Below are 72,089 nucleotides of genomic sequence, written 5' to 3' on the forward strand. Positions count from 1 at the left end.
ATTTGCTCAGGGGGTGCAGGTGTTCTAGTATTACTCTTACGAACCATAGTTGAAGCTTTAGCATGATCCTTTATTCTAACAGGGAAATGTGGTTTCTCAATATAAGCGGTAGGAACAATAGGATCAACATTATAAGTGATAGTCTTTCCTTCAACTTTAATAGGTTCAACTACTTTTACTTCAATGGGAGGATGATATTTAAACCACTTCTCCTTAGGGAGATCAACATGAGTAGCAAATGATTCACAGAAAGAAGCTACTATCTCAGAGTCAAGTCCATATTTAGTGCTAAATTCACAGAAAACATTGGTATCCATAAAAGATTTAACACAATCAAACTTAGGTGTTATACCTGACTCCTTACCTTCGTCAAGATCCCAATATTTAGAGTTGCGTTTAATTCTTTCCAATAAATCCCATTTGAATTCAATAGTCTTCATCATAAAAGAACTAGTACAAGAAGTATCGAGCATGGAGCGATTATTGGGAGAAAGCCGAGCATAATTTTTTTGAATAATAATTTCTCTTGAGAGCTCATGATTGGGGCATGAATATAACATTGACTTAAGCCTCCCCCAAGCTTGAGCGATGCTTTCTCCTTCGCGAGGCCAAAAATTATATATATATAATTACGACCACGATGAACAAGATGCATAGGATAAAACTTCTGATGAAATTCCAATTTCAATCGGTTGTAGTTCCATGATCCCATATCATCACATAGCCTAAACCATGTCAATGCCTTTCCCTTCAAAGATAAAGGGAAGACCTTCTTCTTGATAACATCCTCGGGCATACCTGCAAGCTTAAATAAACCGCAAACTTCATCCAAATAGATTAGGTGCAAATCGGGATGCAATGTTCCATCTCCTGTAAAAGGATTAGCTAGCAGTTTCTCTATCACACCCGAAGTAATTTCGAAGTAAACATTTTCAGTAGGTTCAGTAGGTTGAGGAGAAACTCTTTGCTCTACTGGTCGGGGTGAAGATTCCTCGAACAAGCCCCTCAAAGGATTACTTTCCATAGTAACAAGTAACAGTAAATTTCAGCACACTGTATAAATTTTTCCTTACCAAATTCCACTTACCAAAGGCGCTTCACTCCCCGGCAACGGCGCCAGAAAAGAGTCTTGATGACCCACAAGTATAGGGGATCTATCGTAGTCCTTTCGATAAGTAAGAGTGTCGAACCCAACGAGGATCAGAAGGAAATGACAAGCGGTTTTCAGTAAGGTATTCTCTGCAAGCACTGAAATTATCGGTAACAGATAGTTTTGTGATAAGGTAATTTGTAACGGGTAACAAGTAACAAGAGTAAATAAAGTGCAACAAGGTGGCCCAATCCTTTTTGTAGCAAAGGACAAGCCTGGACAAACTCTTATATAAAGGAAAATGCTCCTGAGGACACATGGGAATTATCGTCAAGCTAGTTTTCATCACGCTCATATGATTCGCGTTCGTTACTTTGATAATTTGATATGTGGGTGGACCGGTGCTTGGGTGCTGCCCTTCCTTGGACAAGCATCCCACTTATGATTAACCCCTATTGCAAGCATCCGCAACTACAAAAGAAGTATTAAGGTAAACCTAACCATAGCATGAAACATATGGATCCAAATCAGCCCCTTACGAAGCAACTCATAAACTAGGGTTTAAGCTTCTGTCACTCTAGCAACCCATCATCTACTTATTACTTCCCAATGCCTTCCCCTAGGCCCAAATAATGGTGAAGTGTCATGTAGTCGACGTTCACATAACACCACTAGAGGAAATATAACATACATCTCATCAAAATATCGAACGAATACCAAATTCACATGACTACTTATAGCAAGACTTCTCCCATGTCCTCAGGAACAAATGTAACTACTCACAAATCATATTCATGTTCATAATCAGAGGGGTATAAATATAGATAAAGGATCTGAACATATGATCTTCCACCAAATAAACCAACTAGCATCAACCATAAGGAGTAATCAACACTACTAGCAACCCACAGGTACCAATCTGAGGCTTTGAGACAAAGATCGGATGCAAGAGATGAACTAGGGTTTGAGATGAGATGGTGCTGGTGAAGATGTTGATGGAGATTGACCCCCTCCCGCGGAGAGGATCGATGGTGATGACGATGGTGATGATTTCCCCCTCCCGGAGGGATGTTTCCCCGGCAGAACAGCTCCGCCGGAGCCCTAGATTGGTTTCGCCAGGTTCCACCTCGAGACGGCGGCGCTTCGTCCCGAAAGCTTCCTCCTTATTTTTTCTAGGACGAAAGAGTTCATATAGCAGAAGATGGGCACCGGAGGCCTGCCAGGGGGCCCACGAGACAGGGGGCGCGCCCAGGGGGGTAGGGCGCGCTCCCACCCTCGTGGCCAGGGTGTGGGCCCCCTCTGGTTGATTCTTTCGCCAGTATTTTTTATATATTCCAAAACGTGCCTCCGTGAAGTTTCAGGACTTTTGGAGTTGTGCAGAATAGGTCTCTAATATTTGCTCCTTTTCCAGCCCAGAATTCCTGCTGCCGGCATTCTCCCTCTTCGTGTAAACCTTGTAAAATAAGAGAGAATAGGCATAAGTATTGTGAAATAATGTGTAATAACAGCCCATAATGCAATAAATATCGATATAAAAGCATGATGCAAAATGGACGTATCACGTGGCGTTGAGGATGGCGCCACCACACTCACCTCCCGCGAGCATTCCCCGGAGAAGTGGGAGGCTTCAAATAGACGTGGAAGCCGGGAATCGGGTGCGTGGCAGACGCGTGCGGTGACTCTGGCAGCACCATCCGAGGCAATGCCGACGAGCCCGTGCTGACCGTGGCCACGACGGCGCTGATGAGCCCGTGCTGGCCAGGGTTTAACCCTAGGTAGAGCAGGGTCTCCCTCGTTGCCACAGTGACTCTGGCATTGGTTTCCTCTTGCTGTGAGGCGGGGGAGAGAGCGGTGATAGCCGCTACTTCATCCCTTGTGTTCGTCGCGTGCCTCCGGTCCTTTCTCTTGGCCAACTGCACGGCCCGCTCCTCGGGCGTCAGCTGCTTCTCCTTCTTGGGCGGCACGGCGGTCTTGCGGGGGCCGCATGGCTTGCGTTTGCCTGAGGGGATGGAGGTGAGGCCAGACGAGGCGAGGGAGGCGAGGCCGGCGGCGGCATCGAGGGTCGGGGCATCGTCCATGGCGAGCGGCCGGGAGCGCAAGCGGGTGGTTTTTTTTAGGGAAGTGGAGGGAAATGGTGGTTGTTGTGCCACCAACTGGCGAGCTAGGGGAAGGAGTAGGCGCGCGTCAAGCGCATTAGCTTCGTGTCCGCGCCGACGCAAATGAGGCCCAAATTTGGGTCGGGAATGGGTCGGCAGGCGGACGAAAAGCGGACACGCGTCCGTTTGGGTTGATGCGTTGGGCCAACTTTTCTGTCCGTGGCGACCCAAACGGACACGCGCAGACAAAATCGGTCGGTGCGTTGGAGTTTTTTTAGGAAAAGCCTTCATGGCACACTTTAATTCAATTTAAATAATGATACATCATTTATTACAGCTGGAACAATAAAACTAGGAGGATTATCATCCCAAAATATAGAAGAATTTGAATCTAAAGCATGTCTAGCTAAAGTGTGCGCCACCTTGTTTGCTTCCCTATTGCAACGCTGAACAGGAATATTACCAATCCTGGATGCTATCTGAAAACAACCTACAAGAATGGCCGAGTATGGACTCCACACCTGGATGACCCCATTAAAAGCTTGGAAAAGTTCAAGAGAATCCGATTCAACAATCACCGGAACACTGCCCAAATTTTCCAACATATAGAGGCCTTTTTGAAGTGTTGTTGCCTCAGCTGTTGCAGCGTCAAGTAAATGGTGAAGAGGCCAACAAGCCCCAGCAATAGCTTCACCTAGTGTATTCCGTAGCACTGCACCCGCTCCATCTGTTCCTTTTTCAAAGAAAGATGCATCTATGTCCAACTTGTATGTGAGTGTCGGAGGTCTAGACCAAGTTATTTCATGTGGTTCAGAGTTGGTGTAAGCTTCCCCGTAATTCGTCGCTATAACTTGGATAGCGAAAGCTGAACGTGGTGGAGGAGCCACTACCACCCCTTTAACAATCTCTTGCCGTTGCCACCAAATATACCAAGCGCCCACAATAATCATCTCCTTTAAACCGACGTGGCCAAGTACAGGCGATTTGTTATTCTGGCAGCGAAGAAGCTCCTCAAGGACTATGGATCCAGATCGATCAACACGTGAAGCCTCCATAATAATGTCTCGCAGGCCCAGAGAGTTCCAAACTTCTTGTGCTCGATTGCATGTGAACATCAAGTGTCTAATATCTTCGGGACCCGAAGAACAAACCGAACACTGGCCAGTGGTAGGAATATGTCTATTAGCAAGGACTGACAAACCCAGAATTATGCCATGCAGAGCTTTCCAGCCAATTTTTTTTACTTTGCTAGGCACTTTAAGCTTCCACAAAATATCCCATACCAGATTGCGTGTGGCTGTACCTTGTCCATCCGCTCTAGTCAGTCGGTGTCTATGAGCACGGTCCCATTCAGTGTAATATGCCAACTTCACTGAGAACATATACGATTTTGTATTATGCTAGGCCACAAAATCCTTGTTGAGGTGTTCTCTTAAGGGTGTCCGCATAATTCTTTCCACATCAAGTGGGTTAAAAAATATCGTTGATCAGTGTCTCATCCCATTTTCCAGTAGCAGGGTCAATCAAATCACGACTGTTTGTAGTAGGACTTGACCTCTTGGTGTTTGAATCATTCTAGATGGGCTTCCTAGGATCCAGTGACCTTCCCATATATTAATCATTTCACCGGTCCCAACTCTCCAAATGTGCCCCCTCTTGAAGGTACAAAGGCCAGCCACAATGCTTTGCCAGGTGAATGATGAACCTTCTTTTGGGCTCGCCTTAAGTAAATTGCAGTGAGGGTAGTACTTAGCTTTCAGAGCTTGAGCACATAGAGTATCAGTATTTGTGATAAGTCTCCAAGATTGTTTTGCCAGCTAGCAAGGTTAAGAAAGTGGAGGTCACGGAAACCCATATCTCCATCCTCTTAGGAATACACATCCGCCACCAGGCCATCCAATGCATTCGTCGAACTTCATCTGTATCACCCCACCAAAATTCTGCCATTGCATTTGTCATCTCCTTGCATAGCTTCTTGGGGATATTGAAAACAGACATAGCGAATACAGGAATTGATTGTATCACCGCCTTCAATAAAATTTCTTTCCCTCATATAGACAAGATTTTTTCTTTCCAACTCTTCAACCTGCTTATGATTCTCTCTAGGGGGTGGACAAAACTATCGCTTCTATCCACCCCACCATGGTAGGAAGTCCCAAATATTGATCTGCTAAAGCTTCAGACATAATATTGAGCTCCGTACAGATTTCTGCTTTTGTGTCCACATCGATATTTGGGCTAAAATAGATGCTACATTTAGCTTCACTCACCAATTGTCCCGAGTTTGCACAATATTGATCTAGTACCTGTCTCAACAAGGTTGCATTAGTCATATCAGCTTTCACAAGGATCAAGGAATCATCAGCAAAAAGTAAATGTGATATTGATGGTGCATTTCTGCAAACCCTAACTCCCTCAATGCCACGAACCTCCTCTTTATGAGCCAGAAGACTAGATAATCCTTCTACGCAAATCAAGAATAAATATGGTGAAAGGGGGTCGCCCTGCCGAAGACCCCTTCCAGGAATAAACGAGTCAGCTTCTTGGTTGTTGAATCTGACCTTGTATTTGACTAACTGAACGCATGCCATGAGCAAATTGACAAACTCATTATGGAAACCCAGTTTACTCATCATACTGCTTAAAAATTTCCATTCCACCCTATCATAAGCTTTGTGCTAGTTTCATCGCGCAGTAGCCCCATTTACCCTTTTCTTATTTTTTATAGTATGCAGACTCTCATACGCCAGTAAGATATTGTCAATAATTAGTCTACCAGGAACAAAAGCACTCTGAACTGGGGATATAATCTCATCAAGGATGTGTTTCAGCGCGAGAAGCGATCATCTTAGATATTACCTTGTAAAGAACATTGCAGAGGCCGATAGGTCTGTATTGAGTGATCAATTCTGGATTTTCAATCTTGGGTATGAGTACAATCACTGTATCATTCCATCCATCTAGAATCACCTTGTTCTTTATTGCATTCAGAACTTCCTCTGTCAATGAGTCCCCTAATATATTCCAACACTTTTTGAAAAAAATTGCGTGGAGTCCATCCGAACCCGGTGCCTTCATATCTCCAATAAAAAACAACACCTTTTTAACCTCCTCAGGTGTGTACGGTCTCATCAGATTTTCATTCATAACCTCTAACACCTTTAGTTTTACCTTATCTAACAGTAAAAGGTCATCCACTTCTGTAGCAAATAGTCCCGTAAAAAATTGAGACACATGAGGGTTCAGAGATGTGTTTCCTTCCATCTAAACACCATGATCTCCTCTTAGCCTTTTAATAAAATTTCTTTTGCGCCTAGCGGACTCAAAATTCTGGAAATATGAAGTGTTTTTATCACCGAACCGCAACCAATCCAGTCTGCTTCGTTGGGCATAGTGGATTTCTTCATGTTCCAGCAGCCACTCAATCTCTCGAGCTAACTCTCTTTCCCTTGTTGGATTTTCATCACTCATAGGACCACTTGCTGCTCTTTCTAGCTCCTGTTGGGCAGAACGGATTCTTTTCTTTGTATTCTGAAGCACAGAACGATCCCATTTATGAAGCTGATCATGCACCAATGCCAGTTTTCCCGCTGGGCCTGTGTTTGAACCGCGGGCTCCCGCCTGGTCCAAAGCATCTTGAACAACCTGTCAGAAGTGGGCCTCCTTAAGCCACTTTGCTTCAAATCTAAGCACAATAGGTCCACTCGGCTTGCCGATTGATTCTGGTTCTGTGTTCATAAGTATTGGTCTATGATTTGACTTGCTGTAGTCCATACTTTTCAGAAATGCATTTCCAAATTTTTGGTTCCACTCCTCATTTGACAAAGCTTAGTCTAGTCTTTCTCGGATACGTCCACGATGGCACGTAAATTTTTCTCCAACATATCCGCAATTATTCAAATTACAATCAGTCAGGGCTTCTCTAAATGCTTGCATAAAATGACTAGGACGTGGATTGCCCCCTTCTTTCCCAAAAGCATAAAGAATCTCATTGAGATCACCCATAACCAACCATGGCATATCAGCAATAGCATGCAAGTCTCTCAGTCGCTGCCATATTAAGTGTTTGTCCTGCCACCGAGGTTCGCCATACATCCCAGTAAAACGCCAGACATTATCTTGTCCAGTGCCAACATTCACATCAATGAAGTTATCTACTTTTGTACCGCAATGAGATATCCACTTCTTCCTTCCATAGTAGCACCATACCTCCACTTCGGCCGTCACTGCACACCACCTCTTTCAAATCCATTTTCAGACGACGATGCAGGCATTCCGCTGGCCACTCATCAAGATGCGTCTTGGATAGGAACAACACATCCGGACCACTTTTCTTCTGAATATTCAGTAGAGCCCGGGTTGTCGTTGCTCCGGAAAGGCCGCGACAATTATAGCTTAGTATTTTCATAGCGTCCGATCAACTCTGGAACTAGTCGATTCAGTAGATGAACAAAGACAAGAAAACCTACCGTAATCAGACCGATACGAAAGGACAAAAACCGATCACAACACCTAGCTGGGCAAAGGAGTTGTGCCGGGACAGACTACCAGCTTCGCGAGACGCGCGCCGGGACGAGAAACTGTGTAGGCGACTGAACTTCAAAGCCGCCAGGTAGCAGACCACCAAAACAATGACCAGGCTGAAAGCTACTCTTCTTCTCTCATCAAGACATCAAGCTCGCAGTCCCGGTCAAGAGAGGCCCATGACCCCCACAAGGGAGAGGTTGGACAGGCGGCCAGGTAGCAGACCATCAAAACAATGACCAGGCTGAAAGCTACTCTTCTTCTCTCATCAGGACATCAAGCTTGCATTCCCGGTCAAGAGAGGCCCATGACCCCCACGAGGAAGAGGTTGGACAGGCGGCCACTGCCGTGGCTAAGCGGCCGTGGCGGCGGTCAAGCCCTAGATCGCCTTGTAATCGCTAGTCATAGTGAGGGAAAAACGCTTCGCCTTTGTAAACGTCGGCGCGTTGGAGTTGCTTTAACCGGTTATGTTTAGTCGGGCTGTAGATGTTCTAACACTCGCATCCATCAGTTCATCCAGCGTCTAGTCCGAACGGGGTGAGTGAATAATCCAGGCTTTATTTTCCCCTTACGTTGTTTGTCTTCGTCTTCTCCTTCCTCCGTTCTCCCCCAAACCGCGAGACATCAGCAAACCCTTCTCCAAACAGAACTCTCCGCTCTCGCCCGCACCGCGCTCCAGTTCCCGCCCGCAGCACCATGCTCATCGCCACCTCGTGATTCCTACTCCCCGAACCCGCACCCAGAATTCGCCATGGCGGCGTCGGAGCGGGAGGCCGGCCTCCTCGCCCGCGTGGCCGCGAACCACCTCTTCCTCGCTCAATTCGAGCCCATGCGCGCGGCTCTACTCAGCCTCCGCCGCCGCACCGATCCCGATCTCGCTGCAGACTTCCTCCGCGCGGTGGTCGCCTCGGGGGGCCGCGTCCCTGGCGTGCTCTGGTCGGCGCTGCCCGCCTGCCCCTCCTCCTCCCACCTCGCCTGGCTCGCCGTGCTTGAGCTCGCTGCCCTCCCTTCCACTCCCAACCCCGAGTCGCTCCGCCTCAAGGCTGAGTTTCTCATTCTTCTCCAGCCCATCGCTGATGACCCTGCCACCGGCGTCGATGCTCGGGGAACGCTCGTGAAGCTGCTGGATTTGGGGGTGGCGAGGCTGAAACGCGAGGTCGACGACTATGGGGAACCTGTCGAGGAGGTCCCGGTTACCGAGGAGGATCTGAGGGGGTTGTGGGGGGTGGTCCTCGACAATGCCGAGCTGTTTGACGCCCTGTGTGCGGGCGTTTCGAGGCAGATCGGACTGGACTCAGGTTTTGGTGTAAATGTGCTCCTGTCGTTGCGACGTAGCGTGCAGCTCGCCCACTTGGACGCCATGAAGGCGCTTGTCATGGCTGGTGACGTCGAAAGTGCTACTGGGCATATCCGGTTCCTCTGTTTGGAGAATGGCGTAGAGGAGGACAGTTATAAGTAAGCTCTATTGCAGCACCTTTTGTTAATATCTAAATACGAATCCAGTCATCATTTCCTGTGGAACATCTCGACATATGTTTGATGAAGTTGCAAGCTAAGACTTTAATGGACATCTCAAGCTGGCATGGTGCGGTTGATTGTAGCTTTAGGTACAATCTGTATTTGTGTGATTGCCCATTAAGAATCCGTGAAACATTCAAGCTAAATTACAGCCTTGAGTTAAGGTCCATGTGTATGTCATGGATGATCTTTTGTAGTCCCATTCCATATCAATGTCTCGATGAAAACAGTGAGCCCCTGTACTCTTGAGGTAATCTATGTCGGTACTGGAATTTGCAAATTACAAGTTTTTAGACATGCTTGTTTACCATCACTCATCATGATAATAGTTCAATGGGCGCAGGAAATATAGACCAGGAAAGTAAGATGATATACTCTTACAGTGACTAGTGAACTGCTAACCACCAGGTCTTATCCAAAGCAATGTTGTCGAATTTTAATGTAGCATCACCATATTTGCGTTTGTCATTTCAGATTAACATGTTCAAGTGTGTGGTGATAGATTTGGATATGATCAAATGTTCAATATTTTTTAATATAATTTCTTTGTGCAGGGTTGTCCTAGGTGATGTTGTGAAAAAGGGTTGGGAAAAATCATCAAATTATTTTGGAAAATGGTTTGAATCGCGTAATAGAATCATTACAATTTATGGAGAAGCACTTCAGTCAAGCAGTCCCCAGCTTGTTCAACTAATTCAGGTAAATGCAAAATTTTCATTCTTACTGGTATGGTTCTTCCATTGAAGTAGGTTACCACGAATTTGGTTGCCTGTTCATTTTTTATCAGACTTCCATTACCCGTTGATGACATGTGATCATCTACAAGAAGGGAAATTTGATTTACTTTTGTAGCGCACAGAAATTCAAGATCATTGAACACTCTGAATCCCAGATTCTGAGCTTTATACCTTCATCATTATTCTGTGCTTTAGTTGAACAATAAATTAATGCCGGTGGCCAGTTGTACCTTCCCGTGTTACTTCCTTCTCCATTGTACCTAAGAACATCCACATCTCTTATCACCTAATTTAGGTGCTAAGATGGATGCATCAGCTCTCTCTGTAATAATAATTTAGCTTCTACCCTCGCATTTGTGGCTGCGTACTATAGACCCAAAGTGGTCGGACCCTTCGCCAGACCCTGCGCAAGCGGGAGCTACATGCACCGGGCTGCCCTTTTTTATGCTACTTTATCTATCTCTCCTTTAGATTCTACCCAGGATCATCTGATGCGGACGCTCTAGCATATTGCCAGTATTTAGCTTTTGGAATGGTTATACATACTTGGTTTTAGATGGCTGATGCTAATATCTTTTTTTTTGGCTACCGATACCAGATCATTCTGGATGACATTCTTTCTGAAGAATTTGAAGACCACAGTATCTCTGATGCTCATTGGATGCCTCTTCCTTTCAAGAAGTTTCTGGAAACATTGTGGTTGGAGAGGGATGCTGATTCAGATGACAGGACCATTTTGACCGAAGCTATAGTATCCTGCAAGAAAGATCTGTTCCACTATTCTCGACTTTCTGGAAAGCATGTCCTTGAAGTTATCATGGAAACTGCTCTATCATTAATTAAGAGAGAACAGCTTCAAGAAGCTGTTAATGTATGCTAGTTTTCAGTGGGATACTGCCATTTATTTATTTGTGGATCTGCTATGAGCACTGCAGAACTGATTCTGCTAGTTTTCTGCCGCATTAACTTCTGGCAAGTTGCTTTCTGCAGGTTGTTTCTTTATTTCCCCTTCTCCAGCCATTGGTTGCTGTATTGGGTTGGGATATTCTGAAGGGTAAGACAGAACTGCGGAGAAAGTTAATGCAGTTGTTCTGGACAAGCAAATCCCAAGCTCTGCGTCTACAAGAATATTCACATTACCGTGCACAGACGGATGAGGTACTTCCTTTTCTCTTGAATCATCTTGCCTCTATGATATTGTTTAGCAAAAATATGTGAAGGATTACGAGTTTTCTATTGGCAGACATCCTGTGAGGAGTACCTATGTGACCTGTTATGCTTTCATCTGGATCTTGCATCCTTCGTTTCCAGTGTGAATTCTGGGCACCCTTGGAATTTGAGGAATTCATTGTTCTCCCAAAAAGAGCAAGATTCAGTTGTTAATGCAGAAACATTAGATCCTTTTGTTGAGAACATGATACTTGAGCGGTTAGCTGTTCAGACTCCCATGAGAGTGAGTTCTCTTATCTGAATTTGTGATCTCATTTTTTTTTTATGATTCTACATGTGGCCATATGTTTATCAGTCCTTCACACCTTCTATGATTGCCTCATGTACATTTTGGTCTCCCATGTTGGTTGCAAAACATTTGGTTTCCTAGTTGATAGTTTGATGCTCTTCTGATTTATCTTTTTACTTGCAGGTGCTGTTTGACGTGGTCCCAGGAATAAAGTTTCAAGATGCAATTGAGCTTGTTGGTATGCAGCCACTTTCTTCAACAACTGCAGCTTCGAAAAGGTTCACAACCAACTTTTTTGAGACAGTGCAGGAGTGCTGCATGTAAATATATTAGGATATGAAAAAAGGTCTTACACGCACGAGGGGAGTGACCGACAATAAGTTTGAAAAAGTAGAACAAAACCACACTGTACACTCAACAGGAAAAAAAATAACCTCCTACAGCTAAAGCCGCTCATCTTGCTAGCCCCAGTCAAGCTTCAGGATTTGAAGTGTGTTGCACTACTCGACGATATGAAAGTGTCCTTCACAACCATTTATGACATCACATTTTTAACTGCTATGTTGTATTAACATCGTAAATATCATCTTCTTTACTTCTATCATTCTATGCTTCATGTTTCCTGCAAGCATAAAGATTTCCTCTTCTTTAGTTTTTGACCTGAGCATTCCTGAGGTGCCTTCTGCTACTTTTGGTAAATGCCGTATAACATCCCCCCCACCCCCAACAAAAAAGCACACACGCAGAGGGAGAGAGAGATAAGAAAACTCGCGGGATTGTTCACTGATGAATTGACACTATTGTTCTCGTGAGCAGTTTATTTCATGTGGGCTTCTTGTACCTATGGCAGGATGCATGACATCGAGCTGATGCACATGCGATATGCTCTACAGTCAGTTGCCCTTTCTTTAGGGGAGATGGAGAAGTGTGCAGGTGATGGGAATGAGCACCATTATCACATAGCTTTGTCATATTTGAAGGAGATGCAAAATTTTATGGAGGCTATCGAAAGCACTCCACGAAAGGTTTGGCTCTGCTTTGTCATATTGATATTTTCAGGAGTCATGCCAGAATGCTAGTCTTGAAAGCTTCAGAGAAGTCGTCAGTTGAACAGTTAAGCTTCATTGGGCTACTTTCCTTTGCAGATTTTCATGGTCAGCATTGTATTATCATTATTACATATGGATGACACTATCAAGTTGCCGCAAGCCGCCCCCCCAGAGTGTTCTGTCAATCATGATTGCTGTGATAGTAATACTGAATCTGAAGGGAAGAACATGGTGATATCTTTTGTTGGACTTCTGCTTGACATACTTCGACATAATGTCCTATTTAAAGGCCCTGATATGGATCAGTTGCCAAGTACTGGTCTGTCACCTGCTGGCAGGCAAGCGTTAGAGTGGAGACTCAAACATGCCAGCCATTCCATTGAAGACATGGATTGGCGTCTATCTGTTCTACAACGCCTCCCACCTCTGTCTGGGCGACAATGGAGTTGGAAGGAGGCATTAGTTGTTTTACGTGCCGCTCCTTCAAAATTGTTGAACGTGTGAGTTTTCTATTCTGTACATTGGTTTCTTGCTGTATTTTACTTTATTCACTTTATGCATCCTAAGATCAGGCTTTAATGTGGGCTCTTTGCGCATTACCCAGTATAATTACCTCATTTGTTCACTATATTGAGGTCACATGGTGGTAAATATCACTGTTTATTCTCTGTGCTTCTTGTGGAACTTCTGTAGTTCTCTCTCCCTGTGTGTGTGTGTGTGTGTCACATGGTTGTGGAGTTCATTGGAATTCTTGGCAGGTGCATGCAAAGGGCAAATTATGGTATAGGAGAGGAAGCTGTACAACGATTTTCTTTGCCTGCTGAGGATAAAGCTTCTCTTGAATTAGCTGAATGGGTAGCTGGTGCATACAGAAGAGCATTGGTATGCCTTTTCTTGCCTTTTTTTGGTTTCTTTATTAGTTGAGATGAAGTGATGTGGTCCCCTTTTTTGTCCATGCACATGTAGCACATAGAATTTTACACTTACATAGGCTCTTCCTCTCCCCCCCCCCCCTCTCTCTCTCTCAGCAGAGGGAAGGAGAGATGGAAGGGGAATGATTGGAAGTGTGGTAGTGGCAGAAATTTATGATTATAACTTATAAGTGCCAGTCACAGAAGAAGTAGCAAACTCTCGGCAGAGGGAAAGAGATGTAAAGGAATTGAGAATGTTTGACTGCAATTCTAGGATGTCACTTTATTCTTTGACCAGACAGAGTGCATATCAAACCATTTTGCAATGTACTCATATTAGAATTTTTGGATAGGCAGATATACAATCTTGTGATCTGCTATCAATCTACCTCAGGTGAATACTTGATTGTGGCAGGATCGAAGGAAAAATGACAAATGGGTTCTGTGCAGTACCCCCACTTCATTTTTGCTTTCTTCAGAACAATTAAATGTCGTTTGATGTTACAAAATATTTAAGGTTGTGCCAAACTTTATGTTTCTTATTTCCGTGTTTTATGCCCAGGTTGAGGATGCTCTAAATCGGGCCACAGACAACCCAAGTGTTGCACGCGAATCAGATATTTTGTCATTCCGTGCTCAGCTTGGTCCTTTAACTACGGTCAGGATTTTAAATCATGATCTGCATTTGATGTTGTTAATGATAGGTATTTGTAGTATTTGACCTGACAATAAATCTGAACTGTCAGATTCTGCTTTGCATTGATGTTGCTGCAACTTCTGCTAGGTCAGGGGATATGTGTCGATTTCTTCTTGATGAGGTAAGCGTTGACTGTCATGCATTTCTACATCTCGGGCACTCACTTTTGGTACAGTATCTACTACCTCCGTTCACAAATCTAAGATGTTTTGGATATATCAATATAGACTACATACGGACTGAAATTAGTGAACAAACTCACTAAAACGTGTCTACATACATCCGATTCAGAAAAGTTAGAGCATCTTATATTTGTGAACGGAGGGAGTAGTTCATTGTGTATATCTTCACTCCTGCTGTTATACAATTTCTGGTGAGAAGATGGTTTTTACTGATAAATTTTGGAGAGCTTCCTGTAACTATTTTTTGTGGAATGAATAATGATAGGCTCTCCATTCGTTTTTGCCTTGTATGATTATGTTGCAATCTTCCAAATTTGAATTTTTGGATTTCTTAGTGATTGATTGGGTCATAAACACGGATTGAGTCTCGTCCTGCATTCTGTACTAGTGCCCGTAAGAACACTACCCGTCTGGTCCACATTCCTAGCTACCCACCACCCACGCCTCATGACGCCATTCCCAGACCTGGGTATCTGGTGACTAACCAGAATGTACTTTGCCTATCTCTCTGTTTTTTCTTGTTTAATTTGGCATCTGTTTTTGCTACCAGAAAGTGTGTATGCTATCTTATGCCATCTATGTCAATTCTAGTTGCACAAGCTAGCCAAGATCAATTAGGTAACCATATTGCTTTTAGCATAGTGCCATAGTGTGTGTAAACTGTCAATCTTGTAAAGAAAGTGTATAACCTGACGTTTTCTTCTTCTCATGTACAGGCTACAAGTTTGTTATCTGAAATATTTCCAGGAACCTCCCCAAAAATAGGTCCAACTTATTGGGATCAGATTCAAGAAGTTGCTATCATATTAGTGATAAAGTGCATCCTTCAGCGCCTGAGTGGCATTTTAGATCTCGTGAGTTTTTTATTTTCTTGTGCCTATCAGTAAATCATGCATGGTTCATTTTCATTATTGAATTTCTTCCTCTTGTGTACCATTTGTTTATGTACTTGAGCAGGATGTTTGCGAGTCTTAACGTACAATTTCAGCATTGGAGGATGTATCAAAGGCCTCTCTCAGTTCATTACATGTTCAGTAGCATAATCTAATGCTGTACTCTTTTCTTTATAAAACAGTATTTGATTATTTTTATGGCTTTGATTTTAATTATCATACCAAAGAAAGATATCTGTGATTATGATGCCCTACTGTCCCATGTTTAACGAAGCGACTTGACTATGTAGTTAGTTTTTAATACCTAATGCATACTTTTTGGTGTCATCTAGGAAGGTCGGCCATATCTTCAAGTAGTTTTTACCGAAGTGAGTGCCTCTTTGTCAACTGAATCTAGCAGAGTTGGACAAAAGCAACGTCCACTTGGACTCCTGCATCAGATGATTGATGATGCCTTCAGAGGAAAGCGTCAGTTCTTGAATGGTAATGCCTACTTTATTCAGTTGAACTGTAATTGTTGTTGCGATTATGTTCTAGAGGCATTTCTGAACTTTTCTATTTCAGGTAAACTTCACAATGTTGCAAGAGCTATTGTTGATGAAGATTCGGATAAAACTTACTCAAAAGACGGTACCAAGTCAGAAAAAAAAGATGCTTTGATATCCGAAAAAGGTACAGTCCTTGGTCATGGACTTAGAATCCTGAAGCAAGCATCTAAGACTGACCCAACAGCTTCAAGTGTTCCTGAAAGCAGTTCAGACCACAAAGGTTCTACAAACAGATACTTGGGTCATGTATCTACCAAGCCGTCGACATACTTATCAAACTTCATAATATATATTGCAACCATTGGTGACATAGTTGATGGAACTGACACGACTCATGATTTCAACTACTTCTCATTGGTGTACGAACGACCAAAAGATGTAAGCTCCTTCACACGCTGGGTAAAAAATATACCGTTTGTCCTTTTCTTTTACTTCTTCCAAAAATTACATGAAAGACCATAGCAAATTGTCCTCTTTAGAATGACATTTACTACTAATAACTGGAAACGGAGTGCTAGTTGTATTTGTAATCACCTAAAACAAATAACTAACACCTCCGTCCCAAATTAGTTGTCTTAGATTGTCTAGATACGGATGTATCTAACACTAAAATGTGTCTTGATACATCCGTATCTAGACAAATCTAAGACAACTAATTCGGGACGGAGGGAGTACTTATTAAGAAATTCACTCCACCTACATGTTTACCAAATTCAGTTACCCTATAATTCACTTACATAACTCATCCCCATATTATTGAAAAGGGGAGGATAGGCAGGAAGAACTACGTATATTTAACTTCAAGAGTGGGGATTTGCACCCAAGGTCTCAACCAGGGACGGAGCTAGGAATTTTATTTGAGGGGGCCCATACATAAGAATTTAGTGGTCAAATTCACAAGTCAACGTACTACTTAGGGGCAGTTTAAGATATTTTTTTACAGCATGGGGAAGCCATAAGTGGATGAATAAGTTCCCATGGCTTCTAGTATTTTGATATATCTTTGGCCGAATGTGGAACCTCGTGGCTGAACAAATTATAAATAAATATTAGTTATCACTTGTAGGTATTCGTGGGATTTTGTCTATGAGCTTAGAGCATCTCTAACCGATCCCCTCTAATTTAGAGACGTTAACGGCCGAGTATCCTTTAGAGGAGTACATTTGCTCTTCTAAAAAAGTGTCGTTTCTAACCGCCCCCTAAACTTCGATTAGTAAAACTTACATTTGGCTCATACATTTCGTCAAACAGTTGCTATGCGCCTTCGCGGCGAGCGGCGACGATGGTGACCATGCTGGAGTCATGAGTCCTCGTCCGCTGCCGAACGCATCACAAATCCGAGTGGCGGAGCAGCCTGGGGTACCCGGAGGGGCCATCCGCTCCATCCTCATGCCGCGCTTCCTCCGGTGGCCGGACCGTGAATCCGCCGCAGCTGCCGCCGTCAAGGCCAGCTCCTGTGTGTCCGGCAGGTGGCCGTGGCCGTGGACGCCGCTGCCAAGGCCAGGGACAAGATCGCGCACAACCTCCTCCACCGTGGCTTCGCCGGCTCCGACTACGGGAGGAGCACCGCCAGGCTAGGGACAATGAGGAGGCTCGTCTCCGTGGCCGGAGACGATGGAAAGGACAAAAAAAAAAGATCAGCGGAATCCCGCTGTAATCTTGCCGGAATTTGGTTACCCTCCTCTAACCGTTATAAGGGATCGGTTAGGTGCCAGTTAGAGGAGGAAAACAAAATCTATCCTCCTCTAACCGATATAGGGGATTGTTTAGAGATTCTCTTATGTAGTAAAATATTTGCAACCCACGTTAGTCTAGCTTGGCAATGGTCAACTCTGTTCAATGTGAATTTCTTCAACAACATTAATACTGCGTAGAGACCCTCACTGATCAGTGCAAGGCAACATTCATAATGTGGAGTATGGTTGGAGCGAAGGAGCTTCAGGCCTTTACATGGCAGTGGTCGTTGCGTTGTATCACCTTTAGATCTTTGATTTTTCTCATGTTTATTCAGTCATGCGCTAAGCACCGATACGGATACGGATACGAGTATCGGTATCGGGCCGATACGGATACGTAAATTCGCTATTTTGAAAAAAAATGCCAATACGGGGATATGTTTTACTATTTTTTAAAATAAAAAATAAAGTATAGAAGTGCATTCAGAATGTCAATTGTGACCTTTGTACATGCATGGATTCCATGGCTCCCTGTCTTCAGCAAATGAGCAGAAACTCTAGAGTAGCTACTCAAAGCAACATGACTACACTAGTTACATTTCCATTTAGTGTTGTCCCCTCCAGGTGATTTCTCTATAATTGTGACATGGCTCCACAATGGTGCCCTTAGATTCGTAGGTACAGCAGGAGGAGCCATCTGGAGGAGATGAATATGAGATCTTCGGAGGAGAAAGAATAGGAGATGAGCTTGGCTGGGCAGGGAGGGGGCATTGGTGAGGAGGAGGAGCAGCTCGTCGCCGGCTAGCCGCCGCCGCCGCTGGTGCTGGGTGAGCAGGCGTCGCCTGGTGTGAGCTTGGGAGGGAGGAAAGAATCTGGGAGGGAATGGATGGGGGGCATCGGGGTACTAGGGTTGCTGGTTGCCTCTTTACTGGGCTGAGTGGGCTCTTAAATGGGTTGGGCCGTACCCAAGACGTATTGGCAAAGTATCGGGATTGTTTTAAATCATTTCTTCACGGATACTCCATGGATACGTATCTCGGGGGGGGGGGGGGGGGGGGGGGTATCGGAGGCGAATCGGTATCAGATACGGTATCCGATATGGATACGCTGGTTGACTGAAGTATCCGTGCATTCGAGTGCGCTACAGACCATGTTTCGTTGGCTTTGTAAAACCTTTTCTATCTTAATATACATACATGCAGTCCTCCTGCATGATCTCCATTCTTGATGATTTCTGGTCCAACCTGAGATTCTATGCATCAAACCACAATACATTTCAATTATCATGCCGTATACTCTTCTAATTCAACATCCTTTAAAATATTGCCTAAAAAGAACGAGAAAAGACTAACTGACACATTATATTGGTGAAGACATAAAGTGCAACGTCATTTGTATGAAGTGAACCCCTTTTAAGAAACACAGGGTAATTACTGTTCAGTGTCCTTTTAAGAAACTACGATGGAATATTGTTTACATTCAGTTTCTTTTGTCTTGCTGTTATTGTAGTCCAAAGTGGTTCGAGAATTATTTCGGACTAATATAATGTTCGTCTGCCATGCAGCTTTTAACTCGTTTAGTTTTTGAGCATGGAAGCACTGACGCAGCTGCGAAGGTAGCTGACACAATGGGTGTGGATTTTGTGCATGAGATAATATCAGCTTGTGTGCCACCAGTTCTTCCTCCACGAACAGGACAAGGATGGGCTTGCATTCCTATTTTAACCACAGTTTCTAATATTATTTCTGAAAACAGTTCAACAGTTCCAAAGTCCCTCCCCCCTGATCAAGGATGGAGTCCACATGATTCATTGTTGTCTTCTCGCCGGGATCCGCTGTATCCTCTTCAGTTAAATTTAGTGAAGCATTTAGCCCAATTATCATCAGTAAGAGCAGTTCTGGCATGTGTGTTCGGAAGTAGCATACTATCTGGTGACAGTGAATCATCTCCTACTTATGTGAAAGATGCAATGCAAACCACTGAAGTTGAGAGGTCATTCTATGAATTCGCTCTTGAACAATCGGAGAGGTAATGAATAGTCATTTTATGCCATCATGTCCCAATCAACTTCACTTTGTAAGTATCTAAGTTACTTGCAGATATCCAACTTTGAACCGGTGGATACAGATGCAGTCTAACCTTCACCGGGTATCTGAGTCTGCCGTGGCAGTTAAAACTGAAAATGAAGTCGCCGTGCATCAATCAAAAGGAAAATTTTCTATTAAGCGAGCTCGTGAACCTGACAGTGATGCTGAATCAGAGCTTGAAGATGTCGTCATAAATGGAAATGCCGCTTCAAGTACACTAGAATCCCCTAAACATGATGATGCTAAACTAGAGCCAACAGCTTTTATTTCTTTTGACTGGGAGAACGAAGGACCATATGAGAAAGCCGTTGAGAGGTAGCAGGATTTTACAATTTTTTCTTGGCCACACCTTTTGCTCTACACATAATGAGAGTTTCTCACTTGCACTTAGCCATTACTTGTTGTGATAATTTCTACTCCTTCCGTTCCTAAATATTTGTCTTTCTAGAGATTTCAACATGTGACAATTAAACTTGCTTTGTCTCTGTAGGCTAATTAATGAAGGAAAACTAACTGATGCTCTTGCTGTATCCGACCGTTGTTTGCGCAATGGAGCGTCTGATAAATTACTTCGATTGCTCATTGATCAAAGGGAAGAAAGAAGTCTAGGCACAGGACAATTCCGCCCATATGGTTCCCGTAACTTGGGGAGTAATACTTGGCAGTATTGTTTGAGACTGAGGGATAAAAAACTTGCAGCTCAGCTTGCTCTTAAGTACGTCATGTCATTTTCGTTCCAGCCTTATTAGTACAATAAACCTTTTGATTTTGTGTAATGAAGGATTCTTTCAGTTTTAGTATATTTGATAGATGTCCATTTTGAATGCATCACCGTTGCTATATTTTTGTTCTCCAGATAGGCATATTGAGTTACTGAGTGCATACTTTCATTTCTAGGTACCTGCACAGTTGGAACCTTGACGCTGCAACCAATGTTCTAACTATGTGCATCTGCCACTTACCTGAGAATGATCCTATGCGGAGTAAGGTAGCTTGACTTGCATTTATTTACATTTCAAGTTCACACATTATCTTGAAAGGTCATATGGACATATGTTGTTGTGTGCCTGGTCAACTCATGGCTTTACTTAGTCTAAAAAAACTGTGATTTCATTTATGCATATCACCTAACAGATATTCTGTCCAAGCCAACACTAGGTAGCTCTTGCTGGTTTGTCTTGCTATCTAACTTTAAAACGTAACAATATGTGCTTGACTGTGATTGTGTCATTCTATGACACAACCTGTTTAGTTTGACGCAACAGGTTCAGTTTCTCAAAACTTAGCTTTTACGACCTGGTCTAGCATTTCTTGTTTGTTATTGTATAATCCCACCACCCATTCCTGGTCATCTTCAACTCAAATTTAGGGTGCCTATTATTCTTAATATATTGATACCTAGGTCCTTCTATGTATCCATAATTTTTTTTTATAATTTTTCTGTGTCATTTTGTAACAGGTGCTACACATGAAGCAATCTCTGCAACGGTATGGTCATATTATGAGTGCTGATGACCATTACACCAGATGGCAAGAGGTAAGCCAATCAATGAATGTCATATGATTTTGATCTTCCGTCCCACTATTTTAAATTTTGTGACAACATAGGCTTCAGAATTGTTCCTTAAAAGTATGTGTCGTTTTTTGTATCGAAGTTTTCCATGTTTAAACTTGACTGACATTCAAATTACTAGGTCGAAGTTGATTGTGAAGATGATCCAGAAGGGGTAGCACTTAGGCTTGCCGCCAAAGGAGCTGTATCTGCTGCTTTACAGGTCGCCGAAAGTGCCTCTCTGTCAATCGATTTGCGGAGGGAACTGCAAGGCCGCCAGCTTGTCAAACTTCTTACCACTGATCCACTTAATGGTGGAGGCCCAGCTGCGGCATCACGATTTCTATCGACCTTACGAGATTCCAATGATGCTCTTCCTGTTGCCATTGGTGCCATGAAGTTATTACCTGACTTGCGCTCAAAGCAGCTTCTTGTATGTTGCCAAATCTGACAAGAGTTAATTGTCCTAAAATTTTCTGACAAGGATTAAAATAATACTGATTAATTTTTTCAGGTGCATTTTTTTCTCAAACGTACAGTTGGGAATTTGTCAGATGCTGAGATTGCTCGACTTAATTCATGGGCGCTGGGTCTTCGTGTTCTTTCCTTATTGCCATTGCCATCACAACAGCGTTGCTCTTCTCTGCATGAACATCCTCAGTTGATTCTGGAAGTACTATTGATGATGAAGCAACTCGAGTCTGCGTCTCTGGTATTCCGTTTCAACTAATTTTTTGCATGTCAACTCTCATCCTTGAACTTTTTGGGACAACAGAAATGATTCTCTCATTAGAGCTGCTGCTATACTAGGAACATGTCAACCTACTGTGCTGATAGAAGATTTCTTCTTTATGACTTCAGGTTTTGAAAGAATTTCCATCCCTGAGGGATGACAAGTTAATCATTGCTTACGCTAAGAAAGCAATCTCTGTCAATATCGATTCTACTCTTAGGGAACCGCGACAAACCATCTCTGCGGCAAGAGAAAAAGAAAAAAAGGCTGCCATACCAGCTAAAACAAATTTTGTGCAGAGTTTTGGCAACTTTCAGAGAGAGGCACGTAAAGCATTCTCATGGGTGCCCCGCGATGGTGGCACCAAAACCCCCCCGAAAGATATCCCTCGGAAAAGAAAGAGTTCAGGCTCAGGTGATAGATCCTCTTGGGAAGCGATGCCTGGTGTACAGGAGGAGCAGACACCTGTTTACCCTTCTGAAGGACAAGATAGACTTCCTTTTGTTTCTGCTCCTGAGGAGTGGGTGCTTACCGGAGAGCCTGATAGGGATAACACAACTCGTTCATGTCATAGATATGAATCCTCTCCAGATATCGCACTATTCAAGGTGTGTTGTTTGCTTATCAGGCTTATCTTTCTTCGAATGCTACTGATTTATAAGTTCTTATCCTGCATTATTCTGGCTTATCCGCAGTCTTCCTTTTTCCGTATTATGCATCAAGGGCAGCTAGTTGGTAGCTTTGAATTATTGACCTAATATTATTTCCTGATGTGCCATTTTTTTAGCAGTTAAGTTGGAAATACTGCTAAATTGAACTTGATTTTAGATTAATTTTCTTTCCTACTTATAAAGTTTACAGTTGGTGGCCGTCCGTTCACTCCTATGTCCCACCTCTTCCTCTCAGCTCTGTCAAGTGGACCACGCATAGGAACCTAGCAGGCAGGTAGGTGGATTAAAAAATAGGGATAATTGATTTTATGCCCCTAGTTGGGTCACACTCGGCAGGTTTACCCCTAGTTTCCGAAAACACTTGTTCCTGCCCAAACCACTTTGCTCCTCTTATGCTTTTGCCCTTTGACCGTTTGACCATCACTTTGAAAACTTCATAAAAATTTCATACTAACTCAGAAAAATCCAAATAAGATATCAAAATGTTCAGAAAAGCATCAACTATATGTGCATGTCATTTGCATTCATGAAAAAAGTGTTGGCCAGTCCCCATCTCAGTTTTAGCTCATATGATCTTAGCATGAACAGTAAAATCTAAAAAAATTCTAAAAAAAATTGGTGGCAAACTTTGACCAATGTTTTGAGTGCTTGCCAAGTTTCATAAGGGAATGACATTCGTGGAAGTCCTGGCAAAAAAACAAAAATCAATGCTCCAGAATTTCATTTTTTTGCCACGACTTCCACGAATGTCATTCCCTTATGAAACTTCGCAAGCACTGAAAACATTGGTCAAAGTTTGCCACCAAATATTTTTAGAATTTTTAGAATTTTTTTAGATTTTACTATTCATGCTAAGATCATATGAGCTAAAACTAAGATGGGGACTGGCCAACACTTTTTTCATGAATGCAAAGGACATGCACATATAGGTGATGCTTTTTCTGAACATTTGATATCTTATTTGAATTTTTCTGAGTTAGTATGAAATTTTTATGAAGTTTTCAAAGTGATGGTCAAACGGTCAAAGGGCAAAAGCATAAGAGGAGCAAAGTGGTTTGGGCAGGAACAAGTGTTTTCGGAAACTAGGGGTAAACCTGCCGAGTGGGACACAACTAAGGGCACCAAATTAATTATCCCTAAAAAATACTGTATTAAGAAACGCCCCCTTCACTCATCCTCTCTGTCCTGCTGCTACATGCCTGCACCGCATGGCCTTCCCCAATCTCCTTTCTTCTGCCACATACTTTCCCGATCTATATCCATCTGCACTGTCACCATTAGTACTTTCTAATCTTGTTCAGCCGATTATTCCCCTCATTTATGTATCGTTCTTGTCATCGGCTTCCCGTCACGCTCAGTCTCCACTGCCAGCGCTTGCTCGCTGTCATCGGAACAATGCCGAGGTGTATGCAGTACGCCCGACCAACGCGCCCACTCGTCATGAGCATAGCGTGGAGGCAGTACCCCTTGCTAATCTACTTGCTCACACTCATTGGACGCACTCGCGCAAGAACTGCTCCCTTCCTCATGAGGGTTGAGCTATGCCTCTCTATGTTTGCTGCAATCTAGGTGCAGCACCGCATCTTCAGTTTTCTCTTCCCTGCTTCCTTTACATCTTGACAAAGTATACCTTGTCTAATCACACCCATTCGCCTAATTGGTTCCTGAACCCATTAGATTATAGCTTAATCAATTGCAGTTCATTGCTGCAGTGGAATATGTATGCACGTGACTCTTCCTTGCATGATGTTTGAATTTCTTGGACGTTCTCTACCTAATGCATGCAGCACAGACATATATAGGTCTTTCCTGGTTGCTTGAGAGCTCAAAAAACTCGTTTTGTTGCGTTCGGTGTGTTCTAGACAGTATGGTTTTATCTCCATGAACAGAGAAATTAGGGCTTCCTGCCAACGGTTAGTACACATGTGATTAGAAATTGGGTTGGGCAATTCAGATTTCAAAGCAGACATGAAAAATCTTTTTTTTATGCTACACCACTCGAGTTTTTACAGAAAGAACTGTATATGTTCCAAGGAACAATTTTCAAAACACTCATCATAGAACTTACGGTAAAAGGTTTACGATTGGAAGATACTTTTGATGTGAATAAAAAATTGTACCAGACTATCGTCACATGTTGACCAAGTGGGTTGCCCAAATTTTCGCCGCTAAAAAAATATATAACTTGTATATTGTAGGACTCTTCTCCTTCAACATGAGAAATTCATCCATTTTTATATAGTAATAGTAGGACTCTTCTAGAACATGAGAAACGCATCCTTTTTTCATACTACAACACGTGTTTCGAAAAGAAACCTGCCTTATATTTATTCTCCAGTATTTATGTGAGTCCATCTGCTGCCACATTGCTTTGAAAAAACCCTTGTATGTTCCGTTCGTCGACCTGTTCATAACAAAACTCATTTAAGCCCATGAGCTCAAGCAGACCTTTTTTAGTCCAATATCTCCAGACTCTAGAGTACCAAGGTTTGTCATGTCTGTAGACGGTACATATCACCTTTCATGTAATACGATTACACCAATAAGCCTTCGGGCCATGGTCAATATATAATCAGAGTTATTAAAGTGAATTAATTTGATATATAGCTAGATTAAATTATGTTGTGTCTCATTTCTCGTGGTTCCGTAGCGCAGCACGGGCATCTTACTAGTATTATTGAAAAAAGAATGAAGTGTCAATATGAAGCAACTTCTGAAGTGTACGTAAGTGATAGTGTCAATTTTCTGTCATCTATTTGTGTAATTCTTTGTGAACCAAATTCTAGGCATTGCTTTCACTGTGCACTGATGAGTCAGTAGCCGGAAAAGGTGCACTTGAACTGTGTGTTACTCAGATGAAGGTTGTGCTAAGCTCCCTACAGTTGCCTCTCAATGCATCTATGGACAATGTAGCCCGGGCTTATCATGCAACGGAAACTTATGTGCAGGTATGAAAAAGAACTAGCAGCATGGTACTTTTGAGTATCATAACTTGGTAGATTAACATCAATGACATTTCATCAGGCAATCTCTTATTCAAAAAATCTACTAAAAAAGCTCACCGGGAGTAGTGATTTGTCAAGTGGCTCTGAAAGAAGTAGAGATGCTGATGATGTTTCTGTGGACGCTGGCAGTTCAAGCACTGGGGTCCAACATCAAGATGAGCTGTCTGATCTCCTTGCTCAAGCAGATATGTGGCTAGGGCGTGCTGAGCTTCTTCAAAGCCTGCTGGGATCAGGTATTATTGCATCACTTGATGATATTGCTGGCAAAGAGTCTTCAACTAGTCTACGTGACAGGCTGGTCAGTGATGAGCGATACAGCATGGCTGTATATACTTCTAAGAAGTGCAAGGTGAATGTTACAACTTGTTTCTGTCTATACTTTATATTTTTTCATGACAGTGATAAGGTAATTTATTGACGCAGTCAATTTCAGATTGATGCTTTTCCAGTGTGGGTTGCTTGGGGCCATGCTCTAGTTCGAATGGAACACTACGCTCAAGCCCGTGTGAAATTTAAGTAAGAGAAAAGTCTTCTTTGTTGTTTCTCACTTTCTCTTATAAGTGCCTGCCTGCAGAAGAAATGGAAAATTTAGTTACAAATACAAAAGAAATCAAGGAAACAAACAGAAAAAAAAACACTGCCTTATCATTTAGTTCTTCCAAGTTCCTTATCGTGTAGTGACCTCGCACTGGTTACTAAATGTGTATAGGGTTGCAGATGGAGTGGTATGCTCTCTTAGTATAGCTGTCTAAGGATATTTGAAAACTAATGGTTAAAGTAAAATTTCTTGCATAAAATTGCACATTTATTTTCTGCAATCATCCTTTTATCATTATTCGTTAGAAATATGGTGAAATAGGTTGATTGTCGTCAATTTGTCACAGCGATAAGCAGGCTAAAATTGTTGCCTACAGATGGAGCATTGGAAAATTTTGTAGGAATTTGGTATTGCTTACATCCGGACTGTCAGATATGAGGTTGCAATAGCTGACCTTGGGCACTCTGAGTCGTTGCTTTATCTTAGCTTGGTCAATGATTCCATCCTTGAACTTGTTAACCATGGTGATACTTTCTGTTGTACAAATCTTCATTTTTATTGCATTTCTTTTCCAGGCAAGCTCTTCAACAGTTCAAAGGTGATGCGCCTCCTGTTGTCCTTGATATCATTAACACAATTGAAGGGGGTCCTCCTGTTGATGTTTCTTCTGTCCGCTCTATGTAAGGGATTAACATCAATTGTGTTTCATCTTTTGAGACTTCTAACAAAATGTTCTTTGCACGGAGCAAAGTAAAATTGCCTAAGTTATTCCGGTCAATGAATCATCATATTTATGATGTATATTTCGTACGCCCTCCGTCCCAAAATTCTTGTCTTAGATTTGTCTAAATACGGATGTATCAAGTCACGTTTTAGTATTAGGTACATCCGCATCTAGACAAATCTAAGACAAGAATTTTGGGACGGAGGGAGTATTTATTAACTCAGCAGTTAACCTTTTTTGCTAGACTTGTTTCTTTCTCTAGTTCTGGTATTAGTGCTTGAGGTTAAGAACTGGTTGGTAGTAGTGCCCCTGAACTGAAAACTTATTTACCAGTTCCCTGGCATTATTAATTTCAATCAAGAGATATGTGGTTTTCCTCTTTTTAAGTAACTGCTATCAAACTGGCATTGCAGGTATGAACATGTAGCAAAAAGTGCAGCAACCATCTTCGATGATTCCCTTTCTGCTGATTCTTATCTTAATGTTCTATATATGCCATCCACATTCCCACGATCTGAGAGGTCCAGGCAATCCAGAGATTCTCTAGATAGCCAATTTTCGTCTGCTAACTCATACCTTGAAGATGGTCCTCGCAGCAATCTTGATAGCGTCCGATATGCAGAGTGTATTCATTACTTGCAGGAAGTAAGATTTGTCCTCCTTCAAAGGTGTTCCTTTTTTTCTTTATTAGCTCAAACTTTGGCATACAAGGTTTACCCTAGAGTTTTCTTTACACTTTCTAGACTCTGCGTACCTGTAATAACCGAAACACCTAAATTTTGTTCCTGGCATCCTGCTCATCACTGTGATGACCATTTCTTACAGTGGCAATTAAAGCCACACACTTGAACCCTGTTTCAGGTTTTGGTTTGCCCAAGTCCTTCTGAATTTATTTCAGGATTGTATGGTTTGCCCAAGTCCTTTTGAATTTGTGATTAATGGTTTCTTTCGGATACTTGCAGTATGCTCGCCCACAAATGCTTGCTTTCATGTTCAGGCATGGCCATTATGCAGAAGCATGCTCTCTATTCTTTCCATCCAGTGAACCAACCGCAGAAGGGGAAACATCTTTGTCTTCAGTTCCTCGGAGTGATCCTTTAACAACTGATTATGGGACAATTGATGACCTGTGTGATCTATGTCTTGGATATGGTGCTATGTCTGTATTGGAGGATACAATATTGGCAATAACTCAATCCCCGACATATCATGACACAACTGTGATTCAGTACATGAACACTGTTCTCACCCGCATTTGTAACTACTGTGAAATGCATCGGCACTATAATTATCTTTACAACTTTCTGGTACTATCATCAATTTTTCCTTTGCGTCACTTCCTTTGGAGTCCACTGCTTTCGCGCTAATTAATTTTTACATTGAAACATGGTGTATCAGGTTCTAAAAGGTGACCATGTGGCTTCTGGCCTTTGCTGTATTCAGTTATTCATGAATTCAATGTCCCAAGAGGAATCTCTGAAGCATTTGGGACATGCCAAGGTATTATGATTTTCATTATCAATGTGTTACAAACATATAATTCATTAGTTGGTCTCTATGCAGCTCCGTTACATATGACACTTTGACAATATAGTTCAGTCTCGGTAAATATCATAGTGTTCCCTTACGGTTTCTGTAACTGCCATATTTACCAAATTTAATATTGCAACAACTTCTAGTCTCTACTCTAGAAAAGGTCACTCAACATGAGTACATATTTACATGAAGTCATGAATTAAACATAGAACGCTGCTAGCACATACATGGTACACAGCAACCAGCCTAGCGCTGTGCCAACTGAACCAAGTGAGATAACTAGGAAATAATTCTCGAGAACAGTCACAAACCACTGAATCATGGTTTCTCGAAGAAATAGGCTTCTTGAGCACCACGAATCATCAATTATCGACTGCACCAGTGGCGAATCCAGGATGAAAATAAAGGATGGGCTCAATTCACTAAGCTAAATTGAGGCGAGAAGTAAAATTTTATAAAATTCTGAAAGAATTGTAGGTCTGCCACTTGCTATAACCCATGAACCTATAAAATTTCAACCAAAACTATGATCATATTTGGCCCGCACAAATAAAATAAAAATTAAACACACTAACTACAATATTGTTCACTTAACTCTTGTTCTGTTTGTAGCTTACAGCTGGTCATATTTTTGGACGAATTTGTATGCTATAACATGAAGTACCTCCAATATTTTTTTTGTAATTGTTGCCACTTCAAAATGATTCTGCTAACATTATGTACTTCTGCACACATATTCAATGTGATTTTTTCCCTTTATTCTGGCATTTTTTATTACGGATTGAAAAACTTTTATCTTGTTCTGCTTTTACCTACCATTGCATTGTCAGACATCCTTGATATTTTAACCAAAAAATATTCACGACAAGTTTATTGGTGGGTCGCGTGCTATTGCAAACTGGGAATAGACACTACGAAATGTATTGCCAGTGCTTGACCAGTAGATTTTTTTTAAAATGTTCACCATTAGCTATCAGGGGCAGTTGACAACGAAAATTTTGATCTATGGTTCCGGTCCTCATTGTTAGAGTTGTACTCCCTCCATCCCGAATTACTTGTCTTAGATTTGTCTAGATAGAGATGTATCTAACACTAAAACGTGTCTAGATATGTTAACAGTGCAATATCCCTATTTACCAAACTAGGGCACAACACGGCTTTTACCTCTCCAAACTCAGTGTTGTTGATATATGTTAGCCGTGCAATATCCCCATTGAGCTGTTTGGGGTCCAGCTCCCTTCGCCTGGAAAGACGAAAGGGGGTCATTGGCACTACATTGTTTTAAGGCTCTGATACCATGTGGTAAGTATGCAGAAATCACCTTATACAGTAGGGGGATACTACACGGGTAACATAGATACAACTCAAACACTCATATACTCGTGTGGGCCGTCTTTGGCAATAGCAAGCCACGAGGCCCATGATAAGTGGAGTGTACCACTGTCTCCAGCCAATCTTTCTCTATGCCTTTGCTTCTTGACACCTACGGCCGACGAATAGCAAATCGATGGCAAAGTGGGGTTTTCTGGCCAAATTAGAGGGTAGATGGAGCCTACAACAGAACAGCAACCAGCTAGGCAACCGCAGACAAACAACTAACCAACTGTCGACAGAACCAGCTAAGCAGCTAACTTGAAAGTAGTACAAAGCGAGCAGCAAAGATTTCATAGGACCACATCATGCACATCATTCCATTAAACACCTGACATAGGACACGTGCAGCATTGTGATAAGCCTCATACGGATATCGTCTGTGAAGCGAGGCGGAGCGTATGGAATTGACGGCGATCGCGTGGGAAGGGGATGTCCTGCTAGCAGAAGCATGTGCACTGGAGACAGCAAAGGAAGGAGCAGCACGTGCAGGTGGCTGGAAGGCGAGGGGAGCCTGCGGGGGCATGACGGGGATATCGAGAGGAGCCACCTGGCGCAGAGCTTCTAGGGATGCGGAAGCCGGGGCGTGACGGGGATGTCGAGGGGAGGCGTCTGGCGCAGAGCTTCTAGAGAAGCGGAGGCGGTGTCACAGAGGGGACAGCAGAAGGAACAGACCTTGGCTGCTAATGCTGTGGTTAGAGAACTAGGCTGTTGGTGTAGCATGTGGAGAAGCTGGTTTGGAGGCACTACGCCAGTTTGGTAGTGGGCTAGGGACGCGGCTCCTCTGACGTACGGCGCACACACTGACGTGTGGACCTGGACCCATGCGTCAGTGGCCCAACGTCAGGTGGCCGTACGTCAGGGGATCCGGCTCCGTGGACTAGGTCTGATCAGGAGTCTCTCGAGTGGTTATTTTTTTCTGGCTAGTTTGTCTGTTACTAATTTTTTCCTCCTTTTTACCAAAAAGAATGGAATCATAAAAATACACATTTCTCCATACAGTACCAAAGACAATCAAATTGAGTTGACCGGTTTGGCTTGTTTTTCTTGTTCGTATTAGGACTCTGGGCATGTATAATATCCAGCCCACTTAGCTGAACAGGATCCCTGTGAATCAGCATTCCTGTAAAAGTAACTCAGTTACACAGAGAAGTAAATTTGGCAACTAGTTGCCAGTTCTCGCAAAATCTGAAAAAGAAATCATGGATACAGGTCATGCTAAAGCACTTGCACTTACAAAAAGAGCATCAAATAGTTTTACCATTTGCGACCTAGTAAAAAGTAGATAAAATTTTAGGGCTGATTATATAGCTACGAATTTGTCTTTTTCGTACAGGTCACAAGAGGCCTTATTTTTTTGTTAACCTTTGCAGGGGCACACTGCAGATGATATAGCATGGCTTGCATCCACTAATTTGTGTAGCATTATACGGAAACTCATAAAGTGGTTTTGAATAATGGGGTGTAAGTGTCAACTAGTATGACACCATCCAGTTATACTACTTGTGACTCTTTTCTATAACACAAAAACTTGGTACTTAAGTGTTATGCTCAAATTAGACTCTTTAATTTAATGCATAGTTCAACCTCCAGTGTGCCACCTTGAAGAAGCACTTCGTGGACCTAGGGTTATGTATCTTGTCGTAACAATCCGAGCCAGCAGCTTTAGTCATATGAGGGTCTAGAAACGTTAGCAGTCAGTTCTAGATTTTGTACAACATGCAGTTTTTCTTTTTGTGCAATATTCTTAGGCCGCACATAGAAATGTAAACTTACAGGTGAATAGTGGAACCCTGTACTGTTGCAGTCATTTGACAGCAAAGCTGCTTTCTAATGCACTGATTTAGTAACATTATGCAAAACTACTTTTCATAGAGTAAATCTCAGGGAGACTAAATGTGGTCTGCACTGCTCCATAAGGAATCTAAATAGTAGAAAACACTGTAAAAAAATCCCATGCTCTCTAGAAAAATAGATGTTGAAATTGTTCCTGGATATCTTTGCACAACTTGCATCAACTAACTTTCGATGAAATACTCCCATGACATACATGCAGTTTGATTTGCCTCATCTTTAGTGCTGACAGTGTTACATTTGACTACAAGCAAATCTAATTATTAAAAAATACTTACAAAAATAGAATGAGTTTTTGGGTTATTTTGGACCTGACTATGCATACTTACATTGTAATTTTGAACAGTGGCTTCATAATAATTAATCAATAATGGTTTGGTGTGTTTCTTATACTCGGCTTCTTATGAGTGCAGACACATTTTGAGGAAGCTTTATCTGTACGAGATAGAACAATTGAGGCTACAAAATTGGTATCACGGACTGCTCGCAATAAGAGTGCATCGGAAAAACTAACTAGAGAGATGATAATGAAATTTTCTACCAGAGTTTCCTATCAGGTGAGGAAATTGTCAAGGAAGATAAATTACTGGGCGAACATGGCTTATTTCCCTTCTATAATTTTTTTTTGTGCATGTTTGAGACTGTTTCTCTGGGACCCAACTATCATTATAAACCGACGTGCATGTAGTTTTTCTAGCTCTGCACTCATTTGATGCCCAGTTTTAGACTTAGGTATGCTAATCGAGTTGCATATGTTGAAAACATAGATGGATGTTGTGAAGGTCCTCAACAGTGTAGATGGGCCTCAGTGGAAGACCTCCCTGTTTGGAAATCCAACTGATCCTGAAACTCTGAGGTTTGTGCTACTGCTTTGCTTTTTAAGGTTAAATATTTTTAACTGCTCTTGAAGGAGGGTACACTCCTACACATGTTATCTGAAAGATACACCCCTCCTGGACGATTCCTATTATTGCATGGTCATGTCCAGTTCACATTTTCGCATCATGATTTAGCTTTAAATTTCCTTTATTGAGCTGTTTTAAGTGCCAATGAAGAATTATCTACTATAAATAACTATCTTGTTGTATTCAGATCAAAGTTTTGCTGACACTTGCAGGGATAACTCTTAAATTTATTACCGATCTTCGCTTTTCCTTATGCACCAGTACTTGACTAGTCCATCTTTTATTGCCTGGTGTGCTTATTTGTTTAACATAAGCTCATATTATCTGCAGGCGAAGGTGCATGGTTGTTGAAACTCTGGCTGAAAAGCATTTCGATTTAGCTTTTAGAATGCTTCATGAGTTTGATCTTCCAGGTTACTTATATTCCACATCCTATATACCTAAATAGCTCGTCCCCACTATCTCTATTATCTCAACATGCAACACATGCCACCTCATCAAAGGCCCACCACAACCTGCATGAGAACTATTTTTCATTATTAGTTGATCCCCACTAATTATTTTTATTTCAACATGCACACATAAGCCATGCGCACATATCACCTCTTCAAAGGCCCACCCAATATGCATGGGAAAAAAATTCCATTATGTTATACTACCTATATTCAATAAATATTTTTCAACTATACAATAACCCAATACAATATATAATATGCATCTTTAGTTTTTTCATATATTATTAATCCAAATGTTTGATACAACCAAATCTTAATGAAATATATTGCAACAAATTCCCACCGCAACACACGGGGTATCATCTAGTTTATACTCTTAATTTTGCAGAATTAATGTTAAAAATTGATGCTTATTTGGGAACAATGTTTGGAAGTAGGCATCTATATACTCAGAGTTACTGACAGACCAATTCTTTTCAGTTGTGGATGTTTATGCCGGTGTAGCAGCATCCCTCGCAGAGAGGAAAAAAGGTGGCCAGTTAACGGAGTTCTTGAAAAACATAAGGGGAACCATAGAAGATGATGAATGGGATCAGGTGATGTGTACTGTTTTTTTGTGTGCAGCCTTCAGCTTTGCTTATAGGTTATCAATCTCAGAAAGATTGTATTGTTCATGGGAGGATCTTTTGGAAGTTTGAGTTCTGCTTTGTTGTTAGTTACCTCATCAGATGCGGAACTAATGTGTAGCCTATGTAGATATGCACGATGTCATATGACATTATTTGTGTCTGGAGTTCACAACTTCCAAAGAGTCACATATCCGAGTTATTGCTAGTACTCTATAAATGTCATTGTATATCCAGTTATATTTCTATGTTCCTGCATGTTTCATCGGGCATTCAGGAAATTCAAGTATCACAGTACAAAATGTGTAGATGATGCTCCATATTTTCTTTTGCAGTAGAAAAATGGATATGCTGTATCTTTTTTTTTTTGAGAAAACACAAAAGCTTTGCTTTTCATTGCATAGAAGAGTCGTTACAAGCCCCAAGAAGGACACACCCGACGTACAATAGCTCAAGGAAGGCCACAAATAACACACAACACAATGCCCCTAGAGGCGACTTCCTCCAGGAGCAAAGCCCGATAATTTGAAGCTTCAACACAAGATCCTTGTTTGGTTGATTACTGTATGTGAATGATCTTGGTGAAACGCTCTTCTGATCTTTTTGTTTACTTTTTTTAATAGGTTCTGGGTGCTGCTATAAATGTTTATGCTAACAAGCATAAAGAAAGGCCAGATCGACTTATTGATATGCTAATCAGCAATCACAGGTATCGCTTATTCATAGCAAAAGAACTACTCAATTGTGCCACTGCATTTCATGTGGAAGATAACTCTTTACTTCAGCCTTTCTTGCTAAAGTGCTATAAATTTCTTTATGGTACCTGTGACGTTGTGTTTTTTTAATTATATTTAAGTGTTAAACTGTGAATGCATTGCTTATCAGTGATTGGTTACCTTTTCTTGCTTTCTTGGGCATTATCATGTAATTTGCTCCTCAAGTAGGGCAGTTAATTGATACTATAAGGGAAGTTCAAACAACATTCTTTAGTTTGGATTTCTTGCACTGTAAACTTAGGATCATGTCAGCAAACTGAAACTTCTATAGTTACAGAAGTGATATGTTTATATGCAAACAAAAAAGGAGCGATCGAAGTTCATAGGTGCGATCACTTTTATATCATGCCTTAACATTATACCTATTCCACTATAGTCATCCCTAAGGCTTTGTTTGGTGATGAGGGGGAGAACACCCAGGTTACTAAATCCCACCAGGGGAATTTCAATAGCACTTGTGATTCCCTTTCTTCCGCGAGGTAGATCTCCTATGCTCATTTGGTGGTACAGGGGAGTGGAGACGAGAGGGGCGGAAGGCAACGAGCGAGGGATTCAGAGCGAAGCAGCGGAGTTCAGATCGCAAAAGGGAAAAGACGGGAGAATTTTTCCGGAGTGTCCAGGCGTGGGACCTCTTCCCGGGGAAAGAGCGGGGGTTGGGGCAGCCCACCCCGTCGAACGGCTCGTCCAAATGACGCGCTCATTTTCCCTGGCGAGCGTCTCCACGTGGGTTTCGGGCCCTGGTAAAACGCTGGGATCCCGGGGGGAAGCGAGGCAACCAAATGAGCCCTAAAAGTCATTGTAGCTAGTTTGTACACTGAACCTGCATTCCCAGAATTGTTAGACACTGCCACCAAGCAGCACAGTGGGCACCTTTAAGTGTTACCTCAGACATGGAAGCACATGATTATGCATTATGTGTTTGTTAACTTTGTACTTGGAAGTTGTTTCCAGATAATTTGAAGGCACGCACCTGAGAGCACGCCTTCCTGGGTGAAAAATAGATTTAGCAAACGTCAAAAAGTTTGGAAAAATTTACATGTGCCCATACATTTTCATGGAAAAAGATCAGCTTTGTGTCATGTATTAAAAATGAAGTTTAGTGCTTGAAAATTTGCTTTATTAGAGCACTGAATTAAGATAATTTGCTCATTGGCAAAAATGTTGCTCTTTTTCCCCATGAAAACCACCATCAGATAGAAACTTTAACATGTACATGCGTGAACTTCTAAGTATTTGGCGAGAATTTACTGTTTGTCCCAGGAGCACATGCTTCAGGGAGTCATTTTGCCGCACCCTCTTTCTCACCTTTCTGAAATTTTCCTAATTTCTGCAGGAAAGTACTTGCTTGTGTTGTTTGCGGCCGTCTGAAAAGTGCATTCCAGATAGCCTCACGAAGTGGAAGTGTAGCTGATGTTCAATATGTTGCCCATCAGGTCAGCCATCTTCCACAGATCTACATATGGTTGGCACAATGGCACTTAATGATCAAATGAATTTTGTGTTTTGTTTTTTACCTGCATCCATTACAACAAGGGGCCAACTAATGCGCACCAAAATTAGTTCTAGTAAATAAACGAAAATGTACCGATTTGGTTCCTTTATGTTTGGGTCAGATCTGTTTTGGTCGCTGAACTTTTCAGGGTTACTCCCTCCGTTCCAAAGTAAGTACATCAAATTTGAACTAAAACCACAACACTTATTTTGGAACGGAGGCAGTACTTATGTAGTTATTTGGTCCATTAACATTAATAATGGTACCATTAGTCACTTCCAAAAGTGCATCGATTTGTTAAATCTCAGAGTCATTGACAAGTGAGGCCTATCGGTTGGCCGCTGTTTAGAAGTATTGATTTGGACCTGTCTTCAAGTCGAATAGTATACTTGGAAAGTTATGACACTTAACAGGTGTTACCTCAAATTTGAGGGACTGATTTTGAAGACATCTCTCACATATAACTGATGCATAAATGAATCAAGGGAAGTGAAACCGGTGCCCTGTGCCCCCCTTATCTGCAATTTGTTTTGTTCTCTTTTCTGACTTCCATATTCTCCTTTCACAGGCATTACATGCAAATGCATTGCCGGTTCTTGATATGTGCAAGCAATGGCTGGCCCAGTACATGTAACTGTAATGTTCTGACTGCCGAGGGAGAATTTAAATTAGTACAGAAAAAAGGGGGTTTGCACCAATGAGCAGAATTCTTCTCTGGGCCAATCTTCTCTGGGCCAAGCGAGTTAATGCAGAGATCAAGTTCAGAACAAGAAACACCCCCCCCCCCGGGTGTGCCGTATGTGCATGCCCGGTGTACATGTTTTTGGGTGAGTGGCTGCTGATGCATTTGCACATGGGAGCACATGCATGCGTGATGTGTGGTGTAAATTTTGCAGTTCCATTGCCTCCATCACCAGTGATGGATATTCCACCATGAGGTATGCAAAACTCAGAAAGGCTAGTCGCTACTTTAGTCAATGTTTCTATGAGAAGTTTGGCTGATCTTGATTCCTGATCTTGTGGTTTCTTTTTTTGAGATGCACATTTGTATAGCAAAATAGTTGTAGATGCAGATGCACTTTTCAAGTAGCAGCTTTGAACTCTTGATTTTTAGCTCATGAGAAGAAAAAGGTCAGTCTTTCAGCTAGTGCTTCCCCTGTGCAATTGGAGTATTATTATGTTTGGTGGTACTGTCGATGGTTTTGTTTCTGGTTGGAGCCACTCGCGTTCCTTGTATCTTGTGAAAGTTAGTAAGAGCATCTCTAACAACAGTCTCTTGGAGGTTCGAGACGCGGCAGGAGGTCTTACGAGAGGACGTATCTGGTGCACCAGCGCTTCTTGTGCTACCGGTGCACCGGACGTCTAAACATGTTCAAAAAAATCCAAGAGAAAATTGGTGTATTAAAAAAACACCAGTCTATGTTGTCACAAAAATTCAAACTAAAATTTAAAGCATTCCTCGAAATATAAAAATGACAAATGTGGCATCAATGTAATAATGGGCCAAATCTAAAGCCCAACCTGTGTTATGTACTATTCAATATTTTTGTATCTTAAGCTATGTTCCAAATTTTGATTTGAATATTTATGACAACGTACATTAATATTATGTGAATGTGCTATATTTTTTTTCTGATTTTTTGGGACATTTGAAAATGTGCTAAGCGAGTCTGGTGCACCGGTAGCACAAGAACCTCCGGTGCACCAGATATGTTCTCGGTCTTACGAATCCTTGTGATTTACCCTAAAAGAGTTTGTGAAGGTTTAGAGGCTGCCTCGGGGTATACCACTGGGAACTGCATTCGTTGTGATATCCGAAGGAGAATAAGGCGACCTTTCATGTTATTAGTGTGCCTTTGTGATAACACCCGTCCCTCCAAATGGTGATCAGCTTGTACATTGGGATACATCGACGTCTTCAGTTATCACTAACCCTACTCCCATGTGCGGTTTACTTTGGTCACTTGCTTTGTGTTCATCATATATGTTTGCATATTTGACTCTAGCAATTGTTTAGGCATATATTTATATTCCGACACACCATCGACGTGGTGAGAGACCCCTAGTCGCCAGGATACTCAAAAACACCCGTCCCTCCAAATGGTGATTAGCTTGTACATTGGGATACATCGACGTCTTCAGTTATCACTAACCCTACTCCCATGTGCGGTTTACTTTGGTCACTTGCTTTGTGTTCATCATATATGATTGCATATTTGACTCTAACAATTGTTTAGGCATATATTTATATTCCGACCCACCATCGACGTGGTGAGAGACCCCCTAGTCGCCAGGATACCATCAGAGCGTCCTGCGCTCAAAAAACTGTCTGTTGGGACATCCAACGAGGGGTATAACCCCCAACTAGTTCGTTTCCCTCTGATTATTCTATGAATTCTCAAAGCGGGTTTATCAAAATGCAAAATCTAGGAGTACTCAAATAGATTATACCTTGATTCTCTCTCTAAAAATTTAATCCCTCCGCCAAAAACGTAGACGTTTTTTCAGCTTAAATTAAAGTGCCAAAATTTATTGTATTTTCGTACATAGGTAGTAGAAAAAAAGGCACCCGAGATGCCTCTTACACAGGTCATCTGCAGCATGGTTGTACATGCAGCGGCTTGTATTTGTGGCCTGCGGAACATGGGCCTGGCCTGGGCTGGAAAGAAGCAAGCGTGCGTTCCATTTGGGGTGCGACGCGGGTGCGTGCCCCAAAAGGAGCCGACGGAATTCTGGAAGCGACGGAGAGACCTGATGCGTGTGCCAAGCGACGGCCAAAAGCGCGGTTTCGTTGGGTGTGCCATTTGCCTGCCGCTAGAGTGGGTGCGCCACTCACTCGCTGCCATGCGACCGCACTCATCACCACGGCGCAACGCCAAGGCAAAGGCAAAGCTGCTTTGCGTCTATTCGTCTCAAAAGACTAAACACGGAAAACAAGAGCCGGTTCTAGCATCACTAAGGCCTTCAAATAAGGCCTTCTAGAACGAGCACCGCAGCAGAAAAGCGGTTTTTCTTTACCGTGCCCGCGCGGCCGCATCGCACCGACGGCCGGCCGCATGAAAACAGAGCAACATAGTGTGGTTTGACGTGGTACCGAACATCGTGTTTCGCCGCTTCCTGTTTGTCTGCAACCGGCCTTGCCTAGGACGGGATGAATGGCGGGGGAAGAGCCAGGCTCCAAACTTTGTGTATCCTCTCTCTACTCTCACCTAATATAATCCAAATTACATCGAAAGTCATCTAAAATAGAAATGGGGGACGCGACCGTGGAGCAGTTCTTCGACTAGAATTTCCACGACACCGTATCCAACATCTTTCTTTTAAGAGAAAGATCTTTGGTTAAATGTTTTGATAGTTTAGAATTTATAATTCGTCTCCTACCTTATCTGGGTTTCTTACCCTTTAAGTCTTGTACTCAATATATACCCGTCTCCAAAGCTTAATAATACATCGATTCCATCTTTCTATCCCTTCTAATATGGTATCAGCCTAACCGATCCAACCCTAGCCACCGCCGGCCGCTTTCGCCATGCGCGCCGCCGCCGGGGCGGTCGGCCTCCATGACTGCCGCCGGGGACCGCGCTGCCCGTACCTAGAGTTCGTTCGTTGGTCGTGTTGACCGGCTGCCCTAGAGAGTCTTTTCCCGAGCCCTTGCTCCGGATTTTTCTCTCTCTCTCTCACGGTTCATCTTGATCGGCGTTTTCTTTATGGGTTTTCGATCTAAGATCGGTTTGCGTCACCCGCCGCCACCGTCGACCCCATGCGCCTCTACTTCGACACCGGAGCGATCGGCCGGCCTCTCTCCCGACCTGGCAGCCACGCACGCCGAGGCGGCCCGTCACGACCAGCCGCCGTCCGCGCGTCGGCCCAGCCGTCGCCGCCCTGCTCCGACCGGGACCTCTCCAACACCACCCGCCTCTGCCGCGTCTGTGTGGCCATCCTGTTGTCTGCCTCGCCGGCCCCGTCGCCGGCTGCGTCGGACTGGTTGCCGGCTGCTTCGGGCTCGCCGGCTGCCTCGAGCTCGGGCGTCGCTGTTGTGTTGGTCGCTCGGGCCTCGCTGTCCGGGCGCCGACGCTAGTTGGCAACTCGGGCACCGAGTGCTACGCTCGTTCGCACGCCGTTCCCGCCATCCAGCGTCGCCGGCTTCATCTCGGACTCCGCCGCCACCCCGCCTTCAACGAGCGGCGTCCCCGCCCTCGCGCGCCATCAGATTGATCACTCGCCCGCCGCCGCGATCCGCCTCATCTATACCATGCGACCGATCTGGCCCGTCGGTTGCGTGCGCCTCCGCAGGTCCAGTAAAGACTATCCCGAGTACAGCGTGCCCCTCCATAGATCGAGCAACGGGCTGCCGTTGCGTCACTCCATCGGGCCGCAGCACCGCTGCCCTGTGGTTATCTCCGCGGCTGCATGGACTCGTGAAACGCCGCTGCATCACCCCTTCGGGCCGTAGCGCTATGGCACGTGGTCCCCGCCGCTGCTCGAGGCCGCCCCCTTCGGGCCGTAGTGTTGAAGAGAATTCAAGAGCAAATGACTCACACGTTAAGGGGCACCACAGGCCTCCAGGTGCCAATGTGGTGCAGAAGAACTTCCACCAGTTTAAGGGAAAGAACTTGGTCCAGCAGAATACCAACTTGAAGAAGAAGGGTAAGAACAACAACAACAAAAAGCACACAAAAAATGGTTGCTTCACTTACAATGACGATGGCCACTGGGCCTCCATGTGCCCGTGGAAGTTCAAGAAGCCAGGAAAGAATTCCAGTCTGTTAACGTGACCATGAGCAACAATGATAATGGGGCATATGGGTACGCTAATTTATTTACTATGTTTTCAATTTGTTAGTCTAATGATTGGTGGATTTATACATGTGCAAATATTCATGTGTGTTCTGATATTTAGTTGTTCTCTTCTTATCAGGTCACATGATGCTGCTCTGTATCGACGATGAATGGAGCGAGTGCTTCCGTTCATGGTGTTGCCATGGTAGATCTGAAGTTTTACTTTGGGAAAGACCATGCAACTGAAGAATGTGCAACGTGCCCCCGCTATAAAAAATAATCTCATTAGTTGCTCCCTTCTATGTAAAGAAGGCTTTAAGTTAGTATTCGAGTATAATAAAGTAGTCATGTTGAAATGTGGACTTTTTGTTGGAAATGGGTATGAATGCAGAGGTTTGTTCTGCCTTTCCCTAGCTAATTTTCATAATAAAGTCGTGAAACATTCAAACGTTAATGAATCTGGCGTTTGGCATTGGTTTTATGACTCGGCTAACTTAGATGACCCTATTCAAAGGCACTAAATGTCATGCGTGTGTGCAAGCAAAGCAACCTCACAAGCCTCACAAGGCTGCAGAGGGGAGAGTGTTGGGAAAAGTAGTAGAAAACAAAAAAAATTCGTGCCTACACACACCCAAGAGCAATATGAAGATGCATAACGAGTTGGGATCACGATCGTTACCGTCACTGAGTTGCAGCGAAATAAGAACGTGTTGGTGTAGATCATACTTGGAGTCCCTCAAACCATTGATGAACGATCCCACGAACCGCCTACAAACAGTCCCTCAGACTAAAGACCGTAAGCATGGCCTCTCTACTTGGTTGCAAGCGTGCAACCTTCATGATCCAGCAGCGCTTCGCCATCCAGAGCTAATCATTGCCGGAGAATCAGAGGGAGGAGATCAAAACCACACTTGGCTTCTCATTATGAGTATTAGAGGATTAGTCTAGCTCTAATTAGTCAACTAGAACCAACTAGAACTAGAACTAGAAGAACTAGAGGAGGCCAATCGCACTACTCGAAATTATCCATGAGCTAAAACGCACCAAAGGGAAGGGCGTCCTACTCAAGTTGGATTTTGAGAAAGCCTACGACCGAGTGAACTGGGAGTTCATTCAGGAGGTTCTCCTTAGAAAGGGTTTCGAGGCGAGCTTTGTCCACCGTATCACGCACTTAGTCAGCAGTGGTCATACGGCGGTCACCATCAATGGCACGATGGGCAAATCTTTCCGCAACAAGAGGGTCCTTCGCGAAGGAGACCCTAGCTCCCCGCTCATTTTTAACTTCGTTGCGGATGCCTTGGCAGCCATGCTCAACAAGGCAAGGGCGGCAGGGCATATCAAAGGCCTGGTACCCCACCTCATCCCAGGTGGGGTTACTCATCTGCAATACGTGGACGATACGATGATGCTCTTTGAGCCATACGAACATAGTATTGCCACGATTAAGCTGCTGCTTCTTGCCTTTGAAATCTTGTCGGGGCTAAAGATTAACTTCCTAAAGAGCGAAGTGATCACAATAGGGATGACCGATCATGATAGTGTGCGGGTGGCCAACCTTCTAAACTGCAAGCTTGGGGGCTTCCCGATCAAATACCTTGGCCTCCCAATCTCTCATAAGAAACTTTCCATTGTTGAATGGGAACCTTTATATGGTAAAGTGGCCAATAGGGTGAGCCCTTGGAGAGGCAGGTTCATGTCCTCGGCGGCTAGATTGATCCTCACCAACTCGAGCCTATCTTCTCTTCCCCTTTTTACAATGGGAATGTTTCTCCTTGTGGATGGTGTCCATGCTAAGTTTGACACCCCTCGCTCCCGGTTCTTTTGGGAAGGAACTGACAATAAACGCAAATACCACTTGGTGAAATGGGCAGCGGTCTATAGACCAAAGAAATCCGGAGGCTTGGGGATTACTAACTCCAAGCTAATGAATGTGGCCCTTCTCACCTGGTGTCGCCTTGCCCAAAATGAGTCGGGACTCTAGGCGGACATCCTACGGGCAAAATATTTCCCGGACAGGAACTTGTTCAAGGCTAAACTATCCGGCTCCTCGTTTTGGAACGGGATTCAAGCGGTGAGGCCGGCCTTCTCTGTAGGGGCACAATTCAACGTGAATAACAGCATGGCCACGAGGTTTTGGCTTGATCTTTGGTACGGACAATCGCCGCTATGGCAATCCCACCCGGTGTTATACCAACTTGCCACTGACACTGTAGCGACTAGACCTCAAACAGTCTAGTCTCCGTGCATCAGTGTCATCCCTGGATCGGTAATGCTGACACGCACAGTACTTGAAGGATTTATAACAGAGTAGCAATCACACACTTATTACATCGAATAGTCTCAAGAGAGAACTTAATACAATAAATATGGCTTAAGGCCATCTAAATACGATAACAACGGAAGCCTTGGAAGATAAAGTGAGTCCATCAACTCCAGCGGCATCACTGAGTATAAGACCACGACCTAAGGCTCCTTACTCGTCGTCTGAAAAGTCTGCAACATGATACGTTGCAGCCCGAAAACGGGTCAGCACATGGAATATGCTGGCAAAGTAACACATAGAGAGTAATGAACAGAATAATGCTATCACTACATGCATATTTGGCTGGTGGAAAGCTCTATGGTTACAGTTTTTGCGAAAAGCCAATTTTTCCCTACCACAAAGGAATAAATTTTATTTAACTATCATGGTGGTTGTTAAACATTGAGAAGGTACCTCCAACTCAATCCCAATTAAGAACGTGATTAACCCAATCAAATTAAATTAAGTAACATGATGATGAGATTCACATGATAATCCAAGAAACTAGATACTCAAGATGTCCATAACCGGGGACACGGCTAACCATGATTAGATTGTACACTCTGCAGAGGTTTGCACACTTTTCCCCACAAGACTCGATCGCCTCCGCTTGATTTCTCGCACTACAAGGTGTTTGAGAAACGGATGACCGAGACACAGTCTTTCAAAAACACTACTCTTTACTCCGGGTGGACAGTTACACCTACTTTCCCCTGCATGTGCTAGCCCACCTCTTCAAGAGGTCATGTAACCTACTCAACTATGCTAGAGCCCATAATAGCTTGTGGCTGCACACGGAAGTTTCTAGCATGAATAATCTCATGATCCCTTTGAACCTGGGTGGCGGTCCATAGGATGATCACACGGGTACTCCGGCATATCCAAAAATACAGGCAACACTGGATTCTCCAGGTGCCTCAATCCACCTAGATGTAAATTAAAATAGCCACCTTAAGTTGAACCTTAAATTAACAATCTCACATCTGTCATGGAAAATTCACTCAAACCCAATCCACGTCTACGAGCATAGCATAACAATATAAGCAACGCAGAAGTAACTCCCAAAGGTTTGATAATAAACAGGGCAATAGGTACTACCTCATCTACTTCCCAAAACCCACATATTAATCAGATCCTAATCATGCAATTGTTTGAGGATTGATCTAATGCAATAAAACTGGGCGGTAAAGAGGTATGATCAAAGTGTTACTTGCCTTGCTGATGATCCGTGAAACCTAGAGACTCGTAGTAGCACGCTTCGCACTCTGGGTACTCTATCGCAAACAACAACACATACATAAGCAATCAAGAAAGGGTGCATGAGTAAAACTCAAAATAAGAGATCTAACCAGAAAGTTCAACTTAAGAACTCCGGTTTGCAAAAAGAATCAAATCGAACGAAGCAACGAAACTCAAACGGCGAAAGAAACAAGCTTCATTTACTAATCTGGACCTAAGTCAAATTTTACAGTAGCAAAAACTTGTTTGAGTTGGTTAAACAGAAAGAGGGTTTCAAGATGAAACTCTAGGCGCTTGAATCGCCTGATTCCGATAAACGAGCGAAAAGTTATATTAAAACGAAAAACAGATCGGAATCGCGATCGAAAATAATCGCGGAAAATCCGAGAAAAAGAAAAACTGACGAACAGGCTAACGAACGAATGTTCGCTGTCTGCGATTAAACGAGGGAAATCATTCGTTAAAACAAACGTACGGACGAACGTCCGCAAAATAAATAAACCGGCAAAAAAACTAAACCGATCTATAAAATAAAAACAAACCGCGGTTTTTTTTAAAAACCGAGCGGTTCTCTAAAGAAAACCGCCGGCGGTGGCGGCGAACTCCGGCGGCTACCTCGTCGGGCGGCGGTGGCGGATCGGGGCTCCGGCGGCGGGGATCGGCGGCGGCTCCGGCGGCGGCGGCGCGGGGCGGCGGCGGCGGCGGGCAGCGGCGCGGGGCGGCGGCGGCGGCGGCGCGGATGGGGGCTAGGGTTTCGCGGGCGGCTCGGGTGGGCTGGGCGCCGGGGTCGCGGCTTATAAAGGCCGGCCCGAGGAGTCCCGCTCGGGTACGGCCCGGAGTCGGTTGACTTTTTTTTAAAATAATTTGGACATGCAGAAAAAGTAAGAAAAGAAATACTAAACGGACTCCAAAAATCCCGAAATAAATTTTCCCCGTCCTCTAAAAATAAGCCGGACAAGATGAACATTTATTTGGGCCAAAAATGCATTTTTGAAAAACACGTATTTTTCCTAATTCAAATAAAATCCAAATAAAATCAAATATCTGTTTTTAATATTTTTCCTCCAATATTTCATTATTTGTGGAGAAGTCATTTTATCCCCTCTCATATATTTTGATATGAAATATTTTCGGAGAGAAAAATAATTAAAACAAATGATCCTATTTTCAAAATATGAGAAACCCAAATATGAAAATAACGAAATCCCCAACTCTCTCCCTGGGTCCTTGAGTTGCGTGAAATTTCTAGGTCGCAAAACAAAATGCAATAAAATATGCCATGCATGATGATCTAATGTATAACATTCCAAATTGAAAATTTGGTATGTTACAGACACCAATATAATGGTGGGCGATGCATTGAGATCCCACTCCCCGGTGATTTCCTTCGTGTGCCCACTTGACCCAGTCGAGGCTGCTAGCTGCGCTACGTTGGTGGCCTCCTTCGAGGGGAGACATCTCAGCCAGGGGGCTGATGTGCTGTCATGGAGCCTAGCTGCGTCTCAAAAGTTTACGGTCAAATCTCTCTATTACAAGCTGACCGAGGGAAACTCGCTAGACATGGCTAAGGGGCTATGGAAGGCGGGCCTCCCTCTCAAAATCAAAATTTTCATGTAGCAAATGTTTGGCAACCGCTTACCAACGTCGGGTAATGTGGCCAAGTGTAACGGGCCAGCGGAGGAACTTGTGCCGTATGCGGTTTAGGGGAACACGCAAATCATGTTTTCTTCGGTTGCTTCCTAGCCAGGTTTGCGTGGAGCGCCGTGCGGGAAGCTTTCCAGCAGAACTGGAATCCGCAATCCAACGTAGATTTGCTTGCTATTCTTTCGGCCCAGAGGGGCTCTAATGCTAGGATTGTTTGGTGTTGCGTTGGGGCGCTTCTTTGGTCTTTATGGACGACTAGGAACAAAATTACTATGGAAAAGAAGTTCCCAGCTCACCTCCCAGCTCACCCTGCTGACATTATCTTCAAATGCCACATCTTCTTACAGACTTGGGTGCCATTGGGGAAGCCGCGTCATGCTGACCGCATGGACGGAATCATGGAGCAGATCAAGCTTACGATGGTGAAGGCGCGCAGGACCGAGGCGCCTCCATGATACTTTTGGTTGTGGTTCCTAGTTTGCTGCTGGAATGTTTATGATGCATGACCGTGATGGTCTGTACCTTGACTATTTCGGGACGGTGTAGTCCTTCTTATTTTGGTGATGTGATGTGTATGCATTAAACCGTCATTGATGCTGCCTTGTGGCTTTATTAATTTAAAGCCGGACGCTTCTAGCGTCTTCATTCCAAAAAGAAATAGAGGAGGCTCCAAAACTTGTGTGTAAAAGAGCACCAAACCTCAAGTATATATAGGTTAAAGGGGAGAGGGAGGGCTGCCACCAGTGTGCCGGCCTAGGGGGAGGAGTCTGATTCCTCCACCCCAATTCGGCCTCCTTCCTTAGGGAAGGGGCACGTCCCCCTTTGTGGCCCAAGTTGCCTTCCACCTTTTGGCCCTTTAAGGCCCGTTGATATTAAATTAAATATAAGAATATTCTATATATTATTTATCGGTAATACCCGGTATTACCCGATATTCACCGAACCCTTCCGGTGACCCCAAAACGCTTCCGGATCCTCGAGGAACTATTCTGAATATTAATGAAAAAATTCCACAAATATATTATCATCAGTCCCATCCTACGAACACTCAGCAGATCGTGGTTACCTTAAGCTTGTGGCCCTATAGGTTCGGTAACTCATAGACATGAACGAAACCCCTTCATCCAATGACCGATAGCAAAACCATGGACGTACATATCGATCCCTATGAGCACATGAATGATATTCGAGTGAACCTTTGGTTATCATGTGATGTTCCCTTTGCTTCACGATACTTTACAGAAGCCGGGATGCATCAGTATCCTCCAGAGTCAACACATGCTCACTATACCAAAATCCTCGTTACCGGTTTTGTTCATTTTTCTCATTGTCGTGTCCCGGCATCCCCATGACGTAGTCACATGTGTCTGGCTAGACAATGATGGAAGTCATCACACTGAGAGGGCCCTAAGAATCTCTCTCCATCGTCAGAGGAGCAAATCCCACTCTCGAGCTATCTAGTTGCTTGTCAAACTTTTCGATAAACCCGTAAGTTGTCGTTATGATCACCGTGTTACAGGCGACGTTTGAGCAACCTCAAAGCTCATCGTACGGTAAGAAGTGACTACGATACTCTCATGGTCTAAGGAGCAAAATCACACGTTAACACTTCGTGTTATTACAATTGATTATAGATGATATTACTCAATTCATAACAGACAAATTTGGGTCGATTCAATATGACCGTTCTTACAATGTCATAATCTCAATGTTGTTTTAGGAATATTGTTTATCCTAAGATCCGAAAAACGTGATCACCAGTAACACTTAAGCTAGTCCTAGAGGCAAAACTAGGAATCTTTTATTTAACCGTTTATCACTCCACACTTGCTTTATGGCTTTTCCACTGAATCGCGTACTCCAAGATCATAGCAGTTATATCATAGAATATAAACTCTTTAATTATGAATACGGAAATATAATAATACAAATATTATTGCCTCTAGGGAATATTTCCATCAGTCTCCCACTTGCACTAGAGTCAATAATCTAGTTTACATAGTCTTTGTAACACCTATGGCTATCCAGTGTTGCTCATGTTTTGCTCGTGGTAAAGCCTTTATCATCGGGCCTTACACATTCAAATCCATGTGAACTTGAGAATTTTCACATATCCCTTCTCAACATATTGTCGGATAATGTGATACTTGCGTTCAGTGTGCCTGGCCTTCATGTGTGATCTAGGTTCCTTTGCTTGAGCAATGGCTCCCCTATTATCACAATAGAGAGCCATTGGATTCACCACACTCGGTACCACACCAATTTATTCAAGAAACTTCTTGATCCAGAATGCCTCCTTTGAAGCTTTGGAAGCCGCAATATAATATGCTTTTGTCGTAGAATCTGCAACAGTGTTCTGTTTGAAATTCTTCCAAATAATTGCACCACCATTAAGTGTGAAAACATAACCTGATTGAGATTTATAGTCATCTATATCAGTCATGAAGCTAGCATCGGTGTAACCATTTACAACGAGTTCTTCATCTCCTCCATAAGCAAGGAGCATGTCCTTTGTTCTTCTGAAGTACTTAAGAATATTCTTAATTGCTGTCCAGTGAGCCACTCCTGGATTAGTCTGGTATCTGCTACTAACACTTAGTGCATAATAAACATCTAGTTTTGTACATATCATAACATACATGATGGAGCCAATAGTAGAGGCATATGGCACTCCACTCATTTGCACTCGTTCATCAACTGTCTTGGGACATTGATTTATGTTAAGTGTTATGCCATGTGACATTGGGAGAAAACCTTTTGTAGCATTCTCCATTTTAAACCACTTTAAAACCTTGTCAATGTACATGCTCTTACTTAGTGCTATTAGACTTCTAGATCTATCTCTATAGATCTTTATGCCCAATATATGCAGCTTCTCCTAAGTCTTTCATTGAAAACACACTTTTCAAATAGTCTTCTATTGTGCTAAGATACTTTGTATCATTCCTAATCAACAATATGTCATCTACATATAAAATAAGAAATGCTACAAAACTCCCACTAAACCTGTTGTATACACAAGCTTCTTCATCATTTTTAATGAAGCCAAACTCTTTTACCACTTCATCAAAACATTGATTCCAGCTCCTTGATGTTTTCTTCAAACCATAGATTGACCTTTGAAGCTTAGACATCTTTCCAGCATTCTTTGGACTAACAAAACCTTCTGGTTCTATCATGTATACATCCTCTTTCAAATTTCCATTTAGGAATGCATTTTTGACATTCATCTGCCATATCTCATAGCTGAAATATGCAGCTATAGACATCATAATCCGTACAAACTTTAGCATTGCCACTGGAGAGAAAGTCTCATCATAATCAACTCCCTCTACTTGCAAAAACCCTTTCGCAACTGGCCTTGTTTTGTAGATGGTGGGATTACCATCTGCATCTCACTGGTGCAGCGCCCTTCTATACAAACATGTTTTACCCCTTTCTGCGATGGAGTTTTAAACCGTCGCCTTGTCAGTGTGTGCGATAGGGGGGAGGGGGTCCTTCCCACATGACCCAGAAACCGTCGGGGATAGGCCCTCTGGTCACACACGCGGGGAAAAAAGAGCTCGTGTACGATCGGGCGAGCCATCGTAGACAATTATAAAGGCCCAACCGTTTTCGTTCGTAAGTACATCTCACACAGTGAATCCAAGCCATACATTTCCATTCATATGTACATCCCACACAGTCAATCCAAGGAATACATTTCCATTTGTATGTACATCCCACATAGTCAATCCAATAAATACGTTATTGTTCGTATGTACATCCCACACGGTGAATCCCAGACAGACATTTCCATTCACATGTACATCACACAAAAATTTCCCCATCAAATCGTTTGTGATAGCATTGTCATTGCAGATGATATTAACAATTTTATCGTTTGCGTTATTGAATGCATCATGCACAGTGCCTAGAAGAAACTGTGTGGCATATGCTGTCCATCACACACACTTTTTATGTGGAAAACGTTTGGCGCAGGTGGCCTAACGCAAACAGTTTCTAGAGGAAGTCGTGTGTGATTGTTCATTGATCCAACATGTTTACTTCCTAGAACCTGTGTGGGTTGTCTGAGGTCATCGCCCATGGTGTTTTCTCAATAACCATTTGCAATAGAAAAACCCAATAAGCAGGCTAATTGGCCTATTATTATTAATCCATTTAGTAATCAAATTGACACTTCATATTGAGCACACAATATATTTCATTTTCATATTACATAACCAGGATTTCATAATTGAAATACATCAGAGTACAACATAATATAGCTTTAGCACTCAGTTACACCATATAGGCATATAGCTAGCTACCCCATTACACAACTGCACCAGCACCAAGTTTCACATGCAACATCTATAACCTTTGGAAATTAGCGTCATAGACGGTAGATAGATAGATCAATCTCATCTGGAAAACCACTGAAGCGGAAGGCGAATATTGAGCCTTCAATGATGTTGAAGGTCCTTGCAACTTTAGGCCAATGCCTGTGGATTATTGACCGTCCAACCTTCATCCCCTTGAGGAAGACTTCAACATTGTACAATGGGTGTTGTATGAATACCTTTGTCGCCTCCTGACCATACAGGTGGTTTGAGAGGTAATCATCAGTGAACTGCTTTGAAAAGGCCTGAAAACAAAGATATGCATAGATATCTTCTCTAAATTTGGAAATGGCGCAAAGGAATAAAAAAACAAGGTATAAGAGTTAGTACCATCCTGTAGTTCACCGATGTCTTCTTCATTGTGCAGACAAAGATCTTGTTGTTTTTCGTCACTGGTTTCATTATCCTAACAATCTTTCTGAGTTTCTTGACTTGACTGATATTCATGGACAACTCATTCCCCCATATGCAAAATGGTTCGAACAGTGGGTCAAAACCTCTGACAGCAGGACCTACATGTGCAAGACCAAATTGTTAAAAACCTAAATATTAGAATGGTTCCTGCAATTGCACAATAATGTGCTATTAGACAGAGGACCATGCATGCACAAACCTCGATTGTAAACCTCAGTGATTCCCATTGTTTCCCTGCAACACATATAAGGTAGTTATTGATCAGGTTAAGTGAGGTTTGGCATACTATCAGTAAAATATGTTGATGAAAAGTAAACACATTGCAGATTCAGCAGATTAATTCAAGCCACATGGAAAAGCCATTTATCCAAACCAAGCATGATTAAGAACTATAAAATATAGCAATTGTATATGTTTCTCATGTATTTAGTACGTCCAAATTCGATTTATTCCTCACATGCATAACAATACAAAATTGTACCCACAACAATTGAACATCACATTGCAGAATTGAACCAAACAATTAACTAAACACCACAACAAATGAACCAAACATTAACTGAGCACCACATTGCACAATATATAACATACTAGAAGATCAGACAGTTAACCAACCAAGCATGCTTAACAACTTGGAAATATAGCAATTGTATTTGTTTCTCATGTATTTTGTACAGCCAAATTCGATTTATTTCTCACACGCAAGACAATACAAAATTGCACCCACAAGAATTGAAAATCACATTGTAGAATTGAACCAAACAGTTAACTGAACACGACAACAAATTAACCAAACAGTTAATAAGTGAGCACCACATTGCACAACATATAGAACATATATACTAGAGGATCAGATTGCATGGTAACAATACATAGGACAATTCGCTAGAATTTGTTAAGGAAAGGTAGGAGCAGCACATGCAATAGGTAATCAGAACATGCTTAAGCGGCGTAGCTAGTTAGCTACTCCTCATCGTCGGAGATATCGATGACGATTGGCTCCTTGGACTTGGAAGAGGGCAAGGCCTCCACATCGTGGGTGCCCTCCTTGTAGTGGTGAGTTTGCTGAGCCACTCCAGGCACCAACCTGCTGGCTCTCGAGTTGAGGCAAGCATGGGCACGCTGAGAAAGAACCTCGTAGTCTTCGTCAAAGGCACCGACGGTGGCCTCGAGAAAACGCCATGAACTATCGTTTAAAGCAGCCAACCGCGTCGTGGCATCGGCGCATGAGGCGTCGACGGTGGCCTCGATGGCGAGGTGCTCCTTCATGTCTACTATGCAACCTTCTCCTTGTAGACGTTGTTGGGCCTCCAAGTGCAGAGGTTTGTAGGACAGTAGCATTTTTTTCCTCAAGTGGATGACCTAAGGTTTATCAATCCGTGGGAGGCGTAGGATGAAGATGGTCTCTCTCAAACAACCCTGCAACCAAATAACAAAGAGTCTCTTGTGTCCCCAACACAGCCAATACAATGGTAAATTGTATAGGTGCACTAGTTCGGCGAAGAGATGGTGATACAAGCGCAATATGGATGGTAGATATAGGTTTTTGTAATCTGAAAATATAAAAACAGCAAGGTATCAAGTGATAAAAGTGAGCGTAAACGGTATTGCAATGCTAGGAAACAAGGCCTAGGGTTCATACTTTCACTAGTGCAAGTTCTCTCAACAATAATAACATAACTGGATCATATAACTATCCCTCAACATGCAACAAAGAGTCACTCCAAAGTCACTAATAGCGGAGAACAAACGAAGAGATTATGGTAGGGTACGAAACCACCTCAAAGTTATTCTTTCGGATCGATCTATTCAAGAGTCCGTAGTAAAATAACACGAAGCTATTCTTTCCGTTCAATCTATCATAGAGTTCGTACTAGAATAACACCTTAAGACACAAATCAACCAAAACCCTAATGTCACCTAGATACTCCAATGTCATCTCAAGTATCCGTGGGTATGATTATACGATATGCATCACACAATGTCAGATTCATCTATTCAACCAACACAAAGAACTTCAAAGAGTGCCCCAAAGTTTCTACCGGAGAGTCAAGACGAAAACATGTGCCAACCCCTATGCATAGGTTCATGGGCGGAACCCGCAAGTTGATCACCAAAACATACATCAAGTGGATCACGTGATATCCCATTGTCACCACAAATAAGCACGGCAAGACATACATCAAGTGTTCTCAAATCCTTAAAGACTCAATCCGATAAGATAACTTCAAAGGGAAAACCCAATCCATTACAAGAGAGTAGAGGGGGAGAAACAGCATAAGATCCAACTATAATAGCAAAGCTCGCGGTACATCAAGATCGTATCACCTCAAGAACACGAGAGAGAGAGAGAGAGAGATCAAACACATAGCTACTGGTACATACCCTCAGCCCCGAGGGTGAACTACTCCCTCCTCGTCATGGAGAGCGCCGGAATGATGAAGATGGCCACCGGTGAGGGTTCCCCCCTCCGGCAGGGTGCCGGAACAGGGCCCCGATTGGTTTTTGGTGGCTACAGAGGCTTGCGGCGGCGAAACTCCTGATCTATTCTGTCCCCCAATGGTTTCAGGGTATATGGATATATATAGGCGAAAGAAGTCGGTAAGGGGAGCCACGAGGGGCCCATGAGGGTGGGGGCGCGCCCAGGGGGCAGGCACGCCTCCCTGCCTCGTGGCCACCTCGAAGCTTCCCTGACTTCAACTCCAAGTCTCCTGGATCACGTTCGTTCCAAAAATCACGCACCCAAAGGTTTCATTCCGTTTGGACTCCGTTTGATATTCCTTTTCTGCGAAACACTGAAACAAGGGAAAATACAGAAACTGGCACTGGGCTCTGGGTTAATAGGTTAGTCCCAAAAATAATATAAAAGTGTAAAATAAAGCCCATAAACATCCAAAACAGATAATATAATAGCATGGAACAATAAAAAATTATAGATACGTTGGAGACGTATCAGCATCCCCAAGCTTAATTCCTGCTCGTCCTTGAGTAGGTAAGTGATAAAAACAGAATTTTTGATGTGGAATGCTACCTAACATATTTATCCATGTAATTCTCTTTATTGTGGCAAGAATATTTAGTTCCATAAGATTCAAGACAAAAGTTTAATATTGACATAAAAATAATAATACTTCAAGCATACGAACAAAGTAATCATGTCTTCTCAAAATAACATGGCCAAAGAAAGTTATCCCTACAAAATCATATAGTCTGGCTATGCTCTATCTTCACCACACAAAGTATTTAAATCATGCACAACCCCGACGACAAGCCAGGCAATTGTTTCATACTTTTGATGTTCTCAAACATTTTCAGTCTTCACGCAATATATGAGCGTGAGCCATGGATATAGCACTATAGGTGGAATAGAATGGTGGTTGTGGAGAAGACAAAAAGGAGAAGATAGTCTCACATCAACTAGGCGTATCAACGGGCTATAGAGATGCCCATCAATAGATATCAATGTGAGTGAGTAGGGATTGCCATGCAATGGATGCACTAGAGCTATAAGTGTATGAAAGCTCAAAAAGAAACTAAGTGGGTGTGCATCCAACTTGCTTGCTCACGAAGACCTAGGGCAATTTGAGGAAGCCCATCATTGGAATATACAAGCCAAGTTTTATAATGTAAAATTACCACTAGTATATGAAAGTGAATCATAGGAGACTCTCCATCATGAAGATCATGGTGCTACTTTGAAGCACAAGTGTGGTAAAAGGATAGTAGCATTGTCCCTTCTCTCTTTTTCTCTCATTTTTAATATTTTTTTGGGCCTTTTCTTTCTTTTTTATGGCCTCTTTTTTTAGTCCGGAGTCTCATCCCAACTTGTGGGGGAATCATAGTCTCCATCATCCTTTCCTCACTGGGACAATGCTCTAATAATGATTACCATCACACTTTTATTTACTTACAACTCATGAATTACAACTCGATACTTAGAACAAAATATGACTCTATATGAATGCCTCCGGCGGTGCCGGGATATGCAATGACTCATGAGTGACATGTATGAAAGAATTATGAAAGGTGGCTTTGCCACAAATACGATGTCAACTACATGATCATGCAAAGCAATATGACAATGATGAAGCTTGTCATAATAAACGGAACGGTGGTAAGTTGCATGGCAATATATCTCGGAATGGCTATGGAAATGCCATGATAGGTAGGTATGGTGGCTGTTTTGAGGAAGGTATATGGTGGGTGTATGATATCGGCGAAAGGTGCGCGGTATTAGAGAGGCTAGCAATGGTGGAAGGGTGAGAGTGCGTATAATCCATGGACTCAACATTAGTCATAAAGAACTCATATACTTATTGCAAAAATCTATTAGTTATCGTAACAAAGTACTACGCGCATGCTACTAGGGGGATAGATTGGTAGGAAAAGACCATCGCTCGTCCCCGACCACCACTCATAAGGAAGACAATCAATAAATAAATCATGCTCCGACTTCATCACATAACGGTTCACCATACTTGCATGCTACGGGAATCACAAACTTTAGAACAAGTATCTCTCAAATTCACAACTACTCAGCTAGCATGACTCTAATATCACCATCTTCATATCTCAAAACAATCATAAGGAATCAAACTTCTCATAGTATTCAATGCACTTTATATGAAAGTTTTTATTATATCCCTCTTGGATGCCCGTCATATTAGGACTAAATTCATAACCAAAGCAAATTACCATGCTGTTCTAAAGACTCTCAAAATAATATAAGTGAAGCATGAGAGTTCATCTATTTCTTCAAATTAAAACCACCGTCGTGCTCTAAAAAGGTATAAGTGAAGCACTAGAGCAAACGACAAACTACTCCAAAAGATATAAGTGAAGATCAATGAGTAGTTGAATAATTATGTAACTATGTGAAGACTCTCTCTCATTTAAGAATTTCAGATCTTGATATTTTATTCAAACAGCAATCAACACAAAAGAAAATAAAATGACGCTCCAAGCAAAACACATATCATTTGGTGAATAAAAATATAGCTCCAAGTAAAGTTACCGATGAACGAAGACGAAAGAGGGGATGCCATCCGGGGCATCCCCAAGCTTAGGCTCTTGGTTATCCTTGAATATTACCTTGGGTTTCCTTGGGCATCCCCAAGCTTAGGCTCTTGCCACTCCTTATTCCGTAGTCCATCGAATCTTCACCCAAAACTTGAAAACTTCACAACACAAAACTTAACAGAAAACTCGTAAGCTCCGTTAGTATAAGAAAATAAATCACCACTTAGGTACTGTTGTGAACTCATTCTAAATTCATATTGGTGTAATATCTACTGTATTCCAACTTATATATGGTTCATACCCTCCGATACTACTCATAGATTCATCAAAATAAGCAAACAACACATAGAAAACAGAATCTGTCAAAAACAGAACAGTCTGTAGTAATCTGTATCAAACGTATACTTATGGAACTACAAAAATTCTGAAATAAATTGTTGGACCTGAGGAATTTGTCTAGTAATCATCTGCAAAAAGAATGAACTAAATATCACTCCCCAGTAAAAATTTTTAGCTAATCTCGTGAGCACTAAAGTTTCTGTTTTTTTACAGCAAGATCATTAAGACTTCACCCAAGTCTTCCCAAAGGTTCTACTTGGCACAAACACTAATTAAAACATAAAACCACATCTAAACAGAAGCTATATGGATTATTTATTACTAAACAGAACTAAAAAGCAATAAACTAAAATAAAATTGGGTTGCCTCCCAACAAGCGCTAACGTTTAACGCCCCTAGCTAGGCATGATGATTTCAATGATGCTCACCTAAAAGATAAGAATTGAAACATAAAGAGAGCATCATGAAGAATATGACTAGCACATTTAAGTCTAACCCACTTCCTATGCATAGGGATTTTGTGAGCAGACAACTTATGGGAACAATAATCAACTAGCATAGGAAGGCAAAACAAGCATAACTTCAAAACTTTAAGCACATAGAGAGGAAACTTGATATTATTGCAATTCCTACAAGCATATATTCCTCCCTCATAATAATTTTCAGTAGCATCATGAATGAATTCAACAATATAACCAGCACCTAAAGCATTCTTTTCATGATCTACAAGCATAGAAAATTTACTACTCTCCACATAAGCAAAATTCTTCTCATTCGGAATAGTGGGAGAATCATAAGAAACCCGAATACGATAAATTGTTTCCACATTAAAAGAGTAATGTTAAGAAAAAGGGTGATCATAATCATGACAAGTTTTATAAATATAATCATCACTACTTTTTATAGCATAAGTATCATCACAATAATCATCATAAGTAGCAACTTTGTTCTCATCATAATCAATTGAAACCTCTTCCGAAATAGTGGATTCATCACTAAATAAAGTCATGACCTATCCAAATTCACTTTCATAATTATCACAATAAGATTCAACACCCTCCAAAATAGTGGGATCATTACTTCCTAAAGTTGACACTCTTCCAAACCCACTTTCATCAATATAATCATCATAAGTAGGAGGCATGCTATCATCATAACAAATTTGCATATCAAAACTTGGGAGGCTAAAAATATCATCTTCATTAAACATAGCATCCCCAAGCTTGGGACAAACATTAATTTCAGCAAATATATTCTCAAATATGTCATCCTCATCAAACATAGCTTCCCCAAGCTTGGGCCTTTTCATATCATAAGCATAATCATTCTCATCATTAATAGTATGGATAGCACCAATAGTATAGCAATTATCATCATCACAATGAGTAGTAGGAGCAACATCATTTGGGAGGGATACCTTTTTACCTTTGCTTCTCCGTCTTTTATTTTTCTTCTTCACACCATGTGTGGGTTGAATCCTCTTTTTGGAGCTCCTTATTAATGAGATTGGTTGAATAGAAGGCTCCACCTCGTTACCTGATTCATCATAAGAAATAATAGGAGAATATTGGGAAGTCTCTTCCCTTTCGTTAGTATTCTCTTCATCTTCTATTTCTTTTCTTTTCTTTATGTAATTGGCAATATAAGGATTTTCGATGCAATTCACCGCACAATACATATAAATTTCCTCTAGATCAATATCGAGGAATTTCTCAAGGTTATATTCTGGAATATGCTTAGTTTGACGTTTCATTTCTTCATAACCCAAAAGCAAACTAAGTTCATTATGATGTGCAAGGGAAATCAAGTCATCACAATTTTTGGACACGATTCGATCATGAAACAATTTGCATTTGATATTTAAATGACCATGTTCATTGCAAAGTTCACAAGTATGGCTAAGATATTTTAAATTTTCAGCACTAACATTTAGCCTCTCTTGCAGCCATTTAGTTTCTAAGTACTTGTGCCTCTTACAAAATCTATCTTCCCTTTTTGGTATGTATTTGCAAACTCTATGCACTCCACAAAAATTGACATGCTTATAAGAGATATTTTCATCATGACTAGTGCAATCATCATTAGTACCATGGATATTCAAGGAGTTCATACTAACAACATTGCAATCATGCTCATCATTCAAAGATTTAGTGCCAAACATTTCAATGCATTCTTCTTCTAACACTTTGGCACAATTTTCCTTTCCATCATACTCACGAAAGATATTAAAAAGATGAAGCGTATGAGACAAACTCAATTCCATTTTTTTGTAGTTTTCTTTTATAAAATAAGCTAGTGATAAAACAAGAAACTAAAAGATTCGATTGCAAGATCTAAAGATATACCTTAAAGCACTAACCTCCCCGGCAACGGCGCCAGAAAAGAGCTTGATGTCTACTACGCAACCTTCTCCTTGTAGACGCTGTTGGGCCTCCAAGTGCAGAGGTTTGTAGGACAGTAGCAAATTTCCCTCAAGTGGATGACCTAAGGTTTATCAATCCATGGGAGGCGTAGGATGAAGATGGTCTCTCTCAAACAACCCTGCAACCAAATAACAAAGAGTCTCTTGTGTCCCCAACACACCCAATACAATGGTAAATTGTATAGGTGCACTAGTTCGGCGAAGAGATGGTGATACAAGTGCAATATGGATGGTAGATATAGGTTTTTGTAAACTGGAAATATAAAAACAGCAAGGTAGCAAGTGATAAAAGTGAGTGTAAACGGTATTGCAATGCTAGGAAACAAGGCCTAGGGTTCATACTTTCACTAGTGCAAGTTCTCTCAACAATAATAACATAACTGGATCATATAACTATCCCTCAACATGGAACAAAGAGTCACTCCAAAGTCACTAATAGCGGAGAACAAACAAAGAGATTATGGTAAGGTATGAAACCACCTCAAAGTTATTCTTTCGGATCGATCTATTCAAGAGTCCGTAGTAAAATAACACGAAGCTATTCTTTCCGTTCAATCTATCATAGAGTTCATACTAGAATAACACCTTAAGACACAAATCAACCAAATCCCTAATGTCACCTAGATACTCCAATGTCACCTCAAGTATCCGTGGGTATGATTATACGATATGCATCACACAATCTCAGATTCATCTATTCAACCAACACAAAGAACTTCAAAGAGTGCCCCAAAGTTTCTACCGGGGAGTCAAGACGAAAACGTGTGCCAACCCCTATGCATAGGTTCATGGGCGGAACCCGCAAGTTGATCACCAAAACATACATCAAGTGGATCACGTGATATCCCATTGTCACCACAGATAAGCACGGCAAGACATACATCAAGTGTTCTCAAATCCTTGAAGACTCAATCCGATAAGATAACTTCAAAGGGAAAACTCAATCCATTACAAGAGAGTAGAGGGGGGGAAACATCATAAGATCCAACTATAATAGCAAAGCTCGCGGTACATCAAGATCGTATCACCTCAAGAACACGAGAGAGAGAGAGAGATCAAACACATAGCTACTGGTACATACCCTCAGCCCCGAGGGTGAACTACTACCCCCTCGTCATGGACAGCGCCGGAATGATGAAGATGGCCACCGGTGAGGGTTCCCCCCTCTGGCAGGGTGCCGGGACAGGGTCCCGATTGGTTTTTGGTGGCTACAGAGGCTTGCGGCGGCGGAACTCCCACAAGTATAGGGGATCGCAACAGTTTTCGAGGGTAGACTATTCAACCCAAATTTATTGATTCGACACAAGGGGAGCCAAAGAATATTCTCAAGTATTAGCAGTTGAGTTGTCAATTCAACCACACCTGGATAACTTAATATCTACAGCAACGTATTTAGTAGCAAAGTAATATGGAAGTAACGGTAACGATAGCAAAAGTAATATTTTTGGGTTTTGTAGTGATTGTAACAGTAGCAACGGAAAAGTAAATAAGCGAAGAACAATATGTGAAAAGCTCGTAGGCATTGGATCGGTGATGCAGAATTATGTCGGATGTGGTTCATCATGTAACAGTCATAACATAGGGTGACACAGAACTAGCTCCAATTCATCAATGTAATGTAGGCATGTATTCCGAATATAGTCATACGTGCTTATGGAAAAGAACTTGCATGACATCTTTTTTCCTACCCTCCCGTGGCAGCGGGGTCCTAATGGAAACTAAGGGATATTAAGGCCTCCTTTTAATAGAGTGGTCCCGATTATTGTGAATACATGAACTCCTCAAACTATGGTCATCACCGGGAGTGGTCCCGATTATTGTCACTTCGGGGTTGCCGGATCATAACACATAGTAGGTGACTATAGACTTGCAAGATAGGATCAAGAACTCACATATATTCATGAAAACATAATAGGTTCAGATCTGAAATCATGGTACTCGGGCCCTAGTGACAAGCATTAAGCATAGCAAAGTCATAGCAACATCAATCTCAGAACATAGTGGATACTAGGGATCAAACCCTAACAAAACTAACTCGATTACATGATAGATCTCATCCAACCCATCACCGTCCAGCAAGCCTACGATGGAATTACTCACGCACGGCGGTGAGCATCATGAAATTGGTGATGGAGGATGGTTGATGATGACGATGGCGACGAATCCCCCTCTCCGGAGCCCCGAACGGACTCCATATCAGCCCTCCCGAGAGGTTTTAGGGCTTGGCGGTGGCTCCGTATCGTAAAACGCGATGAATCCTTCTCCCTGATTTTTTTCTCCCCGAAAGTGAATATATGGAGTTGGAGTTGAGGTCGTTAGAGCGTCAGGGGGCCCACGAGGCAGGGGGCGCGCCCTAGGGGGGCAGGCGCGCCCTCCACCCTCGTGGACAGGGTGTGGGCCCCCTGACGTGGATTTTTCTTCCAGTATTTTTCTTATTTTCCAAATAGATGTTCCGTGGAGTTTCAGGTCATTCCGAGAACTTTTGTTTCTGCACATAAATAACACCATGGAAAGTTTGCTGAAAACAGCGTCACTCCGGGTTAGTTCCATTCAAATCATGCAAGTTAAAGTCCAAAACAAGCTTAAACCTTTGCTTGTCCTCAAGCAATTCAGTTGATACGACGGAGACGTATCAACTCCCGCAAGCTTAAACCTTTGCTTGTCCTCAAGCAATTCAGTTGATAAACTGAAAGTGATAAAGAAAAACTTTTACAAACTCTGTTTGCTCTTGTTGTTGTAAATATGTAAAAACCAGCATTCAAGTTTTCAGCAAAGATTATGACTAACCACATTTGCAATAACTCTTAGGTCATGTTTACTCATATCAATGGCATAATCAACTAGCGAGCGATAATAATAAATCTTGGATGACAACACTTTCTCAAAACAATCATAATATGATATAACAGGATGGTATCTCGCTAGCCCTTTCTGAGACCGCAAAACATAAATGCAGAGCACCTTTAAAGATCAAGGACTGACTAGACATTGTAATTCATGGTAAAAGAGATCCAGTCATAGTCATACCCAATATAAATTAATAGTAATGGATGCAAATGACAGCAGCGCTCTCCAGCTAGTGCTTTTTAATAAGAGGGTGATGACTCAACATGAAAGTAAATAGATAGGCCCTTCACAGAGGGAAGCAGGGATTTGTAGAGGTGCCAGAGCTCGATTTTAAAGCAGAGATAAATAATATTTTGAGCGGCATACTTTCATTGTCAACATAACAACCAAGAGATGGCGATATCTTCCATGCTACACACATTATAGGCGGTTCCCAAACAGAATGGTAAAGTTTATACTCCCCCTCCACCAACAAGCATCAATCCATGGCTTGCTTGAAACAACGAGTACCTACAACTAGCAACAGTCCCGGGGGGAGTTCTGTTTGCAATTATTTTGATTTAGTTTGCATAAAGCATGGGACTGGGCATCCCGGTGACCAGCCATTTTCTCGTGAGTGAGGAGCGGAGTCCACTCCTCTTGAGAATAACCCGCCTAGCATGGAAGATACGGACAGCCCTAGTTGATACATGAGCTATTCAAGCATGCAAAACATAATTTCATTTGAAGGTTTAGAGTTTGGCACATACAAATTTACTTGGAACGGCAGGTAGATATCGCATATAGGAAGGTATAGTGGACTCATATGGAATAACTTTGGGGTTTAAGGGATTGGATGCACAAGCAGTATTCCCGCTTAGTACAAGTGAAGGCTAGCAAAAGACTGGGAAGCGACCAACTAGAGAGCGACAACAGTCATGAACATGCATTAAAATTAATAGACATTGAGTATGAGCATGAGTAGGATATAATCCACCATGAACATAAATATCGTAAAGGCTATGTTGATTTGTTTCAACTACATGTGTGAACATGTGCCAAGTCGAGTCACTTAAATCATTCAAAGGAGGATACCACCCCACTATACCACATCACAACCATTTTAATAACATGTTGGCACGCAAGGTAAACCATTATAACTCATAGCTAATCAAGCATGGCACAAGCAACTATAATCTCTAATTGTCATTGCAAACATGTTTATTCATAATAGGCTGAATCAGGAATGATGAACTAATCATATTTACAAAAACAAGAGAGGTCGAGTTCATACCAGCTTCTCTCATCTCAGTCAGTCCATCATATATCGTCATAATTGCCTTTCACTTGCACGACTGAACGATGTGAATAATAATAAGAGTGCACGTTCATTGGGCTAAGCTGTAATCTGCGAGCATTCAATAAACAGGAGAAGACAAGGCAATATGGGCTCTTGGTTAAATCAACAATAATGCATATAAGAGCCACTTCAACAATTTTAATTATGGTCTTCTCCTATCGACCCCCAAAGAAAAGAAATAAAACTATTTACACGGGAAAGCTCCCAACAAGCAAAAGAAGAACGAGAAATCTTTTTGAGTTTTCTTTTTAATTATTATTACTACAGCAAGAAAAGTAAACTAACTAAAAGCTACACTATTTTTTTCTTAAGGTTTATCAAACACACAAGAAGAAAGCAAGAAAAAGAAAATAAACTAGCATGGATATTACAGTGAAAGAGTATGAGCACCGACATCTAGCAATGAGTGTGTGAACATAAATGTAATGTCGGTGGGAAATACGTACTCCCCCAAGTTTAGGCTTTTGGCCTAAGTTGGTTTATTGCCACAGATAATTCAGAAAACTGACAGAAAATACTATTTTTTCTTTATTTCAACTAAATAACAGAAAGTAGAGAGAGGTACAGAAGGTTGTGCCTTCTAGTTTCATCCATCTCATGCTCATCAAAAGGAATCCACTAACAAGGTTGATCAAGTCTTGTTAACAAACTCATTCCGACTAACATGGAACTGGAGAAATTTCGAATAACACTATGTTACCTCAACGGGGATATGCACATCCCCAATAATAAGAATATCATATTTCTTCTTGACAGTAGGTAGAGGAAATTCAAAACCTCCAAAAATAATTGATGGAATTTTTCCAATAGAATTGATACTGTGGACTTGAGGTTGTTTCCTCGGAAAGTGTACCGTATGCTCATTACCATTAACATGAAAAGTGACATTGCCTTTGTTGCAATCAATAACAGCCCCTGCAGTATTCAAAAAAGGTCTTCCAAGAATAATAGACATATATCGTCCTCGGGAATATCAAGAATAACAAAGTCCGTTAAAATAGTAACATTTGCAACAAGAACAGGCACATCCTCACAAATACCAACAGGTATAGCAGTTGATTTATCAGCCATTTGCAAAGATATTTCAGTAGGTGTCAACTTATTCAAATCAAGTCTACGATATAAAGAGAGAGGCATAACACTAACACCGGCTCCAAGATCACATAAAGCAGTTTTGACATAGTTTCTTTTAATGGAGCATGGTATAGTAGGTACTCCTGGATCTCCAAGTTTCTTTGGTATTCCACCCTTAAAAGTGTAATTAGCAAGCATGGTGGAAATTTCAGCTTCCGGTATCTTTCTTTTATTAGTGACAATTTCTTTCATATACTTAGCATAAGGATTCATTTCGAGCATATCAGTTAATCGCATACGCAAAAAGATAGGTCTAATCATTTCAGCAAAGCGCTCAAAATCCTCATCATCCTTTTTCTTGGATGGTTTCGGAGGAAAAGGCATGGGTTTCTGAACCCATGGTTCCCTTTCTTTACCATGTTTCCTAGCAACAAAGTCTCTTATCATAACGTTGATTCTTTGATTGTGGGTTATGAAGATCAACAGCAGGTTCAATTTCTACATCATTATCATTACTAGGTTGAGCATCATCATGAACATCATCATTAACATTTTCATTAGGTTCATGTTCATTACCAGATTGTGTTTCAGCATCAAAAATAGATATATCATTTGGATTCTCAGGTGGTTCAGCAATAGGTTCACTAGAAGCATGCAAAGTCCTATCGTTTTTCTTTTTCTTCTTTTTAGAAGGACTAGGTGTATCAATATTATTTCTCTGAGAATCTTGTTCAATTCTCTTAGGGTGGCCTTCAGGATACAAAGGTTCCCGAGTCATCTTACCAGTTCTAGTAGCCACTCTAACAGCATAATCAGTATTCTTACTATTCAATTCATTGAGCAAATCATTTTGAGCCTTAAGTACTTGTTCTACTTGAGTGGTAACCATAGAAGCATGTTTAGTAATGAGTTTAAGTTCACCTTTAACTCTAGACATATAATCACCCAAGTGTTCAAGCGTATCGGAATTGTATTTAAATTGTCTACCAAAATAAGCATTGAAATCTTCTTGCTTAACCATAAAGTTATCAAACTCATCCAAGCATTGGCTAGCAATTTTAGTAGGAGGGATTTCAGCTTTATCATATCTATAGAGAGAATTTACCTTTACTACCTGTGTCGGGTTATCAAGACCATGAGTTTCTTCAATAGGTGGAGGATTAAGATCATATGTTTCTTCAACAGGCGGTAAATTAAGACCATGTATTTCTTTAGTAGGAGGTAAATTCTTAACATCTTCAGCTTTAATACCTTTTTCTTTCATAGATTTCTTTGCCTCTTGCATATCTTCAGGGCTGAGAAATAGAACGCCTCTCTTCTTCGGAGTTGGTTTGGGAATAGGTTCAGGAAGTGTCCAATTATTTTCATTTGTCAACATATTATTCAATAGAATTTCAGCTTCATCCGGTGTTCTTTCCCTAAAAACAGAACCAGCACAACTATCCAGGTAATCTCTGGAAGCATCGGTTAGTCCATTATAAAAGATATCAAGTATTTCATTTTTCTTGAGAGGATGACCAGGCAAAGCATTAAGTAATCGGAGAAGCCTCCCCCAAGCTTGTGGGAGACTCTCTTCTTCAATTTGCACAAAATTATATATTTGCCTTAAAGCAGCTTGTTTCTTATGAGCAGGGAACTATTTAGCAGAGAAGTAATAATCATATCCTGGGGACTACGCACACAACCAGGATCAAGAGAATCAAACCATATCTTAGCATCACCCTTTAATGAGAATGGAAATATTTTAAGGATATAAAGGTAGCAAGATTTCTCATCATTAGTGAACAGGGTGGCTATATCATTTGATTTAGTAAGATGTGCCACAACTGTTTCAGATTCATAGCCATGAAAAGGATCAGATTCAACCAAAGTAATTATATCAGGATCAACAGAGAATTCATAATCCTTATCAGTAACACATATAGGTGAAGTAGCAAAAGCAGGATCAGGTTTCATTCTAGCATTAAGAGATTGCTGCTTCCATTTAGCCAATAATTTCTTAACATCATGTCTATCTTTGCAAGCAAAAATTTCGTTAGCAACTGCTTCATCCATAACATAGCCCTCAGGCACAATAGGCAATTCATATTTATTAGGGGAAGAGTCTTCATCATCACTTTCATCAATATTATCAATAATTTCATTCTCTCTAGCCCTAGCAAGTTGTTCATCAAGAAATTCACCAAGTGGCACAGTAGTATCAAGCATAGAAGTAGTTTCATCATAAGTATCATGCATAGCAGAAGTGGCATCATCAATAACATGCGACATATCAGAACGAATAGCAGAAGCAGGTTTAGGTGTCGCAAGCTTACTCAAAACAGAAGGTGAATCAAGTGTAGAGCTAGATGGCAGTTCCTTACCTCCCCTCGTAGTTGAGGGATAAATTGTTGTCTTAGCGTCTTTCAAGTTCTTCATAGTGACCAGCAGGTATAAATCCCAAGTGACTCAAAGAATAGAGCTATGCTCCCCGGCAACGGCGCCAGAAAATAGTCTTGATAACCCACAAGTATAGGGGATCGCAACAGTTTTCGAGGGTAGAGTATTCAACCCAAATTTATTGATTTGACACAAGGGGAGCCAAAGAATATTCTCAAGTATTAGCAGTTGAGTTGTCAATTCAACCACACCTGGATAACTTAAAATCTACAACAAAGTAATATGGAAGTAACGGTAACGATAGCAAAAGTAATATTTTTGGGTTTTGTAGTGATTGTAACAGTAGCAACGGAAAAGTAAATAAGCGAAGAACAATATGTGAAAAGCTCGTAGGCATTGGATCGGTGATGGAGAATTATGTCGGATGCGGTTCATCATGTAACAGTCATAACATAGGTTGACACAGAACTAGCTCCAATTCATCAATGTAATGTAGGCATGTATTCCGAATATAGTCATAGATGCTTATGGAAAAGAACTTGCATGACATCTTTTGTCCTACCCTCCCGTGGTAGCGGGGTCCTAATGGAAACTAAGGGATATTAAGGCCTCCTTTTAATAGAGTACCGGAACAAAGCATTAGCACATAGTGAATACATGAACTCCTCAAACTATGGTCATCACCGGGAGTGGTCCCGATTATTGTCACTTCGGGGTTGCCGGATCATAACACATAGTAGGTGACTATAGACTTGCAAGATAGGATCAAGAACTCACATATATTCATGAAAACATAATAGGTTCAGATCTGAAATCATGGCACTCGGGCCCTAGTGACAAGCATTAAGCGTAGCAAAGTCATAGCAACATCAATCTCAGAACATAGTGGATACTAGGGATCAAACCCTAACAAAACTAACTCGATTACATGATAGATCTCATCCAACCCATCACCGTCCAACAAGCCTACGATGGAATTACTCACGCACGGCGATGAGCATCATGAAATTGGTGATGGAGGATGGTTGATGATGACGATGGCGAGGAATCCCCCTCTCCGGAGCCCCGAACGGACTCCATATCAGCCCACCCGAGAGGTTTTAGGGCTTGGCGGCGGCTCCGTACCGTAAAACACGATGAATCCTTCTCCCTGATTTTTTTCTCCCCGAAAGTGAATATATGGAGTTGGAGTTGAGGTCGGTGGAGCGTCAGGGGGCCCACGAGGCAGGGGGGGCGCGCCCTAGGGGGGCAGGCGCGCCCTCCACCCTCGTGGACAGGGTGTGGGCACCCTAACGTGGATTTTTCTTCTCGTATGTTTCTTATTTTCCAAATAGATGTTCCGTGGAATTTCAGGTCATTCCGAGAACTTTTATTTCTGCACATAAATAACACCATGGAAAGTCTGCTGAAAACAACGTCAGTCCGGGTTAGTTCCATTCAAATCATGCAAGTTAAAGTCCAAAACAAGGGCAAAAGTGTTTGGAAAAGTAGATACGACGGAGACGTATCAACATGCAACTATAGGATTGTCATCAAATAATTTGGAATTATCCAGGGTTCGTTTGGACATTGTTATACATTAACTGAGTTTTCTAGGCATTTAAGGTGCATGATTCAAAATTAAACTACATACACATGCTCCAATGCACCAAAATGGGTTGTAAAATCATATATGTGTCCATGGGTGGATGCTTAGGTCCTATGCTAGAAATGGGAATGAATTTCAAACGCACCGACACCGTGGCTTGCCGGCAAACATTGAGATGCTTGGTTTTGAAATTCTAGTAAATCCAAAACTGGCCTAAAATTCATGAAACTTGGCATGCTATCATGGAATGGCACCAACATGTTGTGGTAAAATTTTTGTCCCATTTGGGGGCAGGTTTTGGTATAAGCTTCTCAAAAACTAGAGCAGCTCACAAGAAGCCTCATGGTTCCGGTAGGGAACTTGCTACCTTTGTGGATGAAACAATATTCGTTGCCTCTTCTTGCTTTCAATTTTTTTCTAGTGGCGACATAGACCAACATGAGTGTCGTGTTAAAATCTGGAATTTTTGGGGGTTCGTTTGGACATTTTTATACATTAACTGAGTTTTCTAGGCATTTTATGTGCATAATTCAAATTTGAACTAGAGGCACATGCTCCAGTGCAGAAAATGGGTTAAAAAAAATCAAATGTGTGTCCATGGGTGCATGCTTAGGTCCCATGCAAGAAACGGGAATGAATTTCAAACACCTCGGCACCATCGCTCAGCCGCAAACATTGAGATACTTGGTTTTTAAATTCTAGTAAATCCATAACTCGTCTGAAATTCATGAAACTTGGCATGCTATCATAGAATGGCACCAACATGACGTGGTAAAAAAATTGTCCCATTTGGGGCAGGTTTTGGTATAAGCTTCTCATGAATCAGAGCTTCTCACAAGAAGCCTCATGGTTCCGGTAGGGAAAGTGACACCTTTGTCGATGAAACGATATTCGTGGCCTCTTCTTGCTTTCAATTTTTTCCAGTGGCAACATAGACCAACAGGAGTGTCATGTTAAAATTTGAAATTTTATGGGGTTCGTTTGGACATTTTTATACACTAACCGAGTTTTCTAGGCATTTTATATGCATAATTCAAATTTGAACTACAGGCACATGCTCCAGTGTAGAAAAATGGGTTGAAAAATTAAATGTGTATCCTTGGGTGCATGCTTAGGTCCCGTGCAAGAAATGGGAAAGAATTTCAAACACCTCGGCGCCGTCGCTCAGCCGCAAACACTGAGATACTTGGTTTTTAAATTATAGTAAATCCAAAACTCGTCTAAAATTCATGAAACTTGGCATGCTATCATGGAATGGCACCAACATGTTGTGGTAAATTTTTTATCCCATTTGGGGCAGGTTTTGGTATGCGCTCCTCACAAGCCAGAGCTTCTCAAAAGAAGCCTCGTGGTTCCAGTAGGGAACGTGTGTCACCTTTCTGGACGAAACGATATTCGTTGCCTCTTCTAGCCTTGAGTTTTTTTTCTAGATACAACATAGACCAGCAGGAGTGTCGTGTTAAAATTTGGAATTATACGGGGTTCGTTTGGACATTTTTTATACATTAACTAAGTGTCTACACATTTTGTGTGCATAATTAAATTTGAACTACATGCACATGCTCCAGTGCAGCAAAATGGGTTAAAAAATCATATGCGTGTCCTTGGGTGCATGCTTAGGTCCCATGCAAGAAATGAGAATGAACTTCAAACACCTCACATCGTGGCTCAGCTGCAAACATTGAGATACTTGGTTTTAAAATTCTAGTAAATCCAAAATTTGTCTGAAATTCCTGAAACTTGGCATGCTATCATGGAATGGCACCAATAAGTTGTGGTATTTTGCGTGTCCAATTTGAGAGAAGGCGCAGAAATAAACAGCCAACAATGGCATTTTGAAACAAATAGTTGCCACGTTATCATCTCAAATGTTTGTATAATTTAAATCGTGGGCGTTCTGCTAATCATTCACGTGATGCCATGCGTCACACTTTTACTGCCTAGGAGGTGTCGTGTGGACAGCTGCTTGAGTAGACGTGCGCAGGCTGACCGGGAGGTGTGCAAGCAGTCCTCCGTTGTGCAAGCTCACCGAGAAGCGTGCGAGCCGAACGCTGCACATGCCTACTAGGAAGCGAGCCCTTTGACTTCCATGGCCGCCCACCTCACTCCCAACCTCTCCATTAATGGTGCCCGAGCCGCTGTTTAATATGGGCGGCCTTACTCTTCGCCTCCCATTCCCCTCTCGAAGACCTCCACCAATGTCATGGCGCAGAAGGATCATCTGCCACTAGTTTTCCGGTTTGGTGAAGTCGACTCCGAGCTTGAGGAGATAGAAACTAAGGAGGAATGGGGTCTCATGGACATGGCCCTGAACGAGTTGGCCGCGGCGGATGCTGCCCCCAAGCCCTTCCCAGCTCCCATCCCCGTGCTTGCGCCAACGACCATCCCCGTAGCATTGACGGGCTGGTCGCTGAGCACTATCGCAGAGCTGGAAGCCGCAGGCGTCAGCGAGGTCCCTACGCCAGTGCCAGTGCGCGCCCCTGCACCCACCGCGGCTCCGGTCCCCGTGCGTTTGCCTGCACCTGCCACGCCCGTGCCCGTGCGCGCGCCCCCTCGGTGCATGGACACCGCCTTTGACCGCTACCTCGCAGCGCCATGAGACACCGTCCTCCCGTGCCTTGTCCGTCGATCATGCGAGAACAAGGTCTTTGATTTCCAAGTCAAGAACATTCTGGGCTAGCTTGAAGACTTGAACAATGGCATCCCGAAGGACGATAACGCTGGTGCAGCATGCCGCCTACGCCGCTACTGCAATTAGTTTTTTTGGGTTTAATATTGTATCTCGATCGTATGCATGTGAAGTCATAGTGTGACTGAACAAAACCTATGGTTTTAGCAAACTTGCATTTTTATCTTTGAATGTACAGACTTATCAAATGATTTTTTAAAACATCAATATTTTTGAAATTTAAAACACTCATCGCAAACGTTTTAGATAGAACACCCATATGCAAACCGAGAGCTTCCCCAGTAAGCCAAGGAAAAATGTGTTGCGCATGATTTGTGCATCTCTTCATCACAATGTTTTAGATAGAACACCCATATGCAAAGCGAGATCTATGGTCCTTCCCTAGTAAGCCAAGGGAAAATTTGCCGTGCAGGATTTGTGCATCTCTTCATCGCAAATAGTTTAGATTGAACATTGTATGCAAAGCGAGAGCTACAGTTCTTTCGCCACTAAGCCAAGAGAAAACCTAATGCGCGGGATTTTTACATCCCTTCATTACAAACGATTATTTATGATGACTCGTGTGGAACCACGTACATACAATTTGGTAAGATTTGCATCTATCATATTGTGTATATTGTCATTTGTCAAACTGGAAACATTGGCATTTGTCGATCTAGTAACATTGCCATTTGTCAACCTTGTAACACTGCCATTTTCAAAATTTGCAGCCAAAAATCACTAGCACTGTCTAATTTTGCAACTTAAATTTAGTAAGCATAGATTTCATTCATAGATTAATTAAGCAGTCGCTTTTTATACAAACAGTTCAACTTGACAGCTGAATCGAACAAACTTTTCCCCAATTATTGCCAACCACGTACTGAAATAGCTAGTTCAACTATATATACTAGCTAATTTTAAGTATGTACAATTCAACCATATCTATAGTCAGATGAACTGAACAAAAGAGCTCCTAAATACTACTACTACGGAGGGGCTTTGTACTACTTCCAGCAGCCTCTCCTCTGCCGAGCGCGCTCACTAAGAGGCAGAGGAGGAGGAGCCTACCGACGAGCTGGAGAACTGGAATGAGGTGCCTGCCGCTGCTGCACCTTTAGCGACGCTCACCTCGAAAGCCCTCTGCCGCTCCAGATGACCCCTCTCGAAGCCGTGGGACTCCTCGTAGATCTCCTCATTCCGCGCCTCTGCGACAGCATGTGCTGCGGCCAAGGCATCGGTAAGACTCTTTGCGTGATCGACCAGGCGCTCCTCCTCCTCCCGCAGGAACTCGATGTAACATGCAAGGTCACTGACGCACATGCGGGGCTCCACGTCCCGCCTTCGGGCGGTGGTGGTGGAGCGGGTGATGACCCCGGCGGTCGATGGTGGGGTGGCGACCACAATGGTTGATGGTGGGGTGGCAGCCACGACGACCACCTCGCACCTTCGGGCCGCGATGGTGGAGCGGGTGATGGCCACGATGGCCAACAGTGGGGTGTCGGCCACGATGGCGACCTCCCGCCTTCGGGCCGTGGTGGCGGAGTGAGCGATAGCCCTGGCTTTTGATGGTGGTGTGGCGGCCACGACGGCAGACAGTGGGGTGGCGGCAACGGCGACCGGCAACAGCTGCCGACAGGCAGCGGCGATGGTGCGTGGGTGTTGTGTGCACACCCAACAGGGATGCCATACATAGTACATAACACCGGGGGCTGCGCCGCCACCGTGGTGTAGCCTTCCAGCTGGAGCTGTCCTCTGATAACGGCGGAGTGGCTGAGCGACGACGACGAACTGGTGCCATTGGTGATTGTGGGAGAAGTAGACGAGATAAGCTATGGGGAGGGAGGGGAAAATGCGGCGAAAGACTCGCCGACCATGAGGGTTTATATAGCAGGCCAGTGAGCATTGGGGTTTTGGGGATTTCACTGAGTCGGGCGGGAAGCTTGCAC

At 42.4% G+C, this 72,089-nt stretch overlaps 1 protein-coding gene across 3 annotated transcripts; it reads left to right on the plus strand.

Moving 5' to 3' along the window:
• Window positions 1–8,246: 8,246 nt before the first annotated feature.
• On the plus strand, window positions 8,247–36,381 carry LOC123078491 (uncharacterized). Of its 3 annotated transcripts, XM_044501021.1 has the most exons (36): window positions 8,252–9,165; window positions 9,783–9,927; window positions 10,564–10,836; window positions 10,956–11,123; window positions 11,209–11,418; window positions 11,608–11,702; window positions 12,275–12,449; window positions 12,570–12,973; window positions 13,232–13,355; window positions 13,947–14,042; window positions 14,131–14,202; window positions 14,980–15,117; window positions 15,489–15,639; window positions 15,721–16,082; window positions 18,945–19,408; window positions 19,480–19,782; window positions 19,958–20,182; window positions 20,365–20,455; window positions 20,927–21,004; window positions 21,162–21,452; window positions 21,534–21,731; window positions 21,881–22,360; window positions 25,210–25,371; window positions 25,448–25,777; window positions 25,862–25,944; window positions 26,542–26,646; window positions 27,104–27,335; window positions 27,653–27,997; window positions 28,089–28,190; window positions 31,865–32,008; window positions 32,219–32,307; window positions 32,687–32,769; window positions 33,292–33,407; window positions 34,061–34,146; window positions 35,547–35,646; window positions 36,274–36,381. In XM_044501021.1, the coding sequence occupies exons 1-36, from the start codon at window positions 8,462–8,464 to the stop codon at window positions 36,337–36,339; spliced, it is 7,290 nt and encodes a 2,429-aa protein (XP_044356956.1). In that variant the 5' UTR covers window positions 8,252–8,461; the 3' UTR covers window positions 36,340–36,381. The 3 variants fall into 3 exon arrangements, 2 of the variants coding, with proteins under 2 accessions (XP_044356955.1, XP_044356956.1); XM_044501020.1 differs by having other exon boundaries at window positions 8,251–9,165; window positions 15,489–16,082; XR_006437492.1 differs by lacking the exons at window positions 27,104–27,335; window positions 31,865–32,008; window positions 32,219–32,307; ... (3 more) ...; window positions 35,547–35,646; window positions 36,274–36,381 and having other exon boundaries at window positions 8,247–9,165.
• Window positions 36,382–72,089: the final 35,708 nt, after the last annotated feature.

Source organism: Triticum aestivum, chromosome 3D, assembly GCF_018294505.1.
Source record: "Triticum aestivum cultivar Chinese Spring chromosome 3D, IWGSC CS RefSeq v2.1, whole genome shotgun sequence".
In the NCBI taxonomy this organism is placed as follows: domain Eukaryota; kingdom Viridiplantae; phylum Streptophyta; class Magnoliopsida; order Poales; family Poaceae; genus Triticum; species Triticum aestivum.

Excerpts from the sequence above, each read along its gene's own strand:
- LOC123078491 (XM_044501020.1), top strand. The coding sequence starts at position 8,462 with ATGGCGGCGTCGGAGCGGGAGGCCGGCCTCCTCGCCCGCGTGGCCGCG. Across the intron at positions 19,409-19,479 it reads GCTCTTGAACAATCGGAGAG|ATATCCAACTTTGAACCGGT; the intron begins GTAATGAATAGT and ends AGTTACTTGCAG. Across the intron at positions 33,408-34,060 it reads AAGATGATGAATGGGATCAG|GTTCTGGGTGCTGCTATAAA; the intron begins GTGATGTGTACT and ends TTTTTTTAATAG.